Here is a 72089-nt window from a genome sequence, read left to right as displayed (position 1 = left end):
ATTTAGATAAAAAGAGCATGTGAATTTACCTGGTGATGCTACAATGCTAAAGAATAACACAAGTAGCTGCCCTGATCCCTGTTTGTAATTTCACCAAAGTTATAGTGTTCAATAAATTTTCCTGCTGCTGTTATTTCTCTTCCCACACACTTTTCTGTGATTTGCATATGCTCAGCCCTACAAGCTTCCTTTATTACGACCTGGTTCATTATTCCTCTAAGAAGAGCCTTCATTAAATAAGTGAGTGCAATAAAAGGGTAAACCATGTCCATGTACAAAAGGGAATTATTAACTAATATTTTAAGTCTGTGTTTTGCTTTGAGACTGTGCTGACGTTCCACAGATAAAGTCTTGATCATCAGTAATTACTGTTTATCTGTTCAACAGGTACAACTGGCTTTGTCAAAGCCAGCATTTAGGTTGGACCTGATGGAGGAAATTTAACACTTTATAATACTGATGCTAGCATCTACACATGGTGCAGAGGTGCTTGGTTGTGTTCCTGTTTATTTTGAAACGGCTGACATAGGTGCTTCAGACCTGCACTGGTTAGCATGTTGTTCATTTAGTTTCTCCTGTCAAACCTACGGTCACAGACAGAGGGAGGCAGAGCTGTCTGTTAGGGCTAATTCCCAGTTTAGGGCTGACAAGAAAAGCACAGTTTGTGACCATAGCACACACAAACAGATCACAATTTTGTACCTGTTTAACATCTTGTATTGACACTGAGCTGAATCACCTGCATTCACTGTTTATCTGTCCAACAGGTACAACTGGGTTTGTCAAAGCCAGCATTTGGGTTGGGCCTGAAGGAGGGAATTTATCACTTTATGGTTACCTCACTGTGTCTGGAAACATAAAGTTCTTCTGTAAGGAAAAATGTGAGAGAGCAGAAAACATCCTCATTAAAACAGATGGAACCACAGCTCAGAGCGGCAAATTCAAGATTGAATACAAAAATGCATCTTCAGGAAGAGGAAGGCTGTCTTTCACCATCACACATGCAATCAAGTCTGATTCAGGAAGGTATCGATATGGTTTGGGTAAATCTTCAGCTCCAGATTCTTACTCAGACATTGAGGTCAGAGTTTCCAATGGTGAGTTTCTACCAAACGTCATTGAATTTGTAATTCAACCACCATCCACCTGCTCTCATACCTCCATAAACTCTCAGGCTAAATACAGACCTATTTTAACTCAGACACTTTAATTAGTTATTATATAATTCATAGATTACACTGACTTGAAGTCATTGGATACATTGTGTTGTATCTCATGCCAGACTAGATTATAACACACTTTAGGTAATAACCAGTGTTGGGACTAACGCGTTATTAAGTAACGCGTTACAGTAACTACGTTATTATTGTGGTAACGAGCACGGTAACTAGTTATTATGCCAAAACCAGGAACGCGTTACTCGTTACTGGGATTTAGATAGGCTCGTTACTCGTTACTTCGCCGTGGTGGATATCGCGGAGCTTCCACAGATTCAATAACATTAGCAAGTGGTGGAGGCCAGCAGGTGGATGAAGGAAAGGGAGGCAAGAGGAGAGACCCAAGCGGCCGCCGGTCCGCGTGTCAGGTGAACTGAACTTCAGGTAAGAAGTTATGACCTGCAGTCTATCTGGGTCAGATATAAACCAAGTTTAGGTGGAGTTTATTTTCGGTATGCTGACATTTTCGTACTGCGTGCTAGCTAGCATGACGGAGTTTCTATACAGCTGGGTGGGTGCTATGTTACTGATGTTGAACTTTATTTTGTTCATACGGTTAATTATTAGAGTTGCCAACCGTCCCTAAAAAACAGAATCGTCTGTTATTCAGAGAAAATATTACGCGTTTCAGTATTGAGGTGAAAAGGAACAGTTTGTCCCGGACTTCAGCTACAATGAAAAGACACAAAGCTGAAGCTGCACAGCTGCCTCTTCTTCTCTCATTCTCTCCTGTTTCTACTTCAATCACGAAACTGATCAATGATCAGCTGATCAGCTTTTTCTCTTGTTTATTTATCGCCCACTTTGCGCCAGAAAGAGGAAACCAGCGGATGTCGCGTTAAACAACAGCAGCACGTTTAAGCTTGATCAGCTGTTGTTAGAATTTATTTAATATTAATTTCTAGTATCAGCTGATGTTTGCTGGAGCCACAGCTGTAAAGCTGCTGGTCATGATGTCGGTTTGGATATGTGGTGAGAGGGAAACATGAAGATGAAACCAGGAGATGTCCTTACTGAATCATCAGAGCTGAACAGGTGATGTAGAAACAGGTTTACCTTTTAGGTGACATGGATGAGTTGAAGGGAAGTTATGAACTGTTTCTGAGAGACAAATAACACCAGGATCCTTTTCTAAGTAGCTGACAGCTGGTAACTGTGCAGGGGCGGGTCTAGCAAAGTGTTGCCAGGGGGCCAGGTAGGGCATTAACAGGGAAAGGGGGGCACAAGGAAATACTTTTCTTTCTTATTCTCATTTAAAATATCTCGCTTTAAAAAAAAAAAAAATTATCTGAGTCTTACAACAAACAATTGATAGATTGATACATATATACCATCAGAACAGTGTACATCACTGTCACAACAGTGTTTATTTTCATTCAAATGCTTTATGATTTTTCCTATAATGGTGGGCCATTATAGGGATGCCACGCCTCTCGCCCTATGACAGTTGGGATAGGCTCCAGCGCCCCCCGCGACCCTGGAAAGGATAAGCGGAAGCGAATGGATGGATGGATGGATGGATGGATGGTGGGCCGGTCTCTAGTCAAAATGCCCGGGACGATTTTTTTGTCCCAGTCCAGCTCTGTATGCAGCTCATCTGCAGTCTGGTGTTACCTACATCTTCCTATTCAGAAGGCAGAATTTCCAAGTTCTGAGTACAGTCGAAAGCACCACGACTGCAGTTTTTGTGTTGGATGTAAAAAGCAGGCTAGAATCATGGCGGCGGTCAACGACGGTCCAGGCGTGGGATTTCTCTCATGGAAATGTGCACATTATTTTTTCCTTTCTGTTGGTAGGTGGCACAGTGCACTTGTGGCAAGTAAGCAAGCTAGAAGACTGGCAGTCTGGCTGGGTATCCAGTTACGGAAGCAACACATTAACAAGAGAATTCTGAGTAAAACCAAAGTTACTTTCCCTAGTAACTAGTTACTCTGAAAGTAACGAGTAACTTGAAGTAACTGAGTTACTTTTTTAGAGAAGTAACTAGTAATGTAACTAAGTTACTAATTTAAAGTAACTTACCCAACACTGGTAATAACACACTGAAGCTCTGTGTTAGACGAGTACAGGAAATGTTGTCATTAGAATGTAACAGCTGACAGGAAGTACAGATAGTACTTAATGAGTTTTTATCTATTTTACAGAATTTAATAAAAGCTCTGGATTCTTCCGTGCGCAGACTGAGGGAGATGAAATCTCAATTCCATGTGACAATGCTGTCCATGGACAGAGGAAGTTCCTTTGCAAGAATCCGTGTAAAAAAGAAGGAAATATTTTCATTGACACAACTAATGACAAAGCTGAGAATGGCAGGTACAGCATCAAATACACAAAAGGATCTGCGTTTGGACTGTATGCAACCATCAGACAGCTGACCAAGTCTGACACGGGACAGTACTGGTGTGGTTACGGCGACCCTTTGTCTCCTGATTCATACGACACTGATGATGTTTTTGTTGTAGAGGGTAAGTTTCTTTACCAAATCATAAAAATTTTCTTTACATTCAGTCAAATGTTCTTTGTTGAAATAAACAGATGAATAAAGAATAAACCCTAAAACTGAAGATGAAGTTTACAGTTAATGCAAAAGATGCCAAATGCTAAAGTATGTAGTACATACTCACCAGAATTCTGTTGTCTCTCTCTTTCACACACACGGTCATAAATTAGAGCGTGCTATCTACTGTTAGGGTTCAATGTTGAGAGAAGAATCCATAAAAACCACAGATCCAGGCGTGTGCAATTTAGACGGCATTTTAATGAACACATGTGTGAGCTCAACAACCCAATCAGTGTTGAACTGTCTTTCTCATATTCAGACAACTGTTTTATGGGGTTAAGAATTGTACAGCCCCCTTTTCTGTTACTAGGCAGATTTACGTCACACCAAAACCACAATGACTTTTAACATAGAACATCATCTTCGTGTCGACGGCTGATGCTTCCTGTCTCCATTCTCGCTGTCGCTTATCTCCCGGAACATCAGTTGCACTTCCTCTAAGTACTTGACACACTTCTGCATTTCTGCCCTACCAAAATAGACCTGTTATGGTGTGTGTGTGAATGCGTGACACGTGCAAGGCGCGTGCATGCTGTGTCACGGCGTGCGTGTCATGACCTCTCACTATTTGTCTGTCTGTACGTGCATCTGCTTTTCTGAACCTTAGTTGACCTTAACTGAACTTTCCCTATCAGTGATTCCTCTAACTAAGTGTGTGTTAATCAACGATACATGCATAACACCCTGCTCTTTGGCTTGCAGTCACTCTGCTTTCGGTTTCACTTCTGCAAAACATGCTCTGCAGACGCGTTTTTCGTTTCCTGTCTCATTTTAGCACAGAGAGTATTTTCCTGTCTCTGCCCTCTACACAGAGATCATAAAAGCATTAATAACATTTAAATTATAGATTCAACAGAACCATTTAAAATGGTTCTTCTTTGGACCTGTAATAAAGGCTATAACCATATATCTGAACATCTGAATGCATCTAAATGCAACCTCACTATTAATACTGAAATGTTAATGATGATTATAAAAATAGCAGCAACTAATAGCAGGACAATATTTCTATTCCTGACACTCCCTCTCTTGACCTCTTGACCACAAGAGGTCACCATACTGTGTGTTGGGTCACTCCTTGGCCCATTCAGCTGCTCCCCTGTCCATCCCAGACATCATGGACATTAGGATCACTGTTCTTAGCTCTGACCCTCTCTTGGCATCCTGTGACTTAACAAATCAGACAACCTCATGTCATCTAGGTGGTCTTAGTTATAAAATGCCCGCTCCCACTTGAGAACACTTCATGCTTAAGTGGTCTCTGCTCCTCTTCTGGGTCCCTCTCTTCTGGGCCTCCTGCAAAGGATAGAAAACACTTTCTCCCTACTATGCTCTAAGTTACTCTGTTCCTCGATTGTTCTCAAAACATGAACCTAATTTCATATTTGGTTTTTGACTTTTATTTTCAAATCTTAATCAACCGTACTCAGCATTTGTAAAACTCTTCAAGCACTGCCTTTAAGGGAATCGAAGGAAGCACGTCTCTGCATGTGCTTCCTCTTTGCTCCTTATCTGATCATCAACATCCTGTGCACAAACTGTCACTGCTGCAAGTGCCTCTCACCTAAAGTCACCTCTCACCAGCAAAATCATCATAAAATCATTATAAGGGCTTATTCTACTAAAAGGATCAAAGAAAAAACGACCACTTTAATCACTAAGTGTAAGCACATAGTTAATTGCTCCTAGATAAACTTCATCATAGCTAAAAACTGAACTCTAACAGTATTTTGAACTCCCATTTTCTGGGTAATAACCTGTTTGAATCTATCATTTTATTTCATTTTGCTGCTTTTAATGTAATGCCTCCCTCTAACTTAAACTTTATCAGACTTAACCAACATATATAAGCTTTCTCCCTTTGCTTCTGTTTTCTGTATTTCTGTAACTGCTATTTATATAAGAGGACTAAGTTAGAGCTGCATCTGTTATCTCAATATTTTATATGTCACTCAGTTTAGTTACAAGCAAAACTCCTATTCAGTTCCTCTTTCTGTCATTTGTTATTGGGCCAACTCAAATTCAGTTAAAGCTAAAGGAATTTCAGGCCCTAGGCCTCAAATCAATACTGTCCTGTGTGTTGATGAACTCTGTATGTCTGTAAGCGTGTGCAATCCTTCAAAACTCAGGTCATTCTCACAGTAGATTGGCTAATCATAACGTTAACCAAAAGTTTATGACCCTCAAGAGACGACTCTCTGAGCCACAACTCCGTTAAAGGCACCAAAATGCAATGTGTATGAAAAAATCATTTCTACATATATAATCTCCAATATTATTCATTTGAGTCAGCGAGACTTTTAACATCCTCATAAAAAGCTCTCCTCTACCCTAAAGCCTACCTTATAACAACATTCTAACATTATGTCACTGTTACAACTTATCCTAAAAATCAAAAAAAATCCCACATTTTCTACTCATAAAATGTTCACTATTTTCCCCAAAGCATATCCTTTATTCCCACAGTTTCCCCTTTAAATTTGGTGTACAACTTCTTTTAACCCCAGCAATTTATCTTCTAAACAGAATTCAGTTCATTTTACTCCTTTCTTTAGAATTAACAATCTCCGCCTCAGTTTTACTGTATCTAGATTATCAAACAACCCCAATCATTATAAAATCCTAGTAAAACCCTTTCACATTAAACAAATTAAATCTTAAATCCCTCTCTTTTTGACACATCTCATGTGGCAAAAAAACTCAACATGCTCCACCCAAGCTTAACAAATTAAAAGGAAAAAGGTTAGTCATTTCATTTCCCAGAACCGCTCAGCAATTCTCCTCTCCGTGTTTTGCTTTAGCCCTGAAAACCTGTGTTTAAGGAACAAAATCAATTTAATCATCATGTCAAATCTCCTCCAACTCGTTGCTCCATTGAACTCTGGATCCTTGGAATTTCCTGAAAACAAAACCTGTAGTTTACATTTCATACTCAACTCTCCCTTTATGATCCGTCTATGTCATAACAAAAATAAACTTGAACAGAACAGTTATTAATCCTGAGTTACCTCAGTTAATGGTAACTTGAATCTCATCAAACAATGTTTCCCTTTTAGCATTTAGCATTCTCCCAACAATATAATGTAATCCCATAATCTAACCCCCGTAAAAAGAAATTTTCTCCAAGCATACATCAGCAACCCAAAATCAGCATCCCCAGATTTAAGTCTCCCACTTGTCCTGCCTATGGCAAAAGCAAAACAAAGCATCCCCTTTCTTTTCCTCACATGGTAAATTTATCCACATTTATTCATTCCCACCTTAGTCCAGTCACTCACATTCACTCACTTGCATTCACACATGATATTTTTGCTGATCTGCAGCCTCCTGCGCACGTCATCAGATGCTCCACATCAGCAAAATGAGCTCAATCATTTGCATTTGTTTCGTTTCGTTTTCCTTTTCAGGAAAATAATTCTCTATACTTTTGACTGGATTGAATCGATACAACCCATTTTTAGACAGAGACTCGCCGCCAATCAGTCTCTGATTGTAATCAATTATAATTCCGTAATGCCCACCTGATTTTCGTACTTGGTAATTTTGTCAGCGCCGTCCGTTCACTCTCTTCCAGGCCTGCTTAGAACAAAAATGAAAAAAGAGAGCTGATTATTAGCTCATCAAAGTACCAAACAAAATCACCTGACAGGTTTTTTCCTGAGTGCACTACTACAAAAAATTTTTGGGGCCCCTCTCAGACATATCCCTGTCTTAATTAAACACCCTCTCTGGAAATAAAACAACGGCCTCAAAAATCTGAAACAATCTTAAATTTCACCCGTTCAACACACCGAAAACCTCGTCAAAAGATCAAAGACCGTTTTCATTCAGCACAAGATAAAACCAATTTCAACAACGTATCATCCTTAAATTATAAATTTCCTGTCCAAATCTGCCCTCTGAACAGACCTGACCACCGTAATCAAATATCCTGATACTTTACCATTATATATTTCTCCCATACTCTTCATCAGCCCGATCTCTCTTGAACTGAAAGCCTCCGACACACACGCACACAGGAAGTGTCTTTGTCACTCACTCACTCCAGCTAATTTGCATAAACCCACAGCTCAACAGCCAACTTAACAAGAGGAATACATGTTTAAACCTTATCACATTATTGAATTATTTTCATTTTCTTTCTATACTAATCACTTACTTTGATCAATCAGTGCAAGAGCACTCCTAAGTAATCACTTCTCTTTTGTTTTGTTTTTCCATAACTCACTCCCTTGTCATACAGCTTCGTTTGAGTTATTCCACAACTCTATTTTATCCAAGTGTGTTTTAAGTGTATTTTCTTCAACATTCACACCATTTTAACCCTCATGAAATTAGCAGGCTGATTTAATTACGTATGTTTGTGTTCTTAGCCAGGTTTTAAATCATTATCTGTTCATTAATCTTCATGAGCTTGTCTCTGTAAGGTTAGTGCCTTTTCTGTTTGTATGTGTGATTCTTATAAATGTCTCTTTATGATCTTTGTGATCTTGTAAATGTTTCTTTTCCAGTGTTCCAAACTCCTTTTGACAGGGTGTGTTTTCTCTCTTTGGCTCATCACTGGTCATTGTGAATGACATTTCCCTTCTGTCTGTGCCCAGTGGCCTTACCTGTTAAATCCCGTCTCCTCCAGTGACTCCAAGGTCACTCCGGGACTTAGGTTCGAGCAATCGTGACTGCGCCTTGCCTTAGGTTGTCCCAGGGTTTCGAGGTGGGATCTTACCCGTCATGGGCTGTCCAGCCTTCCATGCCCGCCTACTACAGGAGCCAACTGGGCAAGGGTGTTATCAGATCTAGGGACACACTGGTTCTGGAAATTAAAGGAGTGTAAACTGCTTTCTTTATTAAACTTTCAACAATAATTTCACATGTAACAGTTTGTGTACGTGCATTTTCAATTCATTAATGTAATTGTTAGTTCCTGTATTTATTTCTCTCAGTCTGTCTCTTTTCTAAAACCTGTAATTAATATAATTTTATTACTTTATTACTTTTCCTTAAAACATGCATTCGCTTCATCTTCTTAGAATTTAACTCTGTCTATTTCTCTGGGTGCTCCCCTGACATCATCAGTCCCACACACCTTCCTCTCACACACACTTTTAAATATTCTAACCTCTTTCAGACGCCATAAATCGTCTCACACACACTGCCTTCTCTCTCTCAACTTCCATTTTCCACTCACTCAGACAAATCATGCAGCGTCACTCAAATCAAATACTGACAGCATTCACACGGTTAAAATCACACAAAATACGCTTTCATACGAGTATTTTGGACCTGCCTTCCATGATCAGAAAGAGCAAGTCAAAAGAAAAAGAAAAAGAAAACTGAAACCTCTCATCATCTCGCAGCTTCTCCCCACACACACATAACTGAAAATGAACACACCAACATTTATGGCTCACGAACTATACATCTATCAAAATTCAGTCATTTACTATACATCCACACTAATATATTCACACTGTATTTACACTCTCATAATAAGCAAAACCAACCTCTTATATACAGGCATTTAGCAAAAGCTCAGTCCTCTCGACAACTGAAACCACCCTCTCTGGCGTCACTGCTGCTCATTTGCATTTACACACACAATCAGTGCACATCCGGCTGTGCATTACTGACACAGAGACTGATCCTGCTCATAGATCTCATATTTTATATTACAGACGTCTTATTAATTACAACTGCACAGATTTTTTAGGCCTTTTCAACTCCTATGTAATTTCGATAATAGAACATAACGGCTCCAACCGATCAGTCCCAGACTTTTTGTGCTCAATTCACCAGGGCGGTCCCAGACTGTCCTGTCCAGATCTCTAAACCTAACTTAATTTGCCAGCATACCCAATAAGCGCAAAAATAGGAGACTCTAACTCCTAGCAATTTCAGAGGTTCCCAAGTTCTCTCCCGCTGTCGACGGTACTATCCCTACTGTCCTAGTAGGTCTAAGATCAGCGTCCTGTCTTAGCGCATAGCGTTACCAAGGAGAAAATGCGCTTCTTAAGGGTCCCAGACTCCTCGTCCTCAAGTAATTTTAGAATAATTTGAAACAACAATCTACACCCAAAACAGGATTAAGATTAAGGACAACCCTCAACAGTTTTGGAGATTCCCGAGTCCTCCTCGAATGTTGCCCGAAACTATCCCTAGTCATCGCTAGGTGAAGGATAAATTTCTCTATCCAGCAGGGGCGTCACCTCCGAGAAAGTTCTTAAGGGTTGCATAACCAATGGGACTTGAACCCACAAAATGACCAAATTCCTATCATTCTAAAAGTTCACTTCGCAGTCCAACTGCTTTAATTCTCTTTTCATTCCTTTATTCTCATTACTCAGTACTGTCACTTATACTTCCTTATCATTACTTCAACCGGTAAACTTCATCAAAATTTCGCCAAAATTAAAAAAAACAGACATTTACCAGTAATTCCAGTGAGTAGACTTTAATTTGACATGCCCAATGTGACACCTTTTGAAATATATTTCAACAGGCAGTGTCTTACCTTTAAATGCCCGGGAATGCCTACTCACTTTCACCACTGATTACCGCCTGCCGTCCAATTACCACGGACCCCGGATCTCACCAAAACCCCAACATTCCCTCTCTCTCACGGAACGAGCCCCCAAATGTTAGGGTTCAATGTTGAGAGAAGAATCCATAAAACCACAGATCCAGGCGTGTGCAATTTAGACGGCATTTTAATGAACACATGTGTGAGCTCAACAACCCAATCAGTGTTGAACTGTCTTTCTCATATTCAGACAACTGTTTTATGGGGTTAAGAATTGTACAGCCCCTTTTTCTGTTACTAGGCAGATTTACGTCACACCAAAACCACAATGACTTTTAACATAGAACATCATCTTCGTGTCGACGGCTGATGCTTCCTGTCTCCATTCTCGCTGTCGCTTATCTCCCGGAACATCAGTTGCACTTCCTCTAAGTACTTGACACACTTCTGCATTTCTGCCCTACCAAAATAGATCTGTTATGGTGTGTGTGTGAATGCGTACACGTGCAAGGGCGCTGCATGCATGTGTACTGGGCGTGCGTGTCATGACCTCTCACTATTTGTCTGTCTGTACGTGCATCTGCTTTTCTGAACCTTAGTTGACCTTAACTGAACTTTCCCCTATCAGTGATTCCTCTAACTAGGTGTGTGTTAATCAACGATACATGCATAACACCCTGCTCTTTGGCTTGCAGTCACTCTGCTTTCGGTTTCACTTCTGCAAAACATGCTCTGCAGACGCAAGCTCGCTTTCCTGTCTCATTTTAGCACAGAGAGTATTTTCCTGTCTCTGCCCTCTACACAGAGATCATAAAAGCATTAATAACATTTAAATTATAGATTCAACAGAACCATTTAAAATGGTTCTTCTTTGGACCTGTAATAAAGGCTATAACCATATATCTGAACATCTGAATGCATCTAAATGCAACCTCACTATTAATACTGAAATGTTAATGATGATTATAAAAATAGCAGCAACTAATAGCAGGACAATATTTCTATTCCTGACACTACCAACCATAAGTTTGGTTCCTGCATGTGAAAAGTATCCATTAAGATACTTTCAGATACCGAATCCTGAGTTTTCCTTCCCTGATTTACCTTATTACAATATTCAGTCCTGTATTTTGTGTTTTTAAGTGCTGGCAATATGATTCTTTAGTATTCCATATTTACCTGGATCAGTGCTGATTTAGTGTCTGATTGTTTTCTGTTTATTGCTCACAGCTTCAAACCCACACACCTCTGCACCACCAACAACACAGACTCAGAGTTTCACTTCAGCCGTCTCCACACCTTCATCAGATTGTCCCGACTCCTTCTTGCCTCTGGCTGTCTGTCTGATCTCAGTTGGTGTTTTGCTGTTATCGGTTGTTTTGCTGCTCCTCTACATTTGGAAGATAAAGAGGAACTTTGGACAAAACATCAGAGAATATGCTGATGACACAAACATGGAGGTAAGTTTCTTTAACTTGTTTTTTTCCTTGTTTGTGTGTGTTTCAGTGACTGCTGGTTTTAGTCACATTGTCAGTACAGGTTTTCATAGTAAGCATTCACAGACTTTTCTGCTGCTATAAATGTAAACAAGAGATCAACATACTAGGGTGTCACATCTTATTCTGATCACGCACCTTTGGTCCTTTTCAACAGCTATTCATTTGATAATTATTAGATATTGGATTAAACTGTGATCAAATATATGTTGTGCATCTCAACTTTTATCTTTTTTATGTTTTATTTTCAGTTATCTGTCACATATGAAAACTGGGGCCCAACCTCCAAAAATGAAGACATCAGAAACACTAGGATCAAACCTACTCTGCTTTTATAGACACTGAAATACGGAAATATTCCTTCTTTAAGCAGCATTTTTAGGTATGTTTCAAAGTATTTTTATATTGTTCCACAAAAAGCAAATACCTTACTTGTCCACCAATGGTCATCTCTACTTCTACCTCCATTTGCTCCAGCTCCTGAAGATCCTGTTATTGCCATCTCCACTGCACGCTGCAATATATAGCCATGGACAGAAACCAGTTTATTGTCTCAAATTATCTTGCCGTTCATGTGGAACATCACTGATGAGCTAATAGAGTTGGATCCCTTCAGTGAGCAGTTTTAGTAGTTTTTATTTGAAGGCTCCACAGTTCTAATCATTTCAGTTCAACTGAATTTTATTTACACTGTGGCAAAGGCACCTCAAAGCGCTTTATACTGTAAGGTAGACCCTACATTAATACATACAGAAAAAAATCCAACAATCATATGAAACCCCTATGAGCAAGCACTTTGGCAACAGTGGAAACCTGAGCCTGACAGAACCAGGCTCAGGGAGGGGCGGGGCCATCTGCTGCGACCGGTTGGGGTGAGAGAAAGAAAACAGGATAAAGACATGCTGTGGAAGAGAGACAGAGATTAATTACAGATATGATTCGATGCAGAGAGGTCTATTAACACATACTGAGTGAGAAAGGTGACTGGAAAGGAAAAACTCAATGCATCATGGGAATCCCCGGCAGCCTACGTCTATTGCAGCATAACTAAGGGAGGATTCAGGGTCACCTGGTCCAGCCCTAACTATATGCTTTAGCAAAAAGGAAAGTTTGAAGCCTAATCTTGAAAGTAGAGATAGTGTCTGTCTCCTGAATCCAAACTGGAAGCTGGTTCCACAGAAGAGGGGCCTGAAAACTGAAGGCTCTGCCTCCCATTCTACTTTTAAACACTCTAGGAACAACAAGTAGGCCTGCAGAGCGAGAGCGAAGTGCTCTAATAGGGTGATATGGTACTACAAGGTCATTAAGATAAGATGGGGCCTGATTATTTAAGACCTTGTATGTGAGGAGCAGGATTTTGAATCCTGGAGCGGCTCTTCTCTGAGCCCCTCCCGAATGGCCGAGCTTCTCACCCTATCTCTAAGGGAGAGGCCAGCCACCCTTCCGAGGAAGCTTATTTCCGTGATCTCGTTCTTTTGGTCATGTTAGGGTTCAATGTCGAGAGAGGAATCCATAAATAACCACAGATCCGGTCCAGTGTGCAATTAGACGACATTTTAATGAATTACACATGTGTGAGTTCAACAACCCAATCAGTATTGAACTGCTTTACCATCTTCAGACAACGGTTTTATAGGGTTAAGATAGTACAGCCCCCTTTTCTGTTGCTAGGCAGATTTAAACAAAGCATACGTCACTCCAAAACCACAATGACTCTTAACATAGTCTAAAACAGAACATCTTCTTCGGGTCAACGGCAGGCGCTTCCTGTCAGCTGTCTTCGCTGTCGCTTATCTCCCGGGACATCTGGTCCACTTTCTGTAACAGACTACCACGTACGCCTCCTTGTCTCAACATCAGTTGCACTTCCTCTAAGTACTTCGGCACAGTTCTGCAATTGCAGCAAAAACACATCTTCACTTCTCACTTACCAAAATAGATCTATTATGGTGTGTATGTGTGTGTGTGTGTCTGCAGTGTATGCTATGTATGTGTCATGACCTCTCCTGCACTCCGGCTCACCTCACACCCCTCGTCCCCAGCCAGACATAAGGCCTGTGCTCGTGCACAGCTGAACTATGTGTGACTTCTAAATGTCACACTCAAATGATGATACTCAAACCATGAAGGAAACTTACTCAAACTGAACATAAATGAAACTTAAGACTTACTCAAAAGGATATAAGTGATAAATGATACAAACTTAACTCTTAGCTCTAAAGAATATAAGGATATAAGGATATAACTCCAGGCATATGTCATGTAAGCAGGTGTGTTGCAATTCCTTTCAGAGCTCCTGTCCTCACCGTGTATTGGCAGATCATAACGCCCGCCAAGAGTTTCTGACCTTCACTTGACCAGGAGCCACAGCTCTTTAATAAGCTCAAATGCAATCATGTATAAAAGATTAAAATCATTTTCATAACACAGGTTTTCCTTCTCAGATCTGCCAATATGTTTGCTCCTCCTAATATAGTAATCAACGATACATGCATAATAACACCCTGCTCTTAACTTGCAGTTAAACTCTGGTTTCAGTTTCACTTCTGCAAAAGCATGTAACTTCAAAAACATATAACTTCCTGTCTTCTTTTAGCACAGAGTTACTCTTTCACCCTGCAGTCTGCATAAACATTAAAATTATAGATTCAACTCCACAGTTTAAAGTGGTTCTTTCTGGACCTGTAATAAAGACTAATATAATACCCATATATTTGAACATCTGAATGCCTCTGAATGCAACATCACTATTAACATGAAATGGTAATGATGATTATAAAAATAGCAGCAAATAATAGCAGTAAAATATTTCTATTCTCAATAGTCACTACCCACAGCTCGTAACCATAGGTGAGGGTAGGGACATAGATTGACCGGTAAATTGAGAGCTTTGCTTTTACACTCAGCTCCCTCTTCACTACAACAGACCAGTTCAGCGTCCGCATTGCTGCAGTCACTGTACCAGAATTTCTTCGAGGCAGTCCGAAAGTCTTTCTCCATGGCCTCTCCGAACTCTTCCCACACCCTAGTTTGTGCCGCATTCCGTTTGGCCTGTTGGCAGTGTTGGGAAGGTTACTTTTAAAATGTATTCCACTACAGATTACAGAATACATTCCCCAAAATGTATTTTGTAATGTATTCCGTTACGTTACTCAATGAGAGTAACGTATTCTGAATACTTTGGATTACGGCTCCGAACCGTAGTAAAGGGACCTCTGGCTAATATGTTGGGTTCGTGTCGGGCTCGTAGCCAAAAACTAGCTTTACTTTGTTGTCTGGGTCAAGTTTGAGACAGAGAGAGGCGTTGAAAGGCTCCAACGGAACTTATTGTTTCAGAGGAAAACACGAACACAGTGTACAGTCGAGTCTTAATAGCTTACTTACAGCTGGGCTCATCAGGCACTCTTCTTGGCTGCAGTGGTTATTATTATATTTACATGCTTCCAGCTCCCATTTCTGCTTGACGACAACTCGTACTTTTCCACTCTCCTTTTTCTCCCTCCTCGCGCTTACAGACATATAACATGTATGGCAGTCCATTCTCCCTGAAGCACGGACTACACTGCCCATGAGGCTACATTCTTTAGGGCCCATAGCATTCTGCCTATTAGCTTTTCACAACAACAACAACAACAACAACAACAAAAAGGCGCTCTCTCACCCAGGAAACACACAGTCACAGAGAGGCGTGTCACCCTGTAACCATGGCAACCGTAATGCTGGCGCCTGGAACAACAGAACGTAGCTGTCAAACAAAACCCAAACAGTCCTGACCCGCCACAATATGAAACAAGAAAATACCGCTGTGTAATCCATTTATTTCAACAAAGTAACTGTATTCTAAATACCACCTTTTTAAACGGTAACTGTAACGGAATACAGTTACTCATATTTTGTATTTTAAATACGTAACGCCGGTACATGTATTCCGTCCCCAACAATACATGTACCGGCAGGTACCAACAGGCTGATAGGTGCCTGTTGGTACCTATCAGCTGCCTCCGGAGTCCCACACGCTAACCAAGCCCAGTAGGAGTCCTTCTTCACCATTGTGGCTCCCCTCACCTCTGGTATCCACCATTTGGTTCGGGGATTACCACAACGACAGGCACCAACTACCTTGCAGCCGCAGCTCAGTCCAGCAGCTTCGGCAATGAAGGTGCTGAACATGGTCCATTCGGACTCCCCAGTCTCCCTCGGAATGCTGTTGAAGCTCTGTATATTAAACGTATTATTGTAGTGTCTACCTTACACTATAAAATGCCTGATATTGTGATTTAAAATTAAATTAAATTGAATCTGTCCAAAGAATTTTATCAGAACTGTTCTTTTCTTTTATATTTGTTGTTAGGTTTAATGTATGTGTTGTAGGTTGCCATTTAAAAAGCTAGAATGCTTCTGTTTGCTCTCTATGTAACCCACGCATATGAGTATGTGCACGACCTCGATAAGGGGAACAAGCAGCCTTGAGAAGAACAGATTCTACCGACAACATTCTGGGAGGGCTGCACTCCCATCATATAACCACACACATTGTATAACCATGCTTGCACAATTACACTTTGTAACCAGATATAGTAATTTCTCTTAGGTAATACAGCAACAAGCTTTATGAATATTCATGTGTGTAACCAATAAAAACAACCTGCGGGGGGAAAGCAAGTTGAAGTGGGTTGGAGACAACTGCTTCCCTCTCGCGAGTGAAAACTTGAGCTCTGTGTGAACTCGTTCCTGAGTGAGCTTCTGTTTATCCGGCAGTATCAGGGGTAAAACTCTGACATTAATTGGTCCTTCGAGCCGGATTCGGGATCTTGGTTTGTCAGGGAGGAGAACGACGGGCTGAAGTCTGACGTCAGCCAGGACTCCCGGAGTACTGTCGAGAGACCCGGGACACAAGATTCATTGCTGGGCCGGCTGCATAGCGTCTGCCTTCCCCTCGACGGCCACAGATCCACGAATCCAAGGCAGGACTCACATGGGTACGACTTCATGTAAGTAAAAAGGGGACAGCCCTGTAAACCGTGTTCCGTATCCACAGTATTTCTGAGTTCGCGCCATTACCCCGATTCATAGCGGAAGCCGGTTTTTTACTTCCGCTTGCGCTGTTGTTAACAGTTGCGGGGTTACACCTTCACTGTTGATAAATATTTCTCTCACTGCAGTTTCTTTTAGCTGGAGTAAATGGCAACACATCGAAGGTGGATACACAGTAGAGATGTTTTAAAAAGCAGCGAGGACAGTTCAGTTGCAGTGCCTCACCCGTCACTTCTCACGGAGTGGGTAGATGACATGAAACTATGGCCCGATGTTAGCTACATCGACATTATTAATTACCTTGTATTTTCGGCGGGCGTTGATGGCGAGGAATTACGTAATTACAAGAGCACCGGGGCGTATAATTACCTGCACAGCAACAAAATTGATAAAGTACTGCTCAACAAACAAGGCGACTTTATTTTTCTTAAAGCAGCTGTAGAGCCGAGCCAGAGCATTAATCAAGCGAAACACTTAGCATGGGTAATGCTAAGAGAAAGTGGAGTAGTGGAGACAGTCGGCTGTTCCTGTATCGCCGGATTAGGGAGATCATGTAGTCATGCGGCTGCTATTCTGTGGAAGGTATATCACTTATCTGGATATCACAATGTTTAAATCACTGAAACAGAAACTGGTCAAAGGCTGTGATTAAGGAGTCACACTACTGCCATCTAGCCAAGTATTACGTGGAGCACTGTTTACATGTGAAAGCCACTCGTTAACTTTGTGTGGGCTGTATGCTGTACAATCACACGAAGATAAAATATATAAAAAAATAAAAGACTGCACATTAAGGGCAAATTTACAAGACAAGAAAAACTATAGTTATAAGAAGTGACACAGGGTAGTATAGTACATGTTTGTTTATATATATGTATATTTGTACACACACACTACTTTGAAAAAAATGAGACTGTGGATGTATATTTCTGCATCAAAAAGTAACTGACTATTAATATGAAATAGATAACATGGGTGACTTTGCCAGTGTTTATATCTGTTTTGGATATGATTCAGGTGTATTGACCCAGGGTCATATCTATAACATGCAGGACACCGACCGTGTACTGCTTTTGTTAGTGTAAATTTCCTCATTATGTTAAATCTTGAGTATTGACAGTGAGAAAAAACTATTAATGTTTGTTACAGGTGCAGAATGCTGTGATCAGTGGAAAGACAGGGCTTGCGTGTACAGATGAGCAGCGCAGGTGGAATGCAGGGACAGCAAAGAACCTTGAACCTAAACGTCTAAGCCAGATAAACCTCAGACATCACAGGGCAGAGCAGCAGTACGATGTGAACTCCCAGACTGCAGTGACACAATCTCTCCCTAACACACCATATCACCTTACACATCAAGACTTTATTGACAGTGTTAGCAAAGCACCAGTGAAGTTTACACTTTTCCTCCTGAAGAACACATTAATTGGAAAGTGTTACAATGCCTCGCCATCTGCAGGTCCTCACCGCAACAGTAAAGTTGATGAGCAATTTTTTTCAGCCACACCAAGCACACAGTTACAAACTAAGCTGTAATCCATGCAGGGCATTCTACCAGGCATGCATTCAAGTTTCTGAAGAGCAAGCAGAACAATTACAAGAAGAAACAAAGAGCAAAGTGCATCTGATTTGTGGCACAACTGCAGGAAAATCAGACTTACAGCAAGCTCCGCTAAAAGTTCCAGTACGTGCCACCACAAAAATGACAAATTTTTATCTGAGCACATGTACCCTTCCTTTCATGGGAATTATGAAACAAACTATGGTAAAGAAAATGAAGTTAGAGCTTGTCATCAGCTGAAAGAACAGGGTATGAACATCCTTCACATGGGTAGTGTTATCAGCATCCAGGAGCCATGGCTCTCTGCGAGTCCTGACGGGGTCATTGACTCAGATGTGCTTCTAGAAATAAAATGTCCTGTGCCGACTTATCCTTCACTCACGGAGCAGCTTACCCAGAAATGCAGCGACATCAAACTGGTAGATGGAGAACTGCAGCTGCAGAAAACTGGCAGCAGAGGCTATTACATGCAAGTGCAACTTACAATGTTTTGCACAGGGCTCAAGACTGCCACACTTGTGATCTGGACACCTACTGAGCATGTTTCATTTACAGTGCAATATGATGAAGCATTTGTAAAGGAACAAGTATAGAATAGAATAGAATAGAATAGAATAGCCTTTATTGTCATTGTACAGGGTACAACGAAATTGGAGTGCCACTCCCTTGGTGCAAAAATACAATAATAAATATAATTGTAAAATATAAAAGGTACATTAAAACAAACAATAGTAAGTACAATATATACAGGATAGCACAATATATACAGGATAGCAGCATTAATATAATGACAGTAAGTAAAGCGCTTGAGAGGGTTTTACTTCTCATATTTCTTACCTCGACTTGTAGAGGAGTATGCAGCAGGACGGTTTCAGTTAAATGAGAGATACTTGAAGATAATGGGCAAGGTTTAATGCATGTTACAACTATAAATGGGACAGTCAGACACCAACATGTCTGCAGAGTTTGGTCTCTGTCTTGTGAATGAAAAGAGACATTCAATATGAAATCTGTTAAATATTTCAATACAACTAAAATGTATATAGTTGTAACATATGGTGGGAAATGAATGACAAACTGACAGCAATAAATGTTGTGAATAGTTCTGTATTTCTGTAATCTTCCAACACAAAAAAATGTCAAGAATGCACAACTAATTATTGTAGATTTGAGAAAAACATTTATTTTCATTTGAAGAACTTATCACATTGTGGTTGAATAAAAAGTAGTAATTGTTCAATTGATTGCAATTTTATACATATATATATATATATATATATATATATATATATATATATATATATATATATATATATATATATACTGTATACACACACACACACACACACACACACACACATATCTATATATACACATCTCTCTCTATATATATATGTGTGTATATACAGTATATATATATATATATATATATATATATATATATATATATATATATATATATACACATACACACACACACACACATATACATATATATCTGTACTGTATCACATAACCTTTCTTCTAGAACAGAAGATAAAAAGGGAATTATTTACTCTCTACATATATGTACATCAAATTTTAACTTTAAAATAATTACATTACACTACACAACTTGATGTCCTGAGTAACCATCTTAATATCCCTGAGTCCACAATTGTTCATAACATACACAATTATTGTGTATCACGAATGAGATCCTCTCTTAAGTTCACTAGAGCAGCACATATTCTCAGTATCTTGTCTACTTTAGGAGCCATGCTTATAGGAACAATTTGTGAAAGTATTTTGTAGACTTTCAAGCGTCTGATTGCTTTTTTCAACATGGATTCTTACATTTGCAATCCGATGTGTGTATGTTACCTGTTCCTCAGTTAGCTGTCTCGTTTTTTTTGTGAAAGCGGGTATTACTAATCTAACTTTTCTCTCAAAGAGTAAGTCTTTAATTGTAAAACCTCTATCTGCCATGACTTCATCACCAGGTTTTAGGTATGTTAATATTTCAGAGTCCATTGTGATAAATTTGTCACTCCGCCATATGCCGCAGACACAAACATGATTAGTCCACATGGTGCAACAGCAACCAAATATTTGACTGTGTTGTGTGAATAATAATGGCTGTATGATTCCCTCTTGAGCCCAGATTTCTGGGTTTCTGTAAAGGGTCTCACTGCAGTCTATAATGCATGTAGCATTTGGAAAGTTCTTCTTGAAGGCTTCAGGCATAGTTGCTTGAATAGTTTCTTTTGGGCAGCCATGGAATTAATGGTCGGAGAACTTCCTCCAGCTTGTCTAACCAGTGTGAGATGATCTTGCTGGCCATGCTTTGTGATATATGAAACTGGCGGCTTAGGTCACCTATTACACAGTTACTCTTTAATTTCACAAGTGTCATGAAGACTTGATCTCGGACAGGCACTGTAAATTCATTGTTGTCATATCCTTCCAGTGTCGACACAAGTGTGTTAAATGTTTCTAAGGCTATCCCAGTGTACAGCAAAGCGTCTGCATCATTTTGAAGAATGAAATATGCAACTTCATCACACTGAGTCATCTTATCCTGCACATCTTTTCTGCGAGACCTGTTGCAGTATTGATGGTCTTGTTGCGAAGGATCCTCCCACTGTGTGTGGACTGAGTGCAGATGTGGCTCAGGGGGTTGTGTGGAGATGCTGGCCTGGTCTAATTCCACTGAACGTAACACTGTGGAGTCTGAATAAGACAAAAATATGATCAGATGTACACTCAAACTGTTAGCATAAGAGAAACTGTAAAGTGTCACTTAGCTTATTATATTTTTGAGTGAAATTTCTCATTCTACATTCTTTCACACAAATGCAAAATCATAAATGTCAACATAAAATGTTCCTAAGTCCCCTAAAAATTAGTCACAATTTTATTCAGTTACTGTGATTAGATTTTATTTTTCATTCTACAAAAAAAGTCACAAATGTTGGTATTTTTGCAAAGGTTGCCTTTAACGTTTTTACTTGAGTTTTCTCGACTTGAAAAAACATGTTCTTTATAAACACAAACATGAGCAAACATAAACTCTCTTTGGAGGGTGTTTGAGTCTTAAAGCTGCCAGCCACGCTAGTTTCTGATCCTCCTTCCGCGGCATAGAGTGCAGTGCGTAGGGCGGTGGGCACGGACAGGCCTTTCTAAGTTGTTGATGCTCAAGGCAAAATGTTTCTAATGCGTTTTTCAGTTTTCTTGAATTATTGTGGCAGCCGACAACAGCACACGTTGAACCCGAGCTCATCCTCGAACAGGTAAAGCCACTTATTACAGCACAAAGTAACTGATTTTGTTGCTAGCAACGACTGAACGCTGGCTCCCGCTTTGAGTAACCGGAAGTATAAAACCGGACAACGGAAGCAGTGGTCTGTCATGGCAGCCTACGTACGCTTTTACAGAAACCTGTGGATATGAAGAGTAGGTGGGTACTACTAAGTCTTTCTGGGGAAGCCACGGTCTAGGACCGTGTAGCCTGATGTTAGAGACGCCGTTTGGCTGACAGCGAAAAAAGTGGAATAGAAGTGCACTGCTGTGTGTGTGTGCATGAGTGAGTGAGTGTGGAGCAGACCAAAATTGTTGGTGAAAAATTGAGTCAAACCGAATGATACATACCAAAGTAGAGATCATGCAATTTTGGCTCAAGAGTTGGCAGTTCGCCTTGTAATCGGAAGGTTGCCGGTTCGAGCCCCGGCTTGGACAGTCTCGGCCGTTGTGTCCTTGGGCAAGACACTTCACCCGTTGCCTACTGATGGTGGTCAGAGGGCCCGGTGGCGCCAGTGTCCGGCAGCCTCGCCTCTGTCAGTGCGCCCCAGGGTGGCTGTGGCTACAATGTAGCTTGCCATCACCAGTGTGTGAATGTGTGGATGACTGGTTGTGTAAAGCGCTTTGGGGTCCTTAGGGACTAGAAAAGCGCTATACAAGGCCATTTAACATTTACCATTTAAAAGAGTCAACACGAGGTGAACAGACAGCACCACTGCCCTAAAACCTTAAAGGGTTCAGCAGCATGTACAAATGCCATAAAAAAAAAGGCAAAGCAGAAGAAGAACGGCCCACTGGGCTCCTGACACGCCACAACTGTGAGCTGCTGCAGATGTGGGAGAGAGACAAAAACTGTGAGAAGTGGGGAGAAGAGAGCATGAAGGAAAAATGAAGTCTCTTGTTGTTAATGTGAGAGCACATGAAAATTGAATTCAAAATTTGGGCCGACTGACTCGTGGAGGTTGAGAAGTGTCCGGAACATCGCAGCAAAAGTTTAAGACATATTTAAATGGTAAATGGTGAGTGGCCTGTATTTGTATAGCGCTTTACTAGTCCCTAAGGACCCCAAAGTGCAAAGTCATCCACCCATTCACACACATTCACACACTGGTGATGACTGGTGATGCGCCCTGGGGCGCACTGACAGGGCCCTCTGACCACCACCAGTAGGCAGTGGGTGAAGTGTCTTGCCCAAGGACACAACGACTGAGACTGATATACTCACACACAAGCAGAGAGACGCGAGAGAAATTCAGCTTTTAAGGAAATGCCTTTTTGGGTGAGACAGGCCCATAGGCCCTGCATGCAAGCGTACTAGCACACATGCATGGAATGAAGAACAGCTTACACTATAGCTTACATTATACATATGCCTATATCTCTCATTGGTGTTAAAGCAGGGAAAATTTAACAGAGTTTTTGTTATCAAATGCTGAATTTATCCACTGCTGACATTTAACTCTCCAGCTTGCAGGACAATAGGTGAAACGTTTGTGAAAACAGGGAGGTGGCCGGTGTCTTGGAGTATCCAGCAGTATCAGGGGTAAAACTCTGACATTTCTCTCACAACGTGTAATCTGTCCTTCCTGTTCTTAAACATAACCAGAGGTTAAATGTTGCTATAAACTCTCTCTGCCATTTGTCAAGAGGTCTCCTGATTTTAGACCTTGACAATGTTTCTCCTGCCTATTGTTCCTTTACTATATATAAAAAATGTGTGTAATTTTGAAGTTTGAACTTCATTCACAGCTTGATTGTATGGTTTAAATTCCACTGTGGTGTTGATAGAGTCATAATAAAGAAAAAAAAGAAAGTGCCATTGTCTCAATACTTGGAGTAACTTTATTTAACATACCGGATATGTTATATCATATAGCATATCCAGTATGCCTCCAGAGAGTGCACTCAGAAAAATAAAGGTGCCAACTGGAACCAAAAGTGGTTCTTTAGACTGATGCCCTCGAAGAACCTTTTTTGGTGCCACAAAGAACCTTTCAAACAATGGTTCTTTGAAGAACCTTTTTTGGGCTCCTAAAGAGCCATCAAGAAATGGTTCTTTAAAGAACCATTTTAAAAAAGGTTCTTCAAATGGTTCTTTAAAAAAAAAAAACATTTTAAAGAACCATTTAAAATTTTTCAAAGTGTAATGCATCTCTGAGAACGTTAGAGCACTTTTGCAAATATGTGATATCTTGATAAATCGAGCAGATATTTGAAGTTTACACAGCTACATTCTTGTATGAAAATATCTTAAAAGTTTATTTTGTGAACCAGAAAGAGTAATATTTCAAACTCTGCCACTCTGTGTTCTTCCGCCACTGCCACGTTTGAGATTTGGACAAAATGGATTCTGGGATATTGCATTTCATCATTTTGAGCTGATTGGAGACCAGCCAAGATTTTTTTGCATCCAAGTCTGTGATTGGCTGGTTTTGTACAGAAAGAGTTGAGCGCGCACAGGCAGAAATGTTGAGAGCGCGAGCAATACATGCAAAAAAATGCAAAAACTGACTGAGAGGAGCTGCTATTCTGTGTGTGTGTGGATAATAGCAAACACTGAAATATATTTTTTGCATGCAGCAATAAATTTTGTTCACTCAAATTCAGCTTTTCTTCGCTCAAAATAAACTTCTCTTCAAAATGCAACACTTGCACCTGCAAATTTTTTTTACGTGCACTCAGAATAGTGGCACAAAAATAACACCATACAAACCAAGCTGAATGGTCACATAGAAAGAAGAATGTTTATTGTTAATCTGCCCAACACATACAGCTGAGCTTGTCAAAGCTAAACCCAGCATTTGGGTTGGATCGGAAGCAAAGGATTTATCACTTTATAATTACCTCACTCTGTCTGGGAGCACAAAGCTCTTCTGTAAAGAAAAATGTGAGAGAGCAGAAAATATCCTCATTAAAACAGATGAAACCACAGCTCAGAGCGGCAGATTCAGCATTGAATACAGCTCTAATCACATTATCATCAAGTTTGCTGACGACACAATCATGGTTGGACTCATCAGCAGCAATGACAAGTCAGCGCACAGAGATGAGGTTCAGCAGCTGGCGTCCTGGTGCAGCGAGAAGAACCTGTCAGTGAATGTGGACAAAACCAAGGAGATGATTGTCAACTTCAGGCAGACTCGCTCCACCCACACACCACTCAGCACCCACAGTTCCATGGTAGAAACTGGTAACAGCATCAAGTTCTTGGAAGTTGACAGGGGATTTCTTAAGAATCACCCCGCAGTTCTTCAGCTTGAGAAACCTGAGTTAGAAAACACAAACACTGCAGTTTTTCAATGATGAGGATGTACACATCCTGGACAGGGAGGAACGCTGGTTTGAGCGCGGAGTCAAGGAGGCCATTTACGTGAAGAGGGAAAGACCATCTCTGAATCGAGGAGGGGGCCTAAGGGTACATCTTTCGCCATCTTACAACGCTGTGATTGCAGCCATTCCCCAACTCTCTGTGAATGGTACTCATGGCCATTGATCAGTGTTCTTTGATCAATGGGTTTTGGTCAGTGATTGTTGATCAATGGTCATGGGAATTTGCATAATTATGATTAAGGAACTGACCTCACAGCCCATTGTTCCTTCAGTGGGCTGGTTTCAGTCATTATGCAAATGTACTGTTTATAAGGTTTGGGGAAACCTGCAGTCAGCTGAGACTGAAGAAGTCACTTGGATGAGTGACGAAACGTTTCTCCCACAAAACGCTACGTCCAGATGAACAGATTCAACTTTTGGAGAAACACTGCAGTTGTCTTTCACTCGCGAGGGCAGTCATGGACGCATGACCTGTGTCTCATCACTGTCTGCGTGCTTTATTTATACTTTTCTGTGTGTCTGTGTGTGCGTCTGTGTACAAAGATAACAAAGTTATTCTTAGAACCAGAGCTGAGGTTCCCCTTTTCTATCTGTATGTTCTTACAGAAAGAAGAAGCTGCAAGTTGTTTATCACAGAAAAGTTTCATGTCAAAAGTCACGTAGACATTTGCTTAGTGATAAATAAAAGAATACATTTCATGTAGCTGATCACATACACAATTATCTTTTGACATTCCGCCCTGTTTATCAGAGAAATTAAATGTACAATAAGTAACTACTTGTCTTTCACATTCTCAGTTACTACATCATTAGTTACACTTCATCTAACAAATAGGAAAAAAAAGTCTTCATGATCTTCATCGGTTTTGGTACATCTACGTATGCCATGAGTGACAAGCTTATCATCTGTGAAATTACAGCTTTTAAACAAGGAATAACTCAAATAAAGAAAATAAAATAAAATCAGGAAAAGTCCAACGACGATCAACAGTCTCTTTAAAACCTGTTAAAGTTGAGCGCTTCTTCCTGGAGGAGGATGTTGATGTCATTGTGCACTTTACAAAAGTCATTCTGAAGGTGTGGTCGGAGATCAGAATTAGTGCACTTGTTCCAGGGTGTTTCCCATATATGGTTGTGTCAATATGCTCGGCATGTGCGAGCAGACGTAACAGTCTTTCTCTGTGATCCTGTTAAACACGTATCTGTATCAGGCATTTTTCATCCAAGGATGGATGTTATCTTGTCTCATGTCCATTAGGTGGAAGTTGTCGTGCGTCCATCTTCTCTGTCTGCCTCGTGGCTCAGTTGCTGTTGGCATCAGCTGGGGTCCTGTAAGGGTGAGCTTGGTAGTCAAGGTAACCAGCAGGGTTCCCCTTCCCATGGTTGCACATAGGTCCACACTGGAAAAAATGGCCCTCCAAAAACAAGAAAAAAAAAACTTAATACAAGATATTTTTTTGCTTGAAATAAGTGAAAAAATCTGCCAATGGAACAAGTGAAAATTCTCTTGACAAGATTTCTTGAAATAAGACAGTTTAATAAGCCTTGCAAGATCTTGAAATTAGCCGGAAAAACTCATTCTTAGCTATATTTTACTAGTGTTGTGAAGTTTGTGTGTCTCATAATAAGTTTGTGACACTCAAAAGTAGCATTTTCCCCTCAAAAGTAGCTTCTTTTTTTTTAACCTTCCAACATCACACTCTTTGTTTTAAGTGTATATAACTTATTTTGAGTTCTAAAATGTGACACTGTTCTAGATTTAAGTACACCTTACTTAAAATAAGATTAGAAACTGGCATTTTGAGACAAAATTTATGTAAGTTAGCATTTTTTACTAGTATTTTTGTAATAATTCTCCATTTCTAGTGCATTTACCTTTCTATACAGCAGTAATACTGTTCTAGATTCAAGACATTTACCTACTACTTATAAGACAAAAAAACATGAAAACTATAGATTTGCAGAGCAGCAACTTTATTGGTAAAGCCCCATAAACAGAGAGGACTGCATTAAAGAAGTCATTTTGCAGTGACTTTTTGTTCTGCCCAATCTGGCCCTTAATACACTGCTAAAATCTGTGCATTGCACAGGCACAATTCAAAGCACAGACAAACACACTGCTAGGCATACTAAAACTGCTCAACCTGTAACATTTGTTATTAATACAAAGTGTTTTTTTATCATTTAAATTAAAGGTCCTGGGCTATATTAACATGGACATTTGACAACATTCTTCAAACAATACCATTGTAAAATTATCATTAAGGATGCACGGAGCCTATCCGCTGAATACACTGTAGCCTAAACTCAACATTAAAAAAAAAAAAAAAACAACCTTTAAAATCAACTAAAAGCTAGGCAGTCTCTGCACTGCACAAACCAAACATAAAATGTCGGCATGTTCGCTGATATTATCGTGCATCCTAATTATAAAACTGGGCTAACCTGGCCAATTTCAAACAAAATCAATCGCAACCAACATGGACTGTAGTAGCCTTGGAAGGAGAGAAGAAGTGCTTTCCTATAGTCCACATCTTAACCACACTGGCTCTACTGGCCAATAAAAGCATTCCAGTCAGCCATGCTCTTCTTGTAAGATGATGTGAGATCTCGCTCATTGATTTTGTCCAAGAGAACCTCCGTCTGTATGACGGAAAGCAGAGTGGCTACACACTTTGGGTATGTAAGGTGTAGGGTATAATAGTAGGCCATAAGGTATAAAGCACCCTCCGTAACCTCGTCTTTTGGAAACGTGGTTATTGGCACATCTCCTACCGCTAGGATGCAGTTGGACGGACTCGCGATCAGGACTGGGCAGGAGAGAGGACGTTTCATCAAAGAGGTATTAGGGTCTTCTTGGTCCTTTAACACAGACAAACTTTTGTAAGGATTATGCACTTTTGTTTCAAACACATAACTAAAGCTAAATTACAACAAAAGTTGAGGTTCTGAGAAACACATCTGAAATTGCTACTTTTAATTATTCTCGATGGAATTACTGTTCACATATGTCTAGCCTTCCTGAAAAACAGAAAACCAAGGCTACATTAAATTAGGTATCATTGAGGTGATAAAATGTGCTACCACGTAATGCATACATGTTTGTATTTACTGGTCACAGAGATCGAACCTGTGAGAAACCTCATTCCAAAATGTGTTTTAGGTGCCTTTGAAGGCTTAGAACATATAGTATGTGAATATAAAATACTTTGGCACTCATCAGAAGAAGCATTTTTTTAATACTGTTGTCCCAAAAAGAACAAAAACAAAAAACAACTGCTACATTTTACACAACTCACCTCAAGGACATGCACCAGAGCCTCACTCGCATCCCGTGCCCTCTTTGGAGGAGCAGAGGTGGATGGGAACAGTGATGGCAGCACACACAGGATCTCAAGAGCCTATTCAGCTGTACAGAAAAAAGAATCATCTCATTACCACACTTAAACAAAATCCTCAAGATAAAAAAACAAACAAAACAACAACAACAAATATTTGGCCAGTGATAACCGTCATGGATTGAAAAGGTGAACAACAAGACACTAGCACATGAAAGTTAAAGCTGTAATCCACAGTTTAAGCTTGTCACAGTAACCTAATAAATTGCTAAATTGTGTAGATAATTGTTGTATACTGTGTTTATAGTAGGCTAATATGACTTATGCTTAAATGCTAACTATGCCTACATTGACCTACATTGCATTAATGTCAGTCTGTAAAACTTAATGCTGAGGAGGGAGGAGGGGAAAAAAAGGATTTATCTTACATTTTATGTTGTGTAGGCTCACTGATTAGTGAGCCTACACAACAATCTTTCCTAAACTGGCCTGTTGGTTTTTATTTTTAGCCTTTTGTGGCGTTGAGTACGGTGGCCCTGAGAGGCCAAACGGACTGCAACTTCAGAAAACACTTGCAAAAGAAAAACACTTGCAAAAAAAAAATGCTGCAAAAAAAAATGCTGCAAAAGAAAACACTTGCAAAAAGAAAAATGCTGCAAAAGAAAAATGCTGCAAAAGAAAAAACGCTGCAAAAGAAAAACACTTGCAAAAAGAAAATGCTGCAAAAGAAAACACTTGCAAACAGAAAATGCTGCAAAAGAAAAACACTTGCAAAAAGAAAACACTTGCAAAAAGAAAAAACGCTGCAAAAGAAAATGCTGCAAAAGAAAAACGCTGCAAAAGAAAAATGCTGCAAAAGAAAATGCTGCAAAAGAAAAACGCTGCAAAAGCACACAAAGCACAACGGAAATGGGAAAAAGACAACGGAAATGTTTCTGGGGAGACAATAACCGGACGGACCAGTTGCACGAACCAAAACGTATGTATGGCTGTATCCCAATTCAGGGACTGTTTCCCAATTCAGGGTCTGCAGCCTTAAAGTACGCAGCCTTAACGGTCCTTAAGGGCCGCACTCAAAGACCGCTGAGGCCGGCTTGTAGGCTTGTAAGATGGGACGGTCTAGCCTCCGTCGCGCTGCCCAGGTTGCCTAGTAACCATGATACTAACAGCTGGAAACGTTTCATACAGCTTTGTTTGACAGAAATGAAGGAGAACATATTTTGTACATTTGTTTCTACATGAGCTTTGTGTGATTTGATAAGTATCTGAGGCTGATGATTTTGGGCTTCATTTCTGTACTGAACAGTCATTTAAGATTAGCTAGTAAATAACAATTAGCTCATGTTGTTCATGAGACTAAAGTCATCTCACTTTGGTAATGTAAATATAATATGGCCAATATTTTATTAATCATTATTAGTTATTACAGCAGTGAACATGAACTCTGTGCCAAACACTGAGCTTCAGTAAAGATTCAAGTTGCATTTATTTATATTTCCTATCACCTTAAATCTTCACTCAAAGACAAGCATCTTTGACAGTGTATATATAGATGTATTATATATAAGAGACAAATATTGTTTTTTTTAATATGTTGGCATTACTAAATTTGGCTCAATGCTTATATATGTGTGGAAGAAGCAAATGTACGAGCTGTGATAACTGTTTCTGATAGAATGAAGAGTAGACTGATATATTAAATATTCCTTTATTGGGTGAGAAAATCAGACCATGTCATAACTGCTTTAAGTCACACAGAATAGATATCAGAGCCTTAAACAGGCTGACTTCTGCTAAATGGGTCAAACTGGGCAGAAAGTACACAAACACATAACATCCTTATAGAATATGATGTAACACTATAGATCAACTTACCTCAGACTATATAAAGCATATAAACAGTTACAGCAATATGATGCAACAAACACAGCAGTGCTACTAATCCAAAATACTCAAAGCTTCATAGAACTGAAACAAACATTTATCTTTAGCTCCATTCTGCTGCTGATACATACTTTAGGTTTCTGAATATTAAACTTGTTGCTGCCTTTCATAGTGTGTAACTTGAAGGCCCTGAGTACTTTCTCCCACACTGAAAACACTGGGATGATAACATTATTTGAACATTACCTAATAAGACTGATTCAGGACAGACAATTAGTTATGTTAAACTTTCCTAGCAGTCCTTCACAAACAGGGAACAGTCTGTCTATTCTCTCCATCTGTCAGCTGCTGCTGGCTCTTCCTCCTCCTCTTCCTCACACACTGCTGAGTTTGTCCTGGTGGATCATCAGGGCTGCAAAGCCTCACAGATGACGTGCAGCAGTGGGTCCCTCAGTCTGTCCTCACTCTGGACACTTGCAGTTGTCACACATGGAAATCAAATGTGTGATAAGCTGCAGGATTCAAACACAAGTGTTTGACACTTGCAGTTGTCACACATGGAAATCAAATGTGTGATAAGCTGCAGGATTCAAACACAAGTGTAACTTATAAATACATGTTCATACTTTTATTCCACAATCAGAGAGAAAGAAACAGAGAGAGAGTGCAGGACAGACAGACAGGTGACAGTCTCAGGTGTATACACTGCTACAAAACAGCACAAGAGAAGGAGGATTTAGTGTTTGTGTTATTACGAGTGCTAAACAAGAAGAGTTCCCAGATGGTCCAGTGGACACATGTGTGACTCCTGTGATTAAAGCATCTTTCTTTCAGCTTAACGATTGAACCGTCAGCTCGTTCAAACACACGTTAAACTCCGTTTGGCTCGACACCACCGAACAGAGGCAGCAATATAACATAGCGAACATTAACAGTGCAGTGAATCCTGCTTGTGCCGTCATATTCAGGACTGCAAACCGAGCAGCATCACTGACTTTCAGCTTGTTGTGTTTGTGGATATATGACTGACTTTAATTATCCACAAAATCATCAGATTCTCTGTAAGATTAAGGTCGACTATCTAACGGCGTATAAAGTAAAGGCTTTAAAACAAAGTAAATGCTGAAAGTACAAACATCGCTAATGTCACATAACTTTGCCGGCATGTGGCCAACAGTAATGTTTTAATGTTCCTCATTATTAAACATTTGCACATAAATAAGTGACATCATATTCAGAACTTACTTTTGAAAGTTTACTCTTTGGCGCTCCACTTCTTTGAAGTGTCTCCCAGTGCACTTGTTAGCATGTTTTGGTTCGTGCAACTGGTCCGTCCGGTATTGTCTCCCAGAAACATTTCGTTGTCTTTTTCCTATTTCGTTGTGCTTTGTGTGCTTTTGCAGCGTTTTCTTTTTCCAGCGTTTTTCTTTTTGCAGCATTTTCTTTTTGCAAGTGTTTTCTTTTGCAGCGTTTTCTTTTTGCAGCGTTTTCTTTTGCAGCATTTTTCTTTTTGCAGCGTTTTTCTTTTTGCAAGTGTTTTTCTTTTTGCAGCATTTTTCTTTTTGCAGCATTTTTCTTTTTGCAGCATTTTTCTTTTTGCAGCATTTTTCTTTTTGCAAGTGTTTTTCTTTTTGCAGCGTTTTTCTTTTTGCAGCATTTTTCTTTTTGCAAGTGTTTTTCTTTTTGCAGCATTTTTCTTTTTGCAAGTGTTTTTCTTTTTGCAGCATTTTTCTTTTTGCAAGTGTTTTCTGAAGTAGCAGTCCGTTTGGCCTCTCAGGGCCACCGTAGTTGAGTCTGTTTTCCCTGCGCATAACTAGTAAAGGTGCGGCTTTCAGCTCCTTCAAGAAGGAGAGGGGGAGTGGGGGATTAGGCCTTTAAAATTTCAAATTCTCCTCCTCCTGTCCTCAGTGGCATCACTTTATGGACCGCTGCTTTAACATGCTTAAAGATCCAAACTATACTCTGATGACTAATAACACCAAAACATCATTGCTTACCTTTATCCATTCCCATTGGGGGCTTCAGCGTCTTTTTCCATACACCAAAAAACTGCACCTTCTGGCAGAAATCTTGCCATCTTCCCTTCAGTTCATTGACGAAGTTGCCATTATCTTTATCCAAAATGCGATGAAGCTCCTCCATCACCTATAAAATATTCAGCATACCAATACAAACATGTCAATGCATCACTGAGGAGCAAGAAGTTGGTATGATAAACATTGTTTGGTTTGAATCACGTGGATTCAACAATGACTTACATGGCCAATGTCCTTGAAGCAAGGATATGCTTCTAGAACCTTTTTGTGTCTGTCCTCCTCGCGAATAGTATTTGAATCAATGAATGCTCTTCTGGCTGAAAATTCCAAATCCAGGAGCTGAGAGACATCCTGGTGGTTTGGGTTTTTTATATTAAACAAAGTTTGTAGGGTATTGTAGTGTTTGGCCAAGGTTGCTGGACAGTGGGTGTCTGGACTGTCGATATCCATGAGGCTTGTTTGCTGCAAGACACAAAATTACATAAATAATGTCTCTCACTTTAAAAAAAAACTTATGTCATTAAAATGACAAATGTCAGAAATATAAAACATAAGTCCTTTTAATCTGTTTAAAAATAAAATTTGCATACATTACCCTTTAAAACCGACACTGTGACCTCATCCAGTCCTTCCATGCTGTTAGCCTACTTAGCACACTAGTTAGCTTTTTTTGTCGTTAGCTTGCTTCGTCCAGTCACTGTTCGGCTGCAACGTTACACAATATAAACACACCAAAACATTTAGAACTTTCGAAAGGAGTGTAATATGTACAAAGAAAATGAGCACTGTATAATACATTTTAACTTACTTCCAATGAAACACGGATGCAAAGAACTCTCGGACAGTAGTGGCAGGCACGTGTCTGCATGAACTTAAGATGTCCACCAGATCATTCATGACAGCCAGAAACGAAGTTCGTGTTCAATTTGCCTGACATTTCTTTGGCCCAAAAATCCTAAAAGGATGATTCATTGGTTTTTAAACCAAACAACTGTCTCTGTGCATTGCAAAATAACGTTAATTATTATAGGTTAAAAAAAAAATAATTTAGTTTATCCCCCACATTTACGACAATTTAGCAGGCGCGTGTAACCATGGTAACGAGTTATTTTACGGCACAAATGCAGCCCGCCTGCCACCGAATGAAACATACTAGCTTCCAACATGATTTGGCGTTGCTTTATATGCTACGTGTTTGTAGCATTGAGTCTGAGACAACGTTTGAGTCACATTAATACCATGCACAGCCGCAGCCCTGACTTTCGCGTGGTGTGTGGAATTGATGGCTGTCCGAGTGAGTACAGAGTGTATAACTCCTTCTACTATCACGTAAAGCGGACACACGCGCGTCACCTTCTCGGAGTGGAAGCGGATGAGGAGGAAGGATCAACCCGCCACGGTTTACCTGGAGCAGGTGAAAGGACGGACCCAATCAACCAAACTAACGCCAGTTCTTCAGTAACTGACGAGGGCTCAAGCATCCCCACACTAACGGTAAGTTATTTTAACAAAAGCCAGAGAAACGAGCTGCAGAAGCTGTAACATAATGTTAGCATTTACTTTGGCTGATCCAAGTACGTCCATTAAATGTGTTGTTTTTGACAGATTTATGTTGTACTTTTATTTTAACAGTGATGAGTGTCAAACTAGTTGCTTCGCTAAATTAAGTAACTCACCTGAAACGTAAATGAGAGCTGCGGCAGAAACGCAAAGCTGCAGTCTTGTCAGACAGTGTTTTTTTTCAGTCATCCGTTCGCTCCGGTGAATGCATCCAAACTTTGCAGAAAGTCCTATTAGTTTTAAAGAAAAGTTGATATATTGTTGAAATATGTGTTGAAATCAGCTGGTAAAAAGCCAGTCAGCTAACTGAACCTATGTAAATAGGTTTACATAGGTTGCTATCATGTTTACATATAATGTGTTCAAGGTCCACTTAGAGAATGACTATTAGGCAAAGCAAACCAAAATGAAGTGATTTGTTCAGAGTTACTGTCCAAAAAAATTTAAACGCACAAAAAAATACTCATCTTCACATTAATAAAAGCATTAAAGTCAATATTACTTTTATTGTCAGTATTGCTTATTTTTTTTAAAGGTGAAACTACTAAATATAACATATTTCAAATTGTCAGCAACTTGTCCGACAGTAAATAACTGACATAAGTAATTACTTTCATACAAACCAATCAGTAAGTTATTTTGTATATTTTTTAAATGAGTAATCAGTTATAAATAACTATTTACATTTCCGAAGTAACAGCAAGACTACTAACAACATTAACTCTTACTTTTATTTCTAAAACTATCTTTTGTTTTTCTTTTCTTTACCTTTTCTTCTTAGTAACTCTGGAGGTTGTGTTTTTGGTGGCATTTGTCTGACTGTTAGCAAAATAACTCAAAGTTATGGACAGATTTTAAATTTAAAGGAAATGTCACAAATGGGCCAATGAACAAGTAATTCAATTTTGGTTGTGATCAGGCATGATCGAGGAATTTAAACTATACTGTACTGAACTCTCCATGTGCTTTGGTAGTCTTATTAATCTATTATCAAGTACTGCTTTGTTTGTCATTTTAGTTGTCATTTTAAAAGTTCAAATTAAAGACATCAGTCAGTAAAAATACATCTACCTTGTACCTTATGGGCATGAATCTAGCTAACTAATGAATGCAATATTGTTTGGTGATTGCTACCTATCAATGCAATTATTTATTTCTGTTTTAATAGATATGTTTTTGTTATTCTGTTTCAGAGTGGATTTCAAGAAGATGGAGAGGGTCACCTGAATCTTGACTTTTATAAACATGCAACTGCATTTCTTCTTCAAGCCAAGGAAACTCATCGACTGACACAGGTAATTTATGCCATTAATTTTCCATTGAATTGTATTTCATTGTTAGAGAACCTAAAAGCAATTTGCTTAACTTATGCTTAACAGTGCTCAAGCTATAACTTGGGCACTGTTCAGACCTAACATCCTGAATGATCTGATCATAAATGGACAGCTTTAGGTATGTGAGTGAAACACCTGACATTAGAATGTGTCTCCATGTACTTCATGGGTGACCACTCAGATCTCACTCCCCCGCTATATATGGAAATAGACATGTATGTTGCATCCAAAATCTGCCTATCACTATATTTCCTTAGCATGAGCTAAGAATAGAAACAACATAATACACACAACACAAATTTTCAATTTGCATTTCCACCTATGATCCGATTCCTCAAAATGCATTATAATTAAGTGAAAACAAGGTCTTAACGTTGCATAAGGCATTATTATTCTTTACAACAAAAAATTGGGTGGTGGAGGTAACTTATTTTGCTCATTGCATCTCACTAACTTTATGTAACTGAAGGGTTCCATTTTCAAAAATTGTGTCTCTGCGAGTTTGCACGTTGACTGTGTTTTCATATGAATTTTGTAATTAAGGATTTTCCTTTGTTTTTTCCTCTTCTACAGAGAGCTGTTAACCACATCGTGAGTGGAATCCAGCAATATCAGGCCGTATTATTGGAGCACCTAAAACAAGAAATGAGTGACACGATTGAGAGACATTTTGGGGACCTGGATCAACTAAAGAGTGACACAATGGGGTATTTGACCAGTTTGTTGACCCTTTCACTCAAATTGCTTCCACCCATTTGCAGGACAAGACCATCAAAGAACTGTTAAAACCAGTTGAACCAGAGATTATTGTCACAAAACTAACAGTCTGTTATTCGAAGCATGGAGACTCCAGAGTTCTTGCCATTAAGGACCATTGTTTTCATTACATACCGTTGGTGAAAAGTTTGGAGCAGCTGCTATCACATCCAAGAATGCTTGCAATGATTGATGAGAGGCCAAAAGCCATGCAAGGATGGCCAAGTTGTCACTGCAAGTGGTGAGAGGACAATTCATGGGGCACTCATATCTGTGTGTGGAGACACTCTAGCTCAGCATGAAGTGGCTGGATTTAAGGAAGGAGTGGGTTTTGCCTACAGTAAATCCAGGCACTGCGACTGCCACTTTGAAGACATGCAGGAAAAATTTAATGAAGATTTGTTTGTTAAAAGGACCATGGCCAGTCGTAACAGGCAATGTAATGACATTGAGAAAGCAAGTACTGACTTTCTGAAAGACAATCTAAAAATAACGTATGGTATAAAGAGGAAAAGCAAGTTAACAGAATCTCCTCACGTTGATATAATCAATCAAACCCCACAAGACATCATGCATGTTATTCTTGAAGGCGTTGCCCCATATAAAATCAAATGTGTTTTAAAGAATCTTGTGCTTTCAGGGCAAATGAACTTAGATTCATTCAATAGTGCAATTCTGTGTTTCTCTTATTCTCCTGTTGATGTGAGGATAAGCCTTGCCCCATATCTGTCAGTACGCTGTCATCAAATGACAATAAATTGAAACAGTCAGCTGGGCAGATGCTGGTTTTCTTAAAGATCCTTCCATTTCTTATGGACAAAATTGGAGAAAATCATTACACACAAATGCTAACGTAACATGTTAGAGATCATAAAATTCTGTTTTCACCTATTATTGCTGTCTCAACTCTCTCCAGACTGAAGCTTTTAATAGAGCTGCATTTAAAACATTTCAAACAACTGTTTCCAGATGAAAATATTATACCTAAACAGCATTATTTACTGCATCTTCCTTCTCAGATTAAGGCTCTTGGTCCTACAGTGAGGCATATGTGTATGCGCTTTGAGTCAAAACATTGTTTCTTCAAGCAGTGGGCTCTGAAAAGTAGTTTTAAGAATATTTGTAAATCTCTTGTGAAGCACAACCAGCTTTATGAATGTAGTCAGAACGTGCATGAGAAACATCCCATTTTTTTCAAGTGAAGTCGACATGGGTCCAGCCTCTGAGGTGAAAAATGTTCATTATGTAGAAGGCAAGATTAAAGACTTCATTGAGCAAGTTGAACATGTAGTTTCTGTACAGTGGATTATGCTACATGGAAATAAGCATTCTTGTGAAAAATCTTTGGTTATTTCTGATGTCATAAATGATGCTCCAGAGTTTGCACTTGTTAAAAACATCTATATTGTAAATGCATCTGTGTATTGTTTTGAATGCCAGCCTCTCTCTACAGTTGGGTGGAATGATCAATATTTAGCTTATGAGGTAGAAGTTCCCTGTCTAGCTCAGGCAAATATTTTTGTGGATGCAGGAAATCTTGTTGATTATACAGCATACCACTATGTAAACTTTAATAACAGCAAGTACATTCCAGTGAAGTATGATCTCACTGACATCATCAAACATCATTCTTGAGTCTTTTGTGAATATGTGGGCTGAAATAATGTTTTTAAACACTGGCAAAAATTTATTGTTCTATTGACTTTTTATTTTACTTTTGGCACAATCTGTTCAGTGCAACACAACTGAGAGGGAAACAATTTCAGTGTTTTGCCTCTTTCAATGTCACATTGATATGGTTTGACTGGTATGTAAGAAAAATAAATACACTGTGCTTAAGATACTAAGACTCATAATAATGCAATGTTGGGCATGTTGTTAATCTGCAGTTCTCAATAAAGTAGATTGGATGTCCTGATTCAAGTTAGGTCTATTTCTTGAAACAAGATGATACATCTTTTACAAATAACACAGCAGCTTAAAACGTTTATGAAATGCCAAAAAAGCTTGTTTCGTGTGATATATGACTCAAAACAATATGTTTTCAAGAGTTTTTCACTTAACAAGATATCCAAGATGCACTGTCTAAAAACAAGTTCCCATATCTCACTGAAACGTTACTCTTTAGCTGATTATGGCTTATTTTAAGTGTGATTAGTGCTTTTTTTGATTTTTGCAGTGCATCACACCTGCACCTGGCTGCCCTAAAGTTGATCAGATGGAGATTAGAGTGCGGGCTTACCCGACGGGGGCCCAATCAGCACTGCCCCCCCCTCACCCCCGAAGCAACCAAGCGTAGGTGAGGCTTCCCTAATGTGCTTCCTCCTGGGTGTCGGGGCTTCCCGGGACCTCAACCTTTTTGCAGTGGCTCTGATGTATCCAGGAGGGTCTCTCTGTAATTTTACAGGCTGTGGGTGTGGTCAATAACACTTGATATGGACCCTCCCAGCGAGGCAAGCTCCAATTTTTCCTCTGGAGCACCCGTATTAGGACCCAATCGCCTGGTTTCAACCTGCAAGAGACTGGAGAAGAGTCGCACGGCAGTTTATTGTTCAAAACAATATCCTTATTTTCTAGTAGTTTTGCCATCCATTCTGTCAGAGTTGTTTCTCTGACAGATTTGTCTAAAGGTTCACTTGTCACTGGTAGAGGAAAAGGTCTCCCATGAACAACCTCAAATGGTGTAAGTCTTTGAGAGCCTTGTGTTAATCTCATCCACATTTTCACTAGGCCTATGCATTCAGGCCATGGTCTTCCTGTTTCTTCCATGCATTTTCTGAGTCTCTGTTTTATGGTGCCCTTAGTTCTCTCTACTAACCCTGCACTTTGTGGGTGATAAGCACAATGGTTTTTTATGCTGAATCCTAGTGCTTCAGAGACTTTACTGATCACATCATTGACAAAATGTGTCCCATTATCTGATCTTATCAGAGTAGGGATACCATATGTTGGAATGAAATGATTGCATAGACATTTTGCAACTGAGATTGCATCTGCTTTTTTCACTGGATAAATCTCTGGCCATTTTGAGAATACGTCTATAATCACTAGAGCGTATTTTGAGCCTTGACTTTCACTTAATTCAATAAAGTCCATGTGCATGGTGTGAAATGGATAAGGTGGTTTGGGGAAATGTCCTCTTTTTGTCCTCAGATTGTCTTGTGAATTGTGTCTCTGACAGATCATGCATGTCCTCACAAATTCCTTTGCTGAAGTTTCAAAATTTAGAGTATAAAAGTATGTGTTTATGACCTGGACCATCCCTCCTGATGACACATGCGTAACTCCATGGGTCACTAATGCTACTGTTCTGTGTAGGGACTTTGGGAGTATTGGTTTACCTTCACAGGTCATTAGGTCATTTTCTATTTGTGCTCCACACTTCAGCCATTTCTTCTGTTCTGTGGTTGGCGCCGCTTTTTGTTCATCTTTAAGTACACCAAGTGGTATTTGCATAATGGATGCAGACATTAATGTGTCTACAGTTTGTTGTGCGGCTAATTTAGCTGCTTGATCTGCAAAGTTATTGCCTTTAGTTATTTCTGAATTATCTTTCTGATGTGCAGCACATTTACACAATGCTAACTGTTTTGGCAATGTTATTACTTCTAACAGTGTTTTCAGAAGATTTCCATGTTGCACTGGGTTTCCAGTAGATGTAATCATTCCTCTGTTCAGCCAAATTTTTGCAAAGTGATGTACTGCTGAAAAAACATACGGACTGTCACTGTATATATTTATCTCTTGGCCTGTGTGCAATTCACATGCACGTATGACTGCTTTGAGTTCTGCACTCTGAGCGGAGAATGAGGATGTTAGCGGTTTCGCTTCTGTGACTCTATCTGCTGTGGTCACTGCATAGCTGACGCAGTTTCGTCCTAGGCTATTCTTAGACGCTGAGCTGTCTACAAAAACGTCAGTGAAACCAGCTTGTGGTGTGCTGTAAATGTCAACACGTGGCTTTGTCTCCTTATCTAATTTTTGCATACAGCAGTGTGGATGACCTTCTTCAGGTGAGGCCAAAAGTGCGCTTGGGTTCAACTGACAACAATTCTCGATTCTAATACGTGATTGTGACAATAATTTTCCAACATATGAGAGCTGTCTCGCATATATCAGGTAAGACAAATTGGCTTAGATTAAAATTTAAGTCACTGCATGGGGTACTCTGATGATCAGAGTGTGCTCTAAAACAATGTCACCAATGCTAAACTATATTCATCTGTAATGCTAGTTTCAAGTTACTGAATGCTTCTCCTGTTCTATTTCTTTGTAGATGCAAGACTACATTTTGACCTAAGGCATTTAGGTCATTTCTATTTTGTCAAAGAATTCATACATCTCACACATCTAACATATGTCAAACTTTTAAGTTAGCTCACAGCTCTAAAACTAGGCATTAATAAATCATATGCCTAATCATTATGTGTCACTGTGATCCACAAGTATGATCACAAAGTTGTTTTCCAAACCAACAAAACAAACAAACAAAAACAAAAAACAAATTGCGATGGCATCAAGGCTTTACACACATGAGTCAGGACACAAAAAGAAAAAAAAAGAAAAAGCTGCTGCCAGAAACAAAGCAGAAGTGTGAGGAAAAAACTGAGCTCACAGACAGCTGCATGTGTGAGCTTTAATATGCAGCTTCTGCTCTAAAAATAAAAAATAAAAAAATTTTGTAGCTTGCTCATTAGCTTGGTAGTGTCCACATATTTAATTCAGCTTCTCAAACCTGTAGCTTTAGCTGTTGTATACAGGGTTTGGCTTATTAGTTGTTAGTATAGGTTTGCTCTATATCTCATCAAAGTCTCATCTAGGATGACAGGTTTTCAAGCAGGTCAAGTGCCTCTATGCACCTGATTAGTTTAGGTATTTTCTTTATTTTCTTCATCTCATGTATCATTGTACTGAATTCGAGCAAACCTTAAGCTTGAATCAGACTACTTTTAACAATTATCCACCTCACATCATAACTGACTGAGGTGCCTCTTATTAATAATATTATGTCATTATTAATGTTATTATCTCTTTTTTATATAACAGCAATAGTATATAACAATATTTTATTTTGTATCCACCAAGGGCTGCGGGTGATCTGCAGTTTCACCCTTTCCCAAGCTGGAGACATTTTCCTTTTCCTTGGCTGAACAATGACACAGCCTTAATATACCTTATGCATCTCTCTATTTTATTTAATATGTTTTCGTGTGAATTATTTGCTTTCATTCATTTTATTCATTCTGGGCATGGTGGTCATCCCAATTTTGTTTCATTGTTAATACCAAATGACAGGGGATTTCTTTAAATCACCCTGCCGTTCTTTGTTCAGCTGAGACACCTGAGTTAGAAAACACACAAACACTGCAGATTTTCTTTAACTCGCGAGGGCAGCCATGAAATGCAGGATCTGCGCCTCATCTCTGTCTGCGTTTTTTATTTATACTTTTCTGTGTGTATGTGTGTGTGTGTGTGTGTAAAGATAATAGAGTTATTCTCAGAACTCAGAGCTGAGGTTCCCCTTTTCTAAGTCTGTATCTTCCAAAACAGAAAGAGGAAGCTGCAAGTTGTTTATCACAGAAGAGTTCATGTCAAAAGTTATTAGGTGAAAAGTCACGTAGACATGTGCTTAATGATAAAATAAAAAGATACATTTCATATAGCTGATCGCATTATACAATATTCTCTTTTGACACCAATTTACAGGTTGTTATCCTTCCTATTATTAGTATGAATACAGTAGAGATAAGCTCTAATTTAATTTAGCCTTTTGTTTATTCCACTTTATTCCTCTTGTATTTATATGTATTCAATTGGGTCTGTATCCAGCCCTTTTTTAAACTCCTACCTTGATCTCTAATCTTTCACTTGATGAGGGATTATTATGTTCTTCCTGATATGGGTGAATGTATAGTGGGACATTTTGTTTTCTTAGGATTTCTCCATCTACAAGCACTGATTTGTCCGGCGCCTGGACATTTCTTTTCTAGCCACTGCTCGTCAGCAGTGAGTCTTTGGTGGGCTGATTTCCCATTATCACAGAACTGCAGAGCTTTCTCTGGTACTAGACTCCGGGGTGGTGGCTGACACGCCCTTCTACTCCGCGCTATTCACGGAGCGGTGTCAGTTTTATGAGGCGGAACTCAACCTTTCCCCTTTATCACCAGTACTTAGGCTTTTGCAGGATACACAAAGAAAACAATAAAAAACAATGGAAGTAGTTCAGCAGCTTATTGTGCTGTAAAATCAACTTACTTCCAAAACACATATACATACACACAGATACACATTTGCGCGCTAATTTGTCACGAAGTATTTCACGGTCACTTCTAAAACCACAGTTCCTTGTAACGTAAACCCTATTTCACGCGTTTTTTTTCCTTTAAACCCTTGCGGCGGGTTAGACCTAAACAGTGTTTTCTCACCCTCAGTCGTCTTTTGCTGGTTGTTCAGGTCATCTGGCTGTATCCCAGCGTCTTGGACCAGAACTATTACACCGGCCTAGACCCGAATTTTTCTTACGTCCCAGGACTCTCACCTCTACCTGGAGAGGGCTATCGACAGACTTCGGTGCTGGCTTCCCACGACGTCAGGATACAGCAGTCAGACCTTGCATTGGAGTCAGAGAAACGTGTCTGTTGTTTCCATCGCTAAGCTCGAAGGACCAATTTAAATGACAGGGGATTTCTTAAGAATCACCCTGCAGTTCTTCAGCTTGAGACACCTGAGTTAGAAAAGACAAACACTACAGATTGTCTTTCACTCGCGAGGGCAGTCATGGACGCATAACCTGCATCTCATCACTGTCTGCGTGCTTTATTTATACTTTTCTGTGTGTCTGTGTGTGCGTCTGTGTACAAAGATAACAAAGTTATTCTTAGAACCAGAGCTGAGGTTCCCCTTTTCTATCTGTATGTTCTTACAGAAAGAAGAAGCTGCAAGTTGTTTATCACAGAAAAGTTTCATGTCAAAAGTCACGTAGACATTTGCTTAGTGATAAATAAAAGAATACATTTCATGTAGCTGATCACATACACAATTATCTTTTGACAGAAGTTCACATCTCAGACGACCTCACCTGCACCACTAACACCACCTCCATCACCTCAGCCAGCTACATCATACGGTCAAAGAAGCTTCCAAGACCATCAGAACATCGCTCCCTCTGCTACAGGACATCTTTCACAAGCGCTGCATCAGTAAGGCCTCCTGTGTCATGCTTGACCCCTCACAATCCTCACATGGACTTTTCTCCCTCCTCCCATCCGGCAGACGCTGTCGCAGCATCGAGGACCAATCCTCCAGACTGCGACACAGCTTTTTCCCGCAAGCCATCAGACTCCTGAACCCACTGCCCCACTCCCCCCCACCACACACACCCACACAAACCATTATCTGACTCTATTGCACTCCACGTACCTCTGCCTTTGTAAATACAGATTCTGCTCTATGGACAATCCTACTCTCAGGAATCCTGCTCATGTTGGTCAGTTATTTCACTCAAGGTCACTTTAAATCACTCACACTGTAAACTGTAAAGCTGCTTTGTCAGTCATTTTAAACCACTTCAAAGTTACGTTAGACTGTTATTGATCCTTTTCACCTCAAAGTGTATACTTACTCCCCTTACCTTATTCTTAAAGTGTATAGTTATTTCTTACTTCTCCTTTATTTATTGTTGTTTGTTGCACTGAATGGAACTGGAGCCTCGGCATCTCGTCTCTCTTTATACTGTACTACATCTCTGTATACAGCAGAGATGACAATAAAGTTTACTTTGACTTTGAATACAGAAACTCATCTTCAGGAAGAGGAGAGAGGAGTCATATTTATCTCACTGAATCTCATCGAATGTTTGGTATTCAAGTGCTTACACATTTCTAAAGAGGGAATAAAACATTGCAAAAAAAACTGTCACTTTGATGTGTGTGGATCCTCCAGACGAGCGTCACTAAAAACTGATAAATCTGTTGTAGTAATGACGCAGAACACTCTCACATTTGTATGCATCAATAGCCTCTTTTCATGAAGATCATCTTATATACTGAAGAAATCAATGTTGGGCAACCAAATTCCATATAAAATATGGTCATAAAGGATTTAAAAGGGATTTATTTCAAAATTAAGAATACATATGAACTACAGACAAAGCCATTGTTCTACTTGGGGGTGATCGCGGCTCAAGAGTTGGCAATTCGTCTTGTAATCGGAAGGTTGCCGGTTTGAGCCCCGGCTCCGACAGTCTCGGACTTGGTCAAGACACTTCACCCGTTGCCTACTGGTGGTGGTCAGAGGGCCCGGTGGCGCCAGTGTCCAGCAGCCTCGCCTCTGTCAGTGTGCCCCAGGGCGGCTGTGTCTACAATGTAGCTGCCATCACCAGTGTGTGAATGGGTGGATGACTGGTTGTGTAAAGCGCTTTGGGGTCCTTAGGGACTAGTAAAGCCCAGTTACCATTACTTCACTCACATTAAACACAGCAGAAGCAAAGCTGAAAAATTTTCAAACCAGGCCATGGATGAAATGTATTGTGTAACAACAAATCAAACTGAGATGAAGCTATAATGATTAAAATATACTGAAATCAATATATAATAATAATAATAATAATAATAATAATAATAATAATACATTTTATTCATAGGCACCTTTTGTTCTATTAATGTAAGGTGACCCTCAAGGTCACCTTACATTAGTAGAACAAAATAAACAAAATAAAACCATGAAGTAAACAAATAAAAAAACAACTATGAAAGCGAACCAAGGTAAAAACAAAACAAACCCCACATGTATGTTCTCGCTCTGCACTCATGGCGACCGTAGCTGAGGAGTGACTTATGAACTAAATGCTCAAAATCCAACTATTTTCTTTATTTGTCAATATCACAAATGTACAAAAGGCAGTTCAACCATGATATGTTGATGTGCTCACAGATCTTTGTAAAAGATCAACATACCAACAATGTAAACAGCCGCTGGTTTGTAATGTACTGAATCCTTCAGATTTTATGGCATTTTTGCCATCATCACGTTGACATTTTACTAGTGTGGTGACTCTGACTGACAAACAAAAATGCTGCACACACTTCAATTAGATTTTTTGTTTGGTTTTCACGAAAATTTAATTTTGACTAAACTTCTTAAGCTACACAATGTGAGCATTACTTTTACATGTCCATCTTTATAAATGCAGGTTAGTTCTGTTCCTGGTCCTTTTGGAGTCTTCATGTGCAGAGGAAGGAGTCTAATCATCATTGATAGAAGACAACTGAAAATAAAAGAACAAGATTCAGCAGAGAACATATTTAAAATTCTTGAATGAGTTTGATCCAAATGACCGTGTGTCCTTGTGCTTCCACACAGATTATAACTGTTTATTCTCTCAGACACTGATTAGACTTTGAAGCTGATGTTGTTCAGACTCACTGTTGGTGAAAACGTAATGAAACGTATCAATCAGAAAATTTAAGCAGTAAATTAAACAGATTTTTATTGTCTTTGGTTTCTGTGATTATCATTATAAATCTTTTAAAAAAGCAAAATGACTTAAAGAAACTCACTTTCATGATCGTGTAGTCATTGTTTCTGATGTTTAATACAGCTTTCCTCTTCAATTTACTAATGTAGTAGAGCAGCAGACCAACACACAACAGTAAAGCTCCAACCAAGGACACACACACAACCAGAGGCAGGAAGAAGCCTGGACAGTCTGATGACGGTTTGGAGAGTCCTGGAGTGAAAGTGTGACTCTGTGTTGTTGCCTGTTGTATTGAGTCAGGAGGGTTTGAAGCTGCAAACGATCAACGCAAAGCAGTTAATCAATTAAAAGAAAATCCTGGTACGATTCAGCATGTTAATCGTGCTAACAGTACTCAATAGAAACTAAATACAGTATCGATACTGTAATCAATACTAAGTGCAATACTCTTTTTCTTTTTCTGAAAAAGTTGTATTTTTTACTCAGTTGTATAAAGCATTTGCATTCTATTTTCATCCTATTGTATATTTTATTCTATTTATTCTACTGTATATAGTATTTTATTTTATTCTATTCTTTACAGTTGTGTACAGTATTCTTATTTCTATTCTATTCTATTCTATTCTTATTGTATTCTAATTTTGCTATATAACTTTTGCACTGTCCACTTCCTGCTGTGACAAAACAAATTTCCCACGTGTGGGACTAATAAAGGTTATCTTATCTTAATTAAGTATCTCATTAGTTTACCTATAGTCAAAGTTGGTCACAACCTGACAGGTCAGCTGACCTCAGTACCAGCACACATACCTTCACCAACTGGAAAATGTCTTTTAACCCTTTAAGATTTACCATAGAGCCAAGTTATAATGCAAATTTGCAAAATAATCAGCATGTGCATCAAAATAAACTATTTCCTACAGTGTAATCTGAATTCTAAGCATCCCAGAAATTACACAGAAAGGCATAAACTCAAACATGAATTTTAAAAACACCAGCTTATCTCAGTAAATGCCCTATAGGAACAAACATTTTCCATGAAAATGACATCACTTCTGGTTTGGGGCATCAGCTAGATCGTGCTGATGATCAGATCGGAAGCGTGTTTCTGGAATATTGTGTTTTTGTTGCTGCAAATGCTTTTCATGCAATTTTTGCAAAGCTCTATGTGGAAGGAAACCATGAACTAGCACAAGCTGAATGTATGTGATGTAAGTACACTTCCTCCGGTTTCATATGCAAAAAAAATATTACACTAGCTTTTAAAATAGTTACGGAAAACGGAGCGTGCCCGCTCCGAATGGCCATAAAGATCAATAGGATGTAATTTTCATTTAACCTCTCTACAGATGCTGTGAAGCTGCAACTGCTTTGAAACCCACCTCGATCCCAGCTCCTGCTCGCAGATTCAGTTTGACTCGATGAAGGTGTGGAGGCAGAAGGTTTTGAAGCTGTGAACAATAAACAAAACAATCAACTGGATACAAAATCAATACCCAATATGACAATAAGAAAATATAATTATTAAATAATCCTACTGGTAAGATTTAACACAAAATGTTCTGATGAATATCATAATAAAGTAAATCTAGCATGAAAAATCAGCTGATCTCAGTCATAGCCCACATTGGCTTGTGGCTCAGCTGATCCCTTTGTACACATCCAACTAGGATTGATGGTGTGTGTGTGTGTGTGTGTGTGTGTGTGTGTTAGAAACATAATGATTTTGGTGAAAATGGTTAATTACAAATTCTGAAACAAATTCAATTATAAATACACAAAGAAAATTTGTCATGATTTGGTAAAGAAACTTACCCTCTACGACAAAAACATCATCAGTGTCGTATGAATCAGGAGACAAAGGGTCGCCGTAACCACACCAGTACTGTCCCGTGTCAGACTTGGTCAGCTGTCTGATGGTTGCTTGAAGTCCAAACGCAGATCCTTTTGTGTATTTGATGCTGTACCTGCCATTCTCAGCTTTGTCATTAGTTGTGTCAATGAAAATATTTCCTTTTTTACACGGATTCTTACAAAGGAACTTCCTCTGTCCATGGACAGCATTGGCACATGGAAATGAGATTTCTTCTCCCTCAGTCTGCGCACGAAAGATTCCAGAGCTTTTATTAAATTCTGTAAAACAGATGAAAACTCATTAAGTACTATCTGTACTTCCTGTCAGCTGTTACATTCTAATGACAACATTTCCTGTACTCGTCTAACACAGAGCTTCAGTGTGTTATTACCCAAAGTGTGTTATAATCTAGTCTGGCATGGGTGTAATTAAAGTCAGTTGAACTTCTTTTAGTACAATGTATTCAGTGAATTCAAGTCAGTGTAATCTATGAATTACATAATAACAAATTAAAGTGTCTGAGTTAAAATAGCTCTGTATACAGGGTAAATATATTTAGCCTGAGAGTTTATGCAGGTGACTGCCATAATGAATTAATTAAATACACCATTAAATAATTAATGAAATGTGGCAATAATTAAAATTGGAAATAATTAATTAAAAAATATTTACGGCACATTTAATTAATTATTTACACATTTAATTCATTATTTAAATTGATGTATTTATTTAATTCATTATGGCAGTCCTGGCGTTCCATAGTGGATGGTTCCACAGTTATGAATTCGATGACACCCTGTCAGTGCGCCCCAGGGTGGCTGTGGCTATAACGTAGCTTGCCATCACCAGTGTATGAATGTGTGTGTGAATGGGTGAATGACTGGATATGTAAAGCGCTTTGGGGTCCTTAGGGACCATAAAAGCGCTATATAGATACAGGCCATTTAGTAGAAACTCACCATTGGAAACTCTGACCTCAATGTCTGAGTATGAATCTGGAGCTGAAGATTTACCCAAACCATATCGATACCTTCCTGAATCAGACTTGGTCATATGTGTGATGGCGAAAGACAGCCTTCCTCTTCCTGAAGATGCATTTTTGTATTCAATCTTGAATCTGCCGCTCTGAGCTGTGGTTCCATCTGTTTTAATGAGAATGTTTTCTGCTTGCTCACATTTTTCTTTACAGAAGAACTTTATGTTTCCAGACACAGTGAGGTAATTATAAAGTGATAAATTCCCTCCTTCAGGTCCAATCCAAATGCTGGCTTTGACAAACCCAGTTGTACCTGTTGGACAGATAAACGCAGGTGATTCAGCTCAGTGTCAATACAAGATGTTAAACAGGTCAAAAATGTGATCTGTTTGTCTGTGCCATGGTCATGAACTGTGCGTTTCTTGTGACAGCTAAACTGGGAATTAGCCCTAACAGACAGCTCTGCCTCCCTCTGTCTGTGACCGTAGGTTTGACAGGAGAAACTAAATGAACAACATGCTAACCAGTGCAGGTCTGAAGCACCTACAGTGGGAGGCAAAAGTTTGGGCAACCTTGTTAATAGTCATTATTTTCCTGTATAAATTCTTGGTTGTTACAGTAAAAAAAATGTCAGGAGACACACACAGTGATATTTGAGAAGTGAAATGAAGTTTACTGGATTTACAGAAAGTGTGCAATAATTGTTTAAACAACATCAGGCAGGTGCATAAATTTGGGCACTGTTGTCATTTTATTGATTCCCAAACCTTTTAGAACTAATTATTGGAACTCAAATTGTCTTGGTAAGCTCAGTGACCCCTGACCTACATACACAGGTGAATCCAATAATGAGAAAGAGTATTTAAGGGGGTCAAGTGTAAGTTTCCCTCCTCTTTTAATTTTCTCTGAAGAGTAGCAACATGGGGGTCTCAAAACAACTCTCAAATGACCTGAAGACAAAGATTGTTGACCATCATGGTTTAGGGGAAGGATACAGAAAGCAGTCTCAGAGATTTAAGCTGTTTCCACAGTTAGGAACATATTGAGAAAATGGAAGACCACAGGCTCAGTTCAAGTTAAGACTCGAAATGGCAGACCAGAGCCCGTTCTCACTCCCGAGGCGTAACATCCCGACGTTTTGTCACGTCCCGTGGCGTTCCTGAGGAGCACGAAAGGTGACCTTCCACGTTGTTATGGTACGCGGTGGGTTCCAGCCCTGTATTGCAGCCCCAAACCTAACCTTATCCCTAAGCCTAACCATAACCTTATTTGTAACCTGAACCATAACCTTATGCCTAACCATAACCTTATTCCTAACCTTAACCATAACCGTGTCCCTACGCCTAAACCTAACCATAACCTTATCCCTAAACCTAACCATGACCTTATTCCTAACCTTAACCAGCACTTTAATGACGTGAAATAGTGTTTTCCCAAGCGATTTTAAGGGAAAAAGCGAAGATGTGTAGATTGAGTCCAAATGGTTCTCATGTGTCCGCAGTTTTCCGATGTCGTCACGTAGGAACGCGTTGGGTGCCCGAAAACGTAATATGTTGACCATTTGTCACCTAGCGTAAAATGTTACGCTTTGGGAGTGAGAACGTGTTGCAGACCAAGAAAAATCTCAGATAGACCGAAGCGACGAATGGTGAGAACAGTCAGTCAACCCACAGACCAGCACCAAAGACCTACAACATCATCTTGCAGCAGATGGAGTCACTGTGCATTGTTCAACCATTCGGCGCACTTTACACAAGGAGGTGCTGTATGCGAGAGTGATGCAGAGGAAGCCTTTTCTCCGCCCACAGCACAAACAGAGCCGCTTGAGGTTTGCTAAAGCACATTTGGACAAACCAGCTTCATTCTGGAATAAGCTGCTGTGGACTGATGAAACTAAAACTGAGGTATTTGAGCATAACAAGGGGCGTTATGCATGGAGGAAAAGAACACAGCATTCCAAGAAAAACACCTGCTACCTACAGTAAAATATGGTGGTGGTTCCATCATGCTGTGGGGCTGTGTGGCCAGTGCAGGGACTGGGAATCTTGTCAAAGTTGAGGGACACATGGATTCCACTCAGTATCAGCAGATTCTGGAGACCAATGTCCAGGAATCAGTGACAAAGCTGAAGCTGTGCCGGGGCTGGATCTTTCAACAAGACAACGACCCGAAACACTGCTCAAAATCCACTAAGGCATTCGTGCAGAGGAACAAGTACAGCGTTCTGGAACGGCCATCTCAGTCCCAGACCTGAATATTATTGAAAATCTGTGGTGTGAGTTAAAGAGAGCTGTCCATGCTCGGAAGCCATCAAACCTGAATGAACTAGAGATGTTTTGTAAAGAGGAATGGTCCAAAATACCTTCAACCAGACTCTCATTGGAACCTACAGGAAGCATTTAGAGGCTGTAATTTCTGCAAAAGGCGGATCTACTAAATATTGATTTCATTTCTTTTTTTGTGGTGCCCAAATTTATGCACCTGCCTGATTTTGTTTAAACAATGATTGCACACTTTTTGTAAATCCAATAAACTTCATTTCACTTCTCAAATATCACTGTGTGTCTCCTATATGATATATTTAACTGACATGTTTTATTGTAACAACCAACGATTTATACAGGAAAATAATGACTATTAACAAGGTCGCCCAAACTTTTGCATCCTGTATATCAGCCATGCCAAAAAAATTCAGGAACACAACCAAGCACCTCTGCGCCCTCTGTAGATGCTAGCATCAATATTATAAAAAGATTAATTGGAAAAAAAAAACACAACTACAGCAATACAAAGGTCATCTGTTCTCACCTGATAAGAAGAAGAAGATCACAGCACGGAGGAGCTTCATAGCCAAAGTGATCCAAATGGAGGAAATATGTTACACTTCAGGAGAACAGCTTCAACCTTGTCAGTCGCTTGTCTTTGTGTCTGATCAATCAGGAGCTGACGCTGCTTTAATTTAACATTTACTTCCTCTTTCTGTCTGTTCTGTGTGCATTTGCACATTTTAGAAACACACACAAAATCATTTCAATTCTCATCATATGAGAAAATCCGAATGATGTGTGTGTGTGTGTGTGTGTGTGTGTGTAATTTATTCAAGAGGAATAAAAGCAGGTGACAAGTTTGAAGCGTATTTAAAAGGTTTTTATTGTTTTTCTGCATTGATGTAAACTTTTGTGGCTTTCAACAATCGCCAACAAAGAGTGCAGGGGTAAGCACAAACACACACACACACACACACACACACAAACAAACTGCAAGTCATAAACAAAATAAAGGAAGTTACCTGTGAGTTCACTGAACTTCCACAACCTCTTCCAGTTAACATTACATTAGGGAGGGACCTTACTGGACAAAATAAGATCACTTTCTTTGTTTCACAATTTTGAATCAGTTTCACATCCTGACAGTTAATATACAAGAGCTGAATATGCAAGTCTTCTTAAAATACATCGGTAAACATCTGCTGACTGGCACTTCACTTACTGATTACTGTAAGTAAGCCCAAAAAAAGGAACTCAAACAAAGACTGTTTGACAAAGTAAAAGTAAAGTAGGCTGAATATGTCCAAAAACAAAAGATAATCTTGCAATATAAGTGTCACGGTTCTCAGTTATATTCAGGTTCAATTATAGTCTCAGTTATTCTATTTTGAGTTTCTTATAGTCCCTGTTTGTTTCTTGGATTATTTGGTTCCCCCTTATGTCTTTGCCCGCTGTTACTGTCTCTGTGTGTCTGTGTTTGTGTGCTTGTATGAGCCCTCGCATCTTGTTTCCCTTCTTGTGTTCCAGTTCATGTTTCCCCAGCCCGCCATGTCTCCTCTCTCTCCCTCGCTCCCTCTCGTTTGCCTTTCCTCCACTCCTCTGTCAAACTCATGTGTCAGTGTTGCAGTCATTCATTTCCTGTTTTATTGTGAAGGTCTTGTGTTCCATGTTCAGTGTGTTTCATTTTGCTTCCCTGGTCTTGTCATGTCTACCGTATTTTTTGGACCATAAGGCGCATTAAGCGAAACAAAACAGTCAGAGAAGTCAAACTTTACTCAACTCTTTCTTCTTGCTTCCTCCACTTCTGTACCATTGATTCATTAATGTTGAATTCTCTGGCAGCTGCTCTATTACCATGTTGTTGCAGTATATTAATGACTAACCTCGTATTGTGGATGGATTATCTCAGTTGTTCTCCTGACTGAAGTTTGGTCCGTTTACAGCATCCTGCCATGCAATTGCATTTGTCCCTAACCATCGGGAACCCTCACGTTAACTTTTATCGAGTGGGAAAAAGTTAGCGTTCATCCTCCAGCTTCACTGTTTATGTTATGCTAACATAGCTGTGTTGCTAGTGATCACGTAGCACATCATTATATACCAGCTAGTCCAACTTCAGTAACCCTACAAACGTCACTGCTGTTTAGTTTCCTGTCTTCATTTATGTTGGAAGTGATAGCAGAGCTGTACGTTTTATTTTGTTTCAGAAACCTCTCAGCAAGCTAACTTCCTGCTAACTTCTGACTCTGTTAAATTTAATAAATGTGAGTCTGCTTGTGGGTCCTTTTGTGCCTGCTGTGCAGCCAGTTTATGACACTAAGCAAACACTTGAGAAACAAACTCACTGATATCTATCAGTCTGGAAAAGACTGCATTTCTAATGTGAACCACAGTGTGAAGCATTTTCCAGAAATTAAGAAAACCTCGGCCCGGGGCTCGGTCACTCTGGCACAGCTGGCTGCCGGCGGAGCTCATGGGCACGTCACTGCAACCCCCCCTGGCTTCTGCTCCGCGGCTGCTGAGTGACCCCTCATCTGGGACTCTCCTCAGCTCTTTCTGGGATAGTGGCGCGCTGCCCTCTGTTGGTCTTCCTTGGTCTCTTGTGTTCTGGGGGCTCTGGATGTCTGGAGTTTTGATCTCCTCCATACCTGCTTCATGCCCTGGAGGTCGGGGCTGTGGCCCCCCCACACCCTCTAGCAGATCGTTACATGAAGGAACCTTTTAAATACAAGTGCGTTCATGCTCACAGGTGTACACACGGGTGATCACACACACAAACTACACCCTTTTGAGCTCCTACCTCAAAGCGCACTGTGCGCTGTCGATCTCACGTGCTGCACCATAATGTTTAATATTTAGTATTTACTGTCATATTCCCATATATCATTGTGATCTTGTTTATTACTCTTGTCTTCTTCTGCTTGCTTTCTTTTTTCTTTCTCAACAGGTGATCCAGGTGATCAATATGTATTTTTTTTTTTTTTTTTTGCTTATTCTGTTGGTCTTTGTTTTTTGCCCTTTTTCCCCGTCCCTCTTCTCAGGTTTTTTTTTTTTTCTTTCCCTCTTTCTTTCTCCCCTTTCTTTCCACCAGTCAAGTCTGTCCCGTATTCAGCAAGTGAAAATAAAATAGACAATAAAAAGTGAATCAGATGGACCATTACGGCAAGGCTGGGATGGTCCATTTGGTAAAGTAAATCCGTTGGGCATCTTTCTTCGCCTTTAGACAATAAAAAAGAAAACCTGGAGTAATGGTGAACCTTCCCAGGACTCGCCTGCCAAAAATAATCCTAAAGCACTTCAAGTAGCTCACAACAGAAGTCAGTGCAACATCCAAAGAACAGCAGGCCACACTTTGCCTGATTGTTGAATCAGTCATGATGGATGTCAGTTCATTATTACGTTACCTCACCACAGCCATGTTTTTACTATTGTAACTATGACTACAAAGAGCCTTTTCACCTTACAGCGAACCAATGTTTTTGGGTGTGGCCCAATTCTGGTTTTGCCTTTGGTTCCACTCTCTGGCTCTAGCCACTGCTTCATACAGCTTGATTTATGGCTCCGCATGGATTTGGATATTATCCACGAATCAACATCATGTACAAGTAGAAAGACTGAAGCTGTTTCAAAGTGCAGGTATGTGAAGATGCTACTATACTTGTAGAGACCGTCCCCACGAGTTTGAAGACATTTTTGAGGCTCAAGATGTGTTTTTAGTGTTATTAGTTTTTAGTGTGTGTGTGTGTGTGTGTGTGTGTGTGTGTGTGTGTAGTGGAGTGCACAAATAAAATGTCAGTACATGTGAGAGTGACCATGAACATCATATTTTGATGAAGTGTCATAAAAGTGTTTCTAGTTGAAAAGTTTAGAGGTGGATTTGTTGTATAAGCCCCCCTCATGCAAAATAATGAATGTAAATGAAACTGATTTGACTTGTTTTGAATTGACCTCTGCACACACTCATACATTCATAGCTTTCATGTATTCATAGTCCTCTTGGAAATACCTTGCATATTCATTTTGCATGGAGACAAAGATAAAAAAGTCATTTCAGCTGCTGAATATCAACAGACTAAAGGACAAAACACGAAACATCCAGGGATGGAGAAAGTTCTGTTCATCATAGCCGCAACAGGCAAGTTGTCTGATTCTTCTAATTTTCTATTAAATGTAATATTTTTCCATTATTATTCCATTATTTCCATTATTATTATACTTACTTTTTGCATAACCCACTGTCATTGTTACACTGTCTTGTGTCTGTTCTGTCTGGTGTTGCACTGTTTTTTGCAGTTTTTGCACACTTGCACTTCATGTGGTCCTGTGTTGACTGTGATCATCTTGGAGGAACGTTGTCTCGTTTCACTTGTACTGTACCACTGCACACGGCTGAAATGATAATAAAGCCACTTGACTTGACTTGTAGTCATTAAAAAGTCTCCCTTTGACAGTTTTTCACAAAACATAAAAATACACTTTTCAGTATTTTTTGCTTTTCTTTAATAATTACACCAAATAGTAATTATATAGAAATGTAATGTAACAGTGAAGCGAAAATGTTGAGACCACATTTAATCCAAATAGTTGCTTATATGCTGTTTTTACAGGCCTGTGTGCCGTCACTTCCAAACATTACTACCAGTTTGTTTATGAGCTGAAGAACTGGACTGAAGCGCTGAGTTACTGCAGAGACAAGTACACAGACCTGGCTGCTATAGACGACATGCAAGATGTGCAGACGCTGAACGACATGGTGGAACTGAGCAAAATGACCATCATGGAGAACGGCAATGTAAACTCAATTTTTTGTCTTTTTGAAACTAAACATACTGAACTATATTGAATGTGTTAGGGACAAAAGAAATATTTTTTAATGTGTATCTGCTCATTAGATTGTTTTATGTACTTTAATAATGAAGGCTTGTAGAGCAAGGCCACCTTTGACTCACAAACTAAGAGCTCAGCCTGACTGAAAAACAGGAAGTTTTAGTGCACAGGCATATTAATAAATCAGACACAGAAAAGAGGAACTGAATAGGAGTTTCGCTTGTAATGAGACTGTGTGACGTGTAAAGTACCAAAATAAAACCTATATGAGGCACAGTTTATGATTCTAATGTTAGAGCTCTTGCAACCGGCGTTTGAGCTGTGCAGGGGTCTCTCTCTTTCGGAAGATGATTGAATAAAAAGAAATATAAATGTTTTAACACACTATGAGTCGGTTTTCTCTGTTCTATCATGGGGATAAAAGGATCGGGGTTTAATAAATGTTTTTACATTTTGTCAGATTTTCACTGCTTTCTGTTTCGATGTGGTTATGTACAGTTTGGTTGTGTTGATTGCTGGTTAGTGCACTCTAATGAATTCATCCATTATGTAGATCTACTCTGTGCTAAAGAGTGTTTTGACTCTTTGAACCAAACATACATGTAATATCCTCTCCGTCTGCAGTCATTAACACTAGATTGTCTGCTGTTTTAAGAATTGTGTAAAAAATCTGCTAAAATAAAACCCCACCATCTCATACTCCATGATTTTTACTAAAAATGAATTATTTATCAAATAATAAATTTAGGACATGCGGTTTAAAAAGGAAAAAAAGGTTATGACCACTTACACCCAGAACTGCTGAAGACTTAATTCTGACTCCATAAAAATTCATGTTAATGCCTGATAAATGTGATTGAAAGATAAATATATCATGAAGTGTAGTCAGATAAAATCAGAATAATAAGTGAACGTGTGAGAGAGTGGGTCAGACAAAGTTGACCAGACTCACGTGGAACCAGGCAGCTGTGGAGAGAAGCAGGGAGACATAGCTGACAACCGCAGAGTCCAGAGTGTGGAGAAGTAATCTGAACAAATAAAGAATCTGCACTGAAGCTGCTACAGTATTTTTTTTTTAGAAATCTGTATTTATTTGCTTTGGCTGAATTGCATTTATCAATTTGAAAAATTAGTTAACAAAATGACCCCTCCTAGAAGTTCTTATGTAAAGATAGAAATTACTTCAGGAGAACCCATAAATGATTACATTTTTAAAATGTCTTCAAATATGTTCTTTCTTTGACAATAAAACTGTGATACATTATCATTTTTGCATAACACAGATTTATGTTTCTTACTTTCACTAGGTGAGTAGCATCCCATCCAGGGTTAGGGTTAGGATCTGTCTGCTAAAAATCTTTTTTGCTTGTAAACATCAAAGAATTTAAAATTTACAAGCAAATAATTATTTTAGTGAATCTGATAAAAGCTCAGTAATTTTTTAAAACTCAATTACACAATTTTACAAAATATGAAATACCAAAATAAGATGTTCTGCCCTGAGACCTAACCTAGTTTCTTACTGATAATCTGACAGCCTAACTCATATATTTTATGTCTAATAAAAAATTATCGGTGCTTTCAGCGAGCCTGGATCGGGCTGTATGATGACATCAATGGCTGGAGGTGGTCAATGTCAGAAAACAGTGAGGCTGAGTTCAGAAACTGGTCACCTTGGCAACCAGATAACCTAATGAGTAAAGAATTCTGCGTACTGATGGTTGATGGACTGTGGTTTGATTATCCTTGTGAGAGTTTCTACAGATTTGTCTGCTCTGATAACAGAGGTGAGGATTTTCAACAAAGCAGGTCATGTTCTTAATTTTTGTTGCTGAACTTTGATTGACGTTTCAACAATAGCCTAATTGTTTAGACTTACAAATGCATTTATGGTTGTACACAGGACTTGAGTGTGGTCTGTTTTCAGGGTCGACTATGACATTTGTCTACATTGACAATCTCATGTCGTGGACGGAGGCCCAGAGCTACTGCAGACTTCATTACACAGACCTGGCCAGTGTGAGGAACATGACAGAGAACCAGAAGATAGATGAGGTGGTACCTGCAGGGGTGAAGGTGTGGATTGGCCTTTTCAGAGATTCCTGGAAGTGGACAAATGGAAGTACCTCCTCATTAAGATATTGGACAATTATTGAACCTAACAATCTGATGGGACACGAGTCTTGTGTGGCAGCAAACTTTTTACTAAATGCAAAATGGGAGGACTGGACCTGTGACTCCATGAAAGAATTTGTTTGCTACATCGGTAAGCCATGTGTCAGAAAGTCTTAGTCTGGCCTCTGATCCTGCTGCTGTCGGCCACAATTTGCAAAACGCATTCATATAAACAGAGACGGTTTTAGCTTAACATGTATGAAACGATTAGTAATCTGACACAATTAAAAGTTCTGTTAACCCAATCAATGACCAGATAATCATGATTTGATGGTTTGCTTTGTGCCCCGTTCTGTAAAGGGAAGATCTACCATTGTTGTACACAGACTCTTGGGTCATACATGATTTGACATTTTCTGCATTGCAGAAATTGCACTCAGATTTGTTTCATTGTAAGCAGTTGTTCCTGTTTCTTATGCAGCAGTAACTATGTAACTATTTTTCTTCTTGGTTATTGCAAAGCGCCTGTTTACAAGCAAGTGGTGAGAGTGAATCTGATAAACTCCAATCCTGATCTGACCCACCCTGATGTGATGGAAGCCATGCTGAACCACGTAAGTCATTACACATTTAAATGTATACTTATTAATAAACAACAAAGAGTCTGTCCAAGATCTCACTAAGTCTAACACAGATCTGTGCTGGTGATGTGTACAGACACATACTAATACTAACCTACTGTATCTGCTTCAACACAATACTTATATACACCTTAATATACTTTTCTGAATATAAGCTTAAAGCAAGGTGATGATTCCTGCATTTGACTAAATGCAGCCTAAGTACCTTAGGCTGAGTGAGGGTTTGGGTTCTCAGTTAGAAAAGCAATATGTAAGAGCCATGAGTCTCAGTCTGTTTCATCCTGGCAGATGAAGCTGTGGGAAGTAATCCTTTGAGTACTGTGAAAATCAACAGTCCACAGTGTTCAAGCCAAAAGGTGACGCCTCGGGTTAGGACCATGATCCTGTTTGGTCTCTGGTTTGTAGTTTGTTGTAGTCCTGGGTTATCAGTAGCGGCTTTTGAGGGAGAGTTCGCCCAGGGCACCAAACAGGCTAGGACCGCCACTGCTGGTTATGAAAATTGGTCAGTATGACGCTTTCACAGAGCGATCTAAAAATAGTAATCAGAGTCTGAAAGATACAACAAAGAGCAGAAATAAGGGATTTTTTTAATGTCCGGAGTGATGAAACATCTTTCACATCTAATCTCTTGAACTTTATTAAACTCCTTTTCCTCTGGAGTTCATAACACTGAACTGTTGAAGTCAAATTACAATGTTGGTCATTTTTCATTAAAAACTAAGCGTGAACTAAGCTGACTATGAAAGACTGAGTGATGGACTGAGTGAGTGTTATTCAAGAAAGTACGTTTTTGTGTGTCTCAGATCAAACAGAAGCTGAAGGAGCAGGGAGTAAAGGGAGACATCAAACTGAGCTGGAGGAAGCAGTCAGATGGATCAGTCTTCCAAAAGGATGACGAGGAAATGAAGAAGAAGAGCATCGTCTGAAGGTTTCAGGCTCTATTGTGAAATATTATCATATTATTCTATACTTTGTGTGAATAACTCAAATAAAGCAAATCATTCAAATCTTATTTCAGATAACTTTATGAATAGAAAACTATAAAAAATTGGTGTGATTACTGTCACTGAGTAAGGCTTTACATAGTTTCAGATGTTAGTCATACCTTTTAACACTTAGACTTGAAGATACAGCAGGTTTGTTGGGTATTTGGTGATAGGACGCTCTGTAATTATAATATTTTTTGCAGCTCAGACCGCTTTGATGAAATTGTGGTGGTAGGTCATCGTTTAATGTAAAGTGTCGTTTGCATTTTCTTTCTTTTGCTGTTTTCTTTTTGCTTGAGTTATTGATTTCAAATATTCAACTTTACGTATCTTTTCAACTAACCAAAGTCTTTATTTTAAAGTCTTGACTGACTGTTGCAACAAAGTGAGCTAAAGTGATTAAGCAATGGAAACGGCCTGTGTGCAAACATTAGATGCTCTTTGAATCAGACTGAATCAGCTGGATTTCTGTTTTATGTTTTACTCACATCAACTTTTAAGTAAATATTATGTGTGAGAATGTTGATGCTTATACAATTGTTTGAGAAGATAATAAAGAAGTGATCCAGTTTTTTTGTGTAACTTGTTATTCATTTGCATTGACTGTTGTTTAAAAAGGATGACACAAAAAAATAAAGGCAACACTAACTATGGGATCATTAAGCATAATTTGGGGAGACTCTCACAGGGCTTAAATCTGGGACTCTCCACCATTTGACCCTAGAACTGAAGAAGCTTCTCGGATGAGAGGTGAAACGTCTTCAAGCAACCTAAAGAAGTCCAGACGCTTTTTCTCCTTAGACAACTAACTTTGTGCTTCATTCACAGCAGACAGAGGAAGAAGGTCAAAACCCAAAGCAGAGGGACACAAAGACAGCTTGATCATCTACGATTCTTGTTCTTTTCTCTTTTCTTCTAATTTCTTAGAAAGCAGGACAGGCAATAGAAACATCCTTGTATTGATGCAGTTTGATGGAGGAAGTTAAAACCCAGAAAAGAGGCAAAAGTCTCATCTGACTCTCTGTTCACTCAGGTTGATTATGGTTTGTGTTGGTGTGTGTTCTGATGTAAGACTATTACTTTGTCTTCTTCAGCTGTTATAAACATTACATATTCGGGGGGGGGTTAAGTATTTTGCAGCTTCCTTGTTGCTTCCTGGAAATAAGGATTTCCATCAGTAAGTAGCACTGGAAGTTTATTTTAGGGACTATTTGCAGAAATGTAGAGGCAGAACATCCAGCCCCTTGACCCAGAGAAGACTTTAACCCTGGGCAGTGGTGGCATGCTTTACACCTTTGCATCAGACACTTTAAACTGGGTTTGGTGAAGTAAAGCTTGGTTGCAGCTGCGCCACCATGGAAACCTATTTCATGAAGCTCTCTACACATTGTTCTCACTAATCTGAAGGCTCGGAAAAAGTTTGGAGAAACTGTGCACTGGCACCACTACTGTGTTATAATACCACCAACAACTGACTGTTGAAAATGTAATAGCGAGGAAATTTCACGACTGGTGGCATCTTATGATGGAATTCACTGAACTCCTCAGAGCGACTCATTCACAGTCGTCTTTTCTATTCTATTTCACAATAGAATAGAATAGAAAAGCCCTTTATTGTCACTTTACTTTGCAGGTATAAAATAGAAATAGTACACCAGTACACCTGTGGCCATGGAAGTGACTGGAACACCTGAAGTCAATCATTTGGATGAGTGACTGAATACTTTTGACAATATAGACGCAGTGTTCAAAATAACATGCTCTAACAATATGTTGCAGTATGACAGTAAATGTGACACACAAGCCCATCATAGTTTATGTTGACCTCAGTGATAAGAGCTTTATTCACTAGCAGTCTAGCCCAGGGAGACTGTCACAGGGAAGTGCAAAACTCTGCCCCGCTGACCTGATGTGACCAGCTGGACAGCACGGTATACCCTGCTTGTTTGACCTTTCACCCTATGACAGCTCAGGGTGCTCCAGAAGCCTTTGCATGGCTGAATGGGAATTAATCGGTCAAGTAATTTATAGGCCATTGTTCATGCTGCTTACAAAACATAGCACTATGTAGCATGTGATAAAAGTGTGATATAGCATCCTTTAAAAGCAGAGCTGAAGAAGGATTTAGTGAAGAATTTTTTTAATTGCTATTCAAAAGTGTTTTTCTGTGTGTGTGTGTGTGTGTGTGTGTCAGCTCAAACACAAGATGAAGCACAAGAGTGACATTGATAGGTTTGTAGCTTGAACCTATTCGCTGGAACATTGAAGACAATGTAATTACACAGCAAGCAAGACACGAGTAGGCAACGCTCTTTATGTTTTACGTGCACGGGAGAGAACCGGACAAACGCCGTTCCTTCGCTTGACCCCAGTTGCTCTCGTCCACTCTCCCGTAACACTGCTCTTTTATTGTGGTTACATGAATATGCATAGGTTCATTAACATATGACATCTTACATAGGTATACATGTGAACAAAGAATACCCTGTGTGTGTGTGTGTGTGTGTGTGTGTGTGTATGTGTGTTTATGTGTGTGTGTGGGGTCAAAGCATGACCCCATAAAGACTTCCCTAAACCTGCTGGCCTGGAAGTCCAGCAGTTCATCTAAACAAAAGGCACTTAGACTAAAACAGATATAGATATGTTTATCCTACCATAAAACAATAAGACAAGGTACGACCTCTCCCATGCTCCCAGAGTGTGGCTGTGAAAACCAGAGTGCTCTGGAATGCACACAAAGTTTGCAGACTATTAAGGATCAAACCTCTACCAATCTACACCTAATTATAAAACTCTAAGAATATATAAGTAGATCTTTCTAAGCATAAATGACAATCAACAATACAAAAACCTAACAGACATCAACATTTAAAAGAAGTCTGGACTTCTTATTTTGCTGCATAACTGAATCTGAACTGAAGTTTGTCATTTTCTTCTCGTTGATGTTTCTCTAAAAAAGGTTACATAAGTGCAAATGATCTTTTAATGGCCTTTGATGACCTTTGATACCAGTTTTCATTTTTGTCATAAAACAGGAAGGAAACTCTTTTAGCTTATCAAACAAATGTGTTAGCTTTGCATTCCCCCGTTCCTACTATTGTACGACTTGCAGCAGCCGTCTTTTCTGGCCTTTTACCTTGTAGCGAGACTTCAAGGAGATTTTCTTCCTCAAAAAGATCTTTGAGGATTTTAGCATCAGCGTCAGTATCCCTAAGATCTGGCCTAATGCAGCAGAGTCAGTAGTAGTTGTTCCAGTTGACTTTTGTAGTTTTGAGTTCTAGTTTTGCATCTCAGTTATTTGCAAAAGGAGTCGACACATCTAAGAATATAAACTAGCAAAAAAAGAAAAACACACAATAGAAGAAAAACTTCAACCTAAACAAAATAAAGTCAAGATACACTCAGAATAAATTTATTCTAAGGATATCTATTTAGTATTTATGTACATTTCTTCAGTTTTTCCAGTCAAAGTGTTAAAGTTGCTTTCATCCCGTGTTCTGGGAATCTGAGGACACTGTTTTACATACTTTTGATGCCCCTGTGATGCAAATTTCGTCTCTGTGATGTTGAACAGTAATCAGTCAAACATGCATGACTTGTTTTGATTTGACTTCCATCCATTTCCTGCAAGGAAAATATTTTGCATTCTAATTTTGCATGAGGGCAACGATGTCACTGAATTACAAGCATTATACCTGTTTAAGGTATTTCCTTTCCAACTTGGACGGGCCAGAGTATGCTTGTAGTTACACAAGTTTAATTTTTTAACACCACCGTTTCTACTAATTACAAGCAGGTACATCCATACGTGCAAATGGGGAAATCGCATGATCTATTGTTTTCTTTGGATTGTGAACACTGACTGAATGAACACTACTTCTGCTTCAGCAGCAGGGTTACAGAGTGTCACTGCTGGATGACTGAGGTTAAACTCTCTTTAACACTGACACAGGGACTTGGATCCCGATTCATTATGTATTCAATAAGAACGGAAACTAGTGAATGACACAAAAAACTCATAGTGAAAGTGTTTAGTGAGGTCACAGATGGGGTCATGAACTTATATACAGTCAGACCATCGCTGTGTCAGGCAACAGTTCTACAAAAATGCTTTCACACATATGAAACCCTGACATGTGAGTGTTCCTGTCCAGCAGGACTCATTCGTCTTGTAAATGGCATAATCATAAAAAAAAAGGAAAAGAAAAAAAGAAATCAGCTTCTTCTTTCATTTATTGTCTTTTATTATGGTTATCATCATCATCAGCTTCACTGATTTTGACTGGGATATATTCCTTAAATAATAGCTGGGCTGTCTGCAGACTGAATAATAACTGAAGACGATGTTATTGGTCTATGAAGACTATTATGTTTATTTATGTGTGTTTAGAACAAACACACAGCTCAGCACTCAACAGACACAAAATGCTCTGAGAAACTCACCTTCACGTTTCTGTAATAACTTTTATGTTCACTACAACCTTCCTCTTTATCTTATACAGAGACACAATCAACAGTAAGGACGCACACACACACACACACACACACACACACACACACACAACCAGAGGTAAGAAGAAGTCTGAACAATCTGATGCAGGTTTGGAGAATCCTGGAGTGAAACTGTGACTCTGTGTCGTTGTCAGGTGGACTTTAAGCTGTGAAAGTTAATACTTCCTTATCCCATTTCACCTCTGTGCATCCAGATGGGAAATTTCATAAAGCATGCACAGTGTTTGTTGCTTTACCATGTCGGCATGTTTCACAGACGCAAGCTGCTTTGCAACCCACCTATATCCCACCTCCTGCTCCTAGATTTAGGATAAGTTGATGAAGATGGTGTGGAGATGATCAGGGTAAAACTCTGTGTAGTTGTTTGTGCTGTGGAGGCTGAAGAAACAAAATAAAAATCCACTTATAGAACTGATTCTGATCCAGGTCAATACATAATGTTGTTTAGGTAATGCTGCCTCTATGATCATTGAACATTTTAATAAATCAAGCATAATGTGTGGTAGGTTGGAAAATGCTACATGTCCAGTTTACAGAAACAAACAAAAACAATTTATACATTAATGTTATTATGATTATACTTTATTAGATCAGTAGCCAGTGCTCTTATGTTGCTGTGGACCCATGAGAGAAATAACTACAGATTCAGGCATGTGCAGCTCAGAAACCATGGATGGCTTTGAAGAGCCACTTGAGGTGAACAGAGTTCACTTTTGCAATATTTCTTATTTATAGAGGGCAGTATTTTACAGCTTTGATGATTTGTAGATAAAAGAAAACAGTGGTCCAAAATCACTGTGCATCATTAAAGAGTACAATCCATGGAGGATTTTCATTTTGAATTTGATCTTGTTGGAGAAAACATCAAACATGTGTTCCTCTTTACGCTTTCCTGACGTTTACTTCCTCTTTCATTTGGTCTTTCTTTTTTTATTTTATATTTTTTTAACTGAAGACAGTCACAGCGTGTGTGTGTGTGTGTGTGTGTGTGTGTGTGTGTGTGTGTGTGTGTGTCACATGTATACCATGTTTACATATCTTTGTGGGGACCAAGAGCCCTTATGGATACCAAAATCCTGGTCCCCACAAGTTTGAAGGCCTTTTTGAGGCTCAAAATGTGGTTTCATTGTCAGGGTTACAGTTAGGTTTGGCTTGGTTTAGGATTGGGAAAGCATTATGTCAATTAGATTAGTTTTTGTCGATATAAAATGCCAGTTTAAAACACCTGATGCATAAGTAATCATAGAAATTTTGAAATCAAACATTTTGAAGAAAAGAAAGTGAGAAAACTGGAAGTTCACTGTATGTCCGCACCTTTTTCCGGTTAACTGGACCTGAGAAAACCGAAACTCACTTTCTCTTTTGTAAGTGGCGTTGTCTATTCTAAATTCTGTCAGTTCTTCATATGAATTGAATGTTGGAAAAAGTGATTTCACAACATCATTTTTTAAAACTTCTTTTTTAAAGAGAAAGAAGTGAAACTCTTGAGCTGAACAATCACTTCTTCAGTTGTCTTAGTTCAGAGGTTCCCAAAGTGTGGGGGGGCGCGGTATGAAAAGGAAAAAAAAGAGCGCTTGGACACTGTGGACAGGTTTTTGACGGGGCTCCCACACAAACGCAAAGCAGGAGATGAAGCATCGCCAAATATGTTTCCAAACCAACTTCCTTCCAAGCCAAAGACAGGAAAATATGGTGAAGCATATCTTCCCTTTGGCTTCACCTGCACAAGTGCCAAGGTAGGTCTCCCCTGCAAAATTAGTTTCCCTGCGTCGGGAGCAGCGCTGGGCTCTCCAAATCACGGACAAACAGGATCCCACATTCTTGATTTTTAGTTCACAAACACTTCTTGTAATAACTAACTACTCCTGACATTTTGGACATGTTAGCTCTTTATGCAGTAAAGTTACAGTGGGATACAAATAATATCAGGCTGATCCTGCCGTAATTTGTTCCTCCGGTTCAAATCACGGACAAACAGTATCCCACAGCTGTTTATGTTTATGAACCCATTTTGCACAGAGAGGCATTTTTTGTATTGACAGTAATGTTGAATATTATTACACAGGAAAAAAAAACAACTATATGTAAAATAATCACACCGTGACGCCTCTGCCTTTCTAAATGGAGGGACAGGAACTGCGTGTGTATATGTAAGCGTGTAAAACCTGAAGATACTCAGATTAACAGTAACAGTATTTTGTCTCTATCTGCCATTCTGCAATTCATCTCATGTAAACAATAACGTGGCACAGCGTGACGTGAAAAAGAGGCACATACCTTTGACGTTATGCGTGACAAACTCTGTAATCCTCGTCCACACGTAAACGCAAAAAAGGAGTTTTAAATAATCTCCGTTTTCGGTGAATCGCAACGCCGTTTACGTGATGACGAAAAGGCCAAACGCACAGAAACAGCTGCGTTTTCAAAAATACCCGTGTAGGTGTGGACGTAGCGTAAAAGAGTTAGTAGTATATTTTATTACTGCCTGTAATTTATTGCCGTTTACTTGTATTTGCTTAATCGTTTACTAAATTTTTGAGGTGTGAAATGAAGCGCAATGGTGTAAAATATGTGTGTGTGTGTTTAGGTGTGTGTGTGTGTGGAGGGGTTTGGTGGTGGGGCGCGAACATTTTTCTTGTAAAACAAAGGGGGGCCTGGCAAAAAAAGTTTGGGAACCACTTAGTTCAATAAGGAGAGATCATTAGAAAGAAGGAATATGATTTACGGGTGAACAGAATTTAGATAGACGTGTTTGGTGGTTAGGCTCCGATGGAGCGTCTTGGTGGAACCGAACTAGACCTTCAGCTCATCCATCGACTGTTCATCATCATCAAGCCTCATCAGAAATGGTCTCAGTGGAAGCGTGACTATCAAGAAGCCTTTCTTAAGGATGGAAAAGTGGGAGAAAAGGCTGAGATATGCCAAATTACACATGAACTGGCCTGAAAATCAGTTGGAACAGGTTTTAGGAGTGATGAATCCAAATTTTTCATTTCAGACAGGAGGACAGGGGACACCTTAAAGATGGCTATGAGAGTCTACCGCCATCTTTAAAACATGTCACTTTGAGTTTATGTTAGTGGAACAAAAACATTACAAGATAAATAAAGTCAACATAACTGGCGTCAAACACCATTCTTTCAGTCCTATTAAAGAGCTGCATCAGTCTAATTGTGCTAAAAAATAATGCAAAAACTTTAGTTTGAACAATTCTTAAATCAGCCACAAGATGGCTCTCCAACACAAGGAAACAAGTGTTGCTATTCAGGCAGTCAGTAGTAAGGCCTCCATTTACAGTTTTTTCTGATGGCTTGAGCACATTTTTGTAACTATTGGCAATTTTTGCAAAACTCTACACACAAATAAGAAAACTCTTCACCCAATCAGCAAAACATTGCAGTTTTCTTGCAAAAGCTAATGAACCTTGCTTAACTCTCCAAACCTTCGTAAAAATGGTATTTTCGTATTAAACAGTTAACACAAGCCATCACATTACAGTTTTTTCTGAATGCTTAAACCCTAACTGTGATTCTTAGAGCACAATTTTTAAAACTATTATTACTTATAGCAAAACCACTCACTGAGTTTGCCAAACTAAAAGCACAAACACTGCTTTGCACTCAGTTTGCCATTTTGTAACACACACTTTGCAAACCTGTAGCTACAATCCACTGCACAGCACTCTTTTTGCAGAACTGTAAACACAACTCACTGCTTTACACTCAATTTCCAAATGATCAACGCACTCCTAGCAAAACTATACATATTTAAGGCCATTATTTACACTATTTTGCCAACTGTCTGGCACACTGTCACATGTGACAACTGTTTTAGATAATTAGTTCACTTTGCAATCAGCCTAAGCACTATGAATAAGCTACAGGTAAGCTGTGATGTTTTTAACGAACACCTTTTTATTGCATGTAATGCACAGACACACCAACAGAGGGCAGTAATATCCCTTCAACGTACATTGTAAAATTACTATTACAACACTCCCACTTAATTTTAACATGGAGTTCACTTACTAGACTGCCATTGCTTATTTCTTTCCAAAAAAACAAAAAAAAAAAAACAAAATGCACCTATATCACAGTGTTACTAGAAAATAAACATTCTCTCTCTTGGTTTGAACTTACAAAAAAAATGTACTGTGTCCATCATAGACAAAACCATTATTCTACATTACAGTTATATGCTTGACATCTTAACATAAGCATGGCATGTTAAGCATATGATAACTTTTTTTAAACTGAACACAGTCCAATTTTCTCTCTGAGATACTCAAACTTCATGTTTTCTGTACAGCAATACTTCAGCTGGATTTGTCCATTTTGCACACATTCACGAATGTAGTGGTAACGAATGTCTATGTGCTTTGTTCTTGCATGATCAACTGGATTTTTTGCGATTGCAATTGCTCCTTGATTGTCCTCCAGGATCACTGTTGCTGTGGTCTCCATTCCAAGCTCAGTTAGTAGTCGTCTTAACCAAACTCCTTCTTGTGCGGCTTGGCTCAAAGCAATATACTCAGCCTCTGCAGTTGAAAGTGCAACTGTTGCTTGTTTCTTGCTAAGCCAACTAACTGCACCTCCTGCAAGTAGAAAGATGTTTCCAGTTGTAGAACGTCGATCGTCCTGATCACCTGTCCAATCAGCATCTGAATACCCAACCAAGGTTCCTGTTTCTGTCCTTTGATATTTGAGTCCCAGGTTTAGAGTTCCTTTCAAATATCTCAGGATTCTTTTCACAGCTGTAAGGTGTGTAGTGTTTGGGTTTGCATTGAATCTTGACACCACACTCATTGCTTGTGCTATATCTGGTCGTGTGGCCGTGGCAGCATACAATAAACTTCCAACCATTGACTGATACATGCTTGGGTTTACAGGTTGACTGACATCATCACTCTTTCTTAATTTGACATTTGTGTCAGCTGGAGTTGCTACTGGATTGGCACTGTCCATTCCATACTTTTGTAGTATGTTTTCAATATACTGTCTCTGATGAAGCACAACATGGTTTTTGGCCTTGTCTTGGACCACTGAGATGCCCAGAATGTAGGATAGCTCACCCATGTCCTTCATTTTGTAGTGTTTCTTCAGAGTGTCCTTTAAGTTCTTCATGCTCTCTGCTGATTCTGTAATCAAAATCAGATCATCAACATACACACCCAATATTTCCAACTCCTGACCTGTTCTACCAAACACACACTGATCTGAAATACTCTGTGTAAAACCAATGCTTTTCATGAACTCTGTAAAAGCTTTGCTCCAGCAACGTGGAGACTGCTTCAGTCCATATATTGACTTGATTAGTTTGCACACTAGATGTTCCTGCCCAGGTTTGATGTAACCCTCTGGCTGCTCCATGCAGATTTCCTCTTCCAGGTGTCCATTCAAGAATGCAGTCACAACATCAATTTGATGCACATTCAGGTTGTTTTGCACAGTTAATGTTAACAATGTACGAATTGAACCAAATCGTACAACTGGAGAGAATGTTTCATCATAGTCTGCACCATAAATCTGTGAATAGCCTTTAGCAACAAGTCTGCACTTGTATCTTTCCACTTGTCCATCACTGTGATGCTTAACTTTAAAGACCCATTTTGATCCAACTGCTTTGTGATACTTTGGTAGATCCACTAAATCCCATGTGCCATTTTCCAGCAGTGACTCATGTTCCAAATCAGCTGCTTCTTTCTACTCCTTTGCATTTGGACTTGACATAGCCTCTTCCAGTGTATTTGGTTCTGTGACACAACAGAGGTTTGCATAATGGTCAACTGTAACTACGTCAGCAAACTCCTCAAATCCATATCTCTTTGGAGGTCTTCTGTTCCACTGATCTGCTTTTGCAGCCTCACCGGCGACAGTCTCCTCAGTACTTGTTTGTCTTTCACCTGTGTGTAGTGTCACCTCATTCCCCAAACAGAGATCATTTTCACTTTGTTTGCATTTAAACTCTGTTTCATTGAAGACCACATCTCGTCGAATCAGTATTTTTCCTTTTTCCTCATCCCACAGTCGGTAGCCTTTCGCATTGGTTGCATATTCCAGAAAACAAACTTTCACTGCCTTTTTGTCCAGCTTCTTTCTCTCTGTGTCTGGAACATGAGCATAAGCAACACATCCAAATACTTTCATATGGCTAATGTCTGGTTTTCTTCCATACCATCTCTGATAGGGTGTTTCATTCTTTAAAGCAGATGTTGGGAGCCTATTCTGTATGTAAGCTGCAGTAGCAACAGCTTCTGCCCAGAATGTGTTTGGCAACTTTGCATGTGACAGCATACTTCTAGCTGATTCCACTACAGTTCTGTTTTTTCTCTCTGCAACACCATTTTGCTGCGGTGTGTGTGGTACAGTCATTTCACGATGGATGCCTTGAGCTTTCAAATATTCTTGAAAGTCTTTAGATGTGTATTCCCCACCATTGTCAGTTCTGAGTCTTATTACTCCCTGTCCACATTCATTTGAGAAGGTTCTTTCAAACTCTTTGAACTTGCTCAGGACTTCTGTTTTTTCTCTTATGAAATACACTTTACAACATCTGGAGTAGTCATCAATGAAAGTTACAAAGTGCTTTTTTCCTCCTAGTGACTCAGTTTGGAAAGGACCACAAACGTCACTATGCACTAATTGCAACTTGCGTTTTGATCATATTTCACTGATTTGTAAAGCTTTCTTGATAATTTGCCCTCAACACAAGCTTCACAAAAAATGTCCTCCTCTTCATTTGTAAAGCTAACTCCTTTGACCAAGTTTTTGACTTTTTTCAGATTTGTAGTGTGACCTAGGCTCTGATGCCACATAGTTGCTGGAACTGATGCAGTTGACATGACAAGTTGTGCAGTTTCTCTCGATATCCAGCTGGTACAATCCATCAGATCTTTGTGTTCCCATCCATGGAGAGCTCCATTCTTTCCTCTTATGTAGCAATGAGTCCTTTTGAACTTCACTGTAGCTGTGTCCCAAAACGTCGGCTGCATCCTTCGGAGGACCCGGCCTTCGCGGTCTACGTGGGCTGGGTCCTTCGAAGACCGAGAAGGCCGGAAGTGCGAGGCTGTGAAATGGGACGGTCTAGCCTTCAGATTTGCGTCACCGCTGTCTCGGTGGAGTTTAATAAACTTGGCCGTCTGCTCCTTGCTATCTAAAATATAACAGGACACTGGTGTAAATTCTCGACCGTCTCACACTTCGGTTTAATCAGTTTTCTGTTTGACGTTTATTCAGCTGTGTGAAAATCCCGGAAGAACCCACCCGATGGATTAATAAAGTTTTATTTAATCTAATAATCTAATAACTTTGATCTCAGCCAAACCGATTTACTCCGGAACAAATAAAACACCGAAAAAAGGCAAACAATTACATTTTTAAGTTATCCGAGTGACTTATACATCATGTTTAACCCGAGTAGCGAAAGAGCGGGGGTCTGAAAACGATGAAGCCGGAGTCTGCTGCTCTCGCCGCTCGAAGCGACCAATTGAACCCCCAGCTTGCTATCGAGCGGTTGGGTAACAGACGTCTCCGAAAACGTTGGCACACTTTTGCAAATATGCGATGTCTTGATAAATCAAGCAGATATTTGAAGTTTACACAGCTACTTTCTCGCCTGAAAATATGTTAAAAGTTTATTTTGTGACCCAGAAAGATTCATAAGAGTAATTTTAAAACTTAGTAGCGGCCGCCATTGTTGGTAGCTGAAATTTGGCTGGGTCACGCTATGAATTCTGGGATATGGTGGGCCACGAAGGACACACCGGACCCATCCTTCAAATTCGGGGAAATGAAGGACGCATTTGTCGGCCGCATTTGAAGGAGTCGACGAATTGGGACAGCCTTCGTCGCCTGGCTGTGACGTAATCGGCCTTCAAATGCGGCCTCCGGAGGATGCAGCCGACGTTTTGGGACACAGCTTGTGTTTCCCTTCTTGGCAGCAGCTCCCACTGAAAAAAGGTTCATAGATAATTTGGGAACATACAGCACATCATACATTGTGACATCTTTTCCATCACTAACTCTGAATGACATTTTCATTGTTATGTTGCCCAGACCTAAAGCCTCAACTACTCTGCCATCACCGAGTTTCACCGTTTGTGGTTCTGAAAACTCTTGGTAGTTCTGTAGTGCTTCTTTTTTCCATGTCATGTGTTTTGACGCTGCTGAATCAATTAACCATTCTTCTTGTTGTGCATCACTTTTACATGACTCGTTTACAACAAAGGCTCCCTCATATGAGTCCTCTTTGTCCTTATACACCACGCTTTTAGCCTTGTGGGCTTTATATTTCTTTTTAATGCTTGGACAATCATGCTTGATATGTCCTTCCTTCCCGCATTTGTAACATCTCCATGAGTCGGAGCTGTTTGCTCCCACTGTTTTTGATCCACTCTGCTCATTTCTATGCATCTGAGATGACATAGCTGATACGCTACTGGACACAGTGGTGTTGTCAGTAAGCACTCGCTTTTGTTCCTCATTTATCAAGGCTTGTTGAACAAACTGTAGTGTCAGACTGTCCATCTTTGTCT

At 39.5% G+C, this 72089-nt stretch overlaps 4 protein-coding genes and 1 long non-coding RNA gene across 6 annotated transcripts in view; 3 read left to right on the top strand and 2 right to left on the bottom strand.

Moving 5' to 3' along the window:
- The window catches only part of LOC120437041, a 15292-nt gene extending 2736 nt beyond the window's left edge, over positions 1–12556 (top strand). Inside the window, exons 2-6 of the mRNA XM_039607771.1 lie at positions 768–1097; positions 3362–3682; positions 11525–11754; positions 12042–12172; positions 12268–12556. Coding sequence (XP_039463705.1) covers positions 768–1097; positions 3362–3682; positions 11525–11754; positions 12042–12128 — 968 coding nt within the window. The 3' untranslated portion in view covers positions 12129–12172; positions 12268–12556. The remainder of the gene's footprint in view (positions 1–767; positions 1098–3361; positions 3683–11524; positions 11755–12041; positions 12173–12267) is intronic.
- A 12876-nt stretch (positions 12557–25432) lies between these two features.
- On the bottom strand, positions 25433–28373 carry LOC120437039. Its single transcript, XR_005610776.1, has 3 exons — positions 28294–28373; positions 27440–27856; positions 25433–26409 (listed from the first exon to the last, which is right to left on the bottom strand). It is a non-coding gene; the product is annotated as an uncharacterized LOC120437039 (long non-coding RNA).
- A 5029-nt stretch (positions 28374–33402) lies between these two features.
- Positions 33403–42556, top strand: LOC120437035. Its single transcript, XM_039607767.1, has 5 exons — positions 33403–33746; positions 35006–35107; positions 35720–35853; positions 41945–42068; positions 42356–42556. Exons 1-5 carry the CDS (start codon positions 33417–33419, stop codon positions 42554–42556), a joined length of 891 nt encoding a protein of 296 aa, XP_039463701.1. The 5' UTR covers positions 33403–33416.
- Positions 42557–44749: 2193 nt separating this feature from the next.
- Positions 44750–51157, bottom strand: LOC116333616 (CMRF35-like molecule 9). 2 transcript variants are annotated; one of them, XM_031756849.2, is made up of 6 exons: positions 51017–51157; positions 48192–48521; positions 47193–47510; positions 46760–46828; positions 45460–45689; positions 44750–45167 (listed from the first exon to the last, which is right to left on the bottom strand). In XM_031756849.2, exons 1-6 carry the CDS (start codon positions 51054–51056, stop codon positions 45144–45146), a joined length of 1011 nt encoding a protein of 336 aa, XP_031612709.2. In that variant the 5' UTR covers positions 51057–51157; the 3' UTR covers positions 44750–45143. The 2 variants fall into 2 exon arrangements, with proteins under 2 accessions (XP_031612709.2, XP_039463703.1); XM_039607769.1 differs by having other exon boundaries at positions 48192–48374; positions 51017–51138.
- Positions 51158–56939: 5782 nt separating this feature from the next.
- LOC120437034 (lectin-like) lies at positions 56940–59488 on the top strand. Its single transcript, XM_039607763.1, has 4 exons — positions 56940–57089; positions 57230–57568; positions 57940–58031; positions 58862–59488. The coding sequence occupies exons 1-4, from the start codon at positions 56996–56998 to the stop codon at positions 58982–58984; spliced, it is 648 nt and encodes a 215-aa protein (XP_039463697.1). The 5' UTR covers positions 56940–56995; the 3' UTR covers positions 58985–59488.
- The last annotated feature ends 12601 nt before the right edge of the window (positions 59489–72089 follow it).

This window comes from Oreochromis aureus, unplaced genomic scaffold, assembly GCF_013358895.1.
Source record: "Oreochromis aureus strain Israel breed Guangdong unplaced genomic scaffold, ZZ_aureus HiC_scaffold_373, whole genome shotgun sequence".
Classification (NCBI taxonomy): domain Eukaryota; kingdom Metazoa; phylum Chordata; class Actinopteri; order Cichliformes; family Cichlidae; genus Oreochromis; species Oreochromis aureus.
The sequence above is the reverse complement of the archived record's forward strand: the minus strand, read 5'-3'. Positions and strand labels throughout refer to the sequence as shown.

Excerpts from the sequence above, each read along its gene's own strand:
- LOC120437035 (XM_039607767.1), top strand. The coding sequence starts at position 33,417 with ATGATTTGGCGTTGCTTTATATGCTACGTGTTTGTAGCATTGAGTCTG. Across the intron at positions 35,854-41,944 it reads CTAAAGAGTGACACAATGGG|AACTGCAGAGCTTTCTCTGG; the intron begins GTATTTGACCAG and ends CCATTATCACAG. Across the intron at positions 42,069-42,355 it reads ACCTTTCCCCTTTATCACCA|GTCATCTGGCTGTATCCCAG; the intron begins GTACTTAGGCTT and ends CTGGTTGTTCAG.
- LOC116333616 (XM_031756849.2), bottom strand. The coding sequence starts at position 51,056 with ATGAAGCTCCTCCGTGCTGTGATCTTCTTCTTCTTATCAG. Across the intron at positions 48,522-51,016 it reads GATCTTCTTCTTCTTATCAG|GTACAACTGGGTTTGTCAAA; the intron begins GTGAGAACAGAT and ends TCTGTCCAACAG. Across the intron at positions 46,829-47,192 it reads TGATGTTTTTGTCGTAGAGG|CTTCAAAACCTTCTGCCTCC; the intron begins GTAAGTTTCTTT and ends TATTGTTCACAG.
- LOC120437034 (XM_039607763.1), top strand. The coding sequence starts at position 56,996 with ATGAGTAAAGAATTCTGCGTACTGATGGTTGATGGACTGTGGTTTGAT. Across the intron at positions 57,090-57,229 it reads TGTCTGCTCTGATAACAGAG|GGTCGACTATGACATTTGTC; the intron begins GTGAGGATTTTC and ends GTCTGTTTTCAG. Across the intron at positions 57,569-57,939 it reads AGAATTTGTTTGCTACATCG|CGCCTGTTTACAAGCAAGTG; the intron begins GTAAGCCATGTG and ends GTTATTGCAAAG.